At 40.0% G+C, this 65,368-nt stretch overlaps 3 protein-coding genes across 3 annotated transcripts; all 3 read right to left on the bottom strand.

Annotated features, from left to right (window-relative positions):
* Positions 1-11,111: 11,111 nt before the first annotated feature.
* On the bottom strand, positions 11,112-21,713 carry LOC137274444 (uncharacterized). Its single transcript, XM_067807625.1, has 9 exons — positions 21,550-21,713; positions 20,186-20,507; positions 16,170-16,312; positions 15,778-15,925; positions 14,539-14,673; positions 14,009-14,137; positions 13,211-13,347; positions 12,097-12,241; positions 11,112-11,517 (listed from the first exon to the last, which is right to left on the bottom strand). The coding sequence occupies exons 1-9, from the start codon at positions 21,557-21,559 to the stop codon at positions 11,127-11,129; spliced, it is 1,560 nt and encodes a 519-aa protein (XP_067663726.1). The 5' UTR covers positions 21,560-21,713; the 3' UTR covers positions 11,112-11,126.
* A 4,180-nt stretch (positions 21,714-25,893) lies between these two features.
* On the bottom strand, positions 25,894-30,451 carry LOC137272054 (uncharacterized). Its single transcript, XM_067804425.1, has 5 exons — positions 30,400-30,451; positions 28,065-28,248; positions 27,502-27,638; positions 27,070-27,214; positions 25,894-26,284 (listed from the first exon to the last, which is right to left on the bottom strand). The coding sequence occupies exons 1-5, from the start codon at positions 30,449-30,451 to the stop codon at positions 26,047-26,049; spliced, it is 756 nt and encodes a 251-aa protein (XP_067660526.1). The 3' UTR covers positions 25,894-26,046.
* A 12,382-nt stretch (positions 30,452-42,833) lies between these two features.
* LOC137274449 (beta-1,3-galactosyl-O-glycosyl-glycoprotein beta-1,6-N-acetylglucosaminyltransferase 4-like) lies at positions 42,834-58,891 on the bottom strand. The gene is made up of 4 exons (XM_067807631.1): positions 58,851-58,891; positions 50,858-51,583; positions 43,695-43,927; positions 42,834-43,171 (listed from the first exon to the last, which is right to left on the bottom strand). The coding sequence occupies exons 1-4, from the start codon at positions 58,889-58,891 to the stop codon at positions 42,834-42,836; spliced, it is 1,338 nt and encodes a 445-aa protein (XP_067663732.1).
* Positions 58,892-65,368: the final 6,477 nt, after the last annotated feature.

The following is a 65,368-nucleotide window of genomic DNA, read 5'->3' as shown; positions in this document are numbered from 1 at the left end:
TAGCTAAAGGCCAATTCTAACCCGGTCTTCACGTGGCATACAATAAAGAGAGTGAGTGAGTGAGTGTTGCTTTCAGCAATAATATAGCTATATCATGGACATGCGACACTGTCACGGCCATTGTACTAATGTTGGGAATCGAACTAGGGTTTTGGGTGTGACGAACAAACGCTTTATTCAACAGTGTAAACCACCTCCCCTCACTTACGACGTTGCAGCAGCAATGCCTGATGCGTTCGTATGCATTATGCAACAGTGAATTCACGCTGAATGCAAGTGTTATATTCCGAAATCCTCCCTAAGCACTACAGCCTTCTCCTGAACTCTCAAATGATATTACCCATTCAGGAAAAGTGATAATTTGTAACCACAACTTCCTCTTTACGGGCTGTTCATAGACTAACAGCCTGAAGCTATGAAAATCTAGACTTGCCACAATTTCTAGACTTGCGTGGGCTTTCTTGGCCATATATACTTCAGGGTCTGTACGACAGACTAGGGCTGTTCAGTGTTTCATAAAACTTTTCAGACCGACAAGACTTTTTTTAAAGGGGCAGTACACGCAGACACACCACGTTTATGAATAGAACGGCTGATATTAGTCTGAATGCCTGAATCACAGGAACCTTTTCATCAATATCTGACGCCTATAATACCCATAATACACAATAATATAACGTATACATCATCTACGTGGTCAAACAATCAGTCACGTGGTCAAACATTATCCACGTGGTCAAAATATGAACATCGATTTCGATCTATAGGTACCATCGGGCACTTTTATAGCGTTCTTTATGAAATGTTTAGTAAAGGTGAACGTCACAACCATGATGCATCTGATAACTAGAGTACATGAGACAGGAGACACACCTGAAGACTGGACAGTAAAGATGAAGTGATAATAGTGAAACTGAAGGTTTTACTTTTATCAGTTAATTCTGTATTGTTTATACCAAAATGTATTATTAATACATGACATTACGATATTCTCTGTTACTGTGTTGTCATCGGCGATATAACATTAGTTCAGTATTTCCTTCAGCAAGAGAAGAGAACAAACCATTTCAACGTTGCAGAGATGACGTTATGTGAAATGAAATTGTGTTTCAAGTCGTGTTCAAGATCACCTTACATAAACAGTGATACCCATGTACTTGTGTGTGGCCTCATGTATTCGTACAGGCCTTACAAATCAGGCGTCACAGTGCTAGATCCACTACGACACTGGAGTAAGCTGGTTGCTTATCGCCGCACTCAGCAATATTCAAATTATGTGGTGGCTGTCTGGATCAGTATCGTTAGTATCTGTCCATGCAAATGGCACCAATGTGTCAACCAAGTCAGCAATCAGACCACCTGATCCTGTTAGTAGTCTTTTACATCAAACATAGCCAACTGAACCCGGGTTTTCACGGGTAGTGTACTAAGTCCCGACAATCCTGATGCTTGATGGGCATTTAGAAGTTAGAAGGTAAGGAAGGATAACTCCTTATTTTGTTTTTATCCCTTCAATGATAAGCTAGTTCAACGACCTTTGACGAATGTCGCTATGGAACCACTCGCTCGCCACTCCTCACGCTGAAGGTCTCAAAGGGTATCACACACCAAAGATGGTGAAACTCACAGCCACATTGAAGTCACGTCAAGCGCAACAGACGTGTGATGTGAAAGTACTACTCAATAGATCCGCTGAATATTTATGAATAGAATTTTGTATTGACAACCAATAACACTTGTACTTAACACTCACTTCCAATATCTTTTTGTCATATCATGCCATTCAAGGAACTTGTATATAGGGTCCTTATGATTTGGCAATGAATTGATGGACAAGTATGAGGAATCGTCAGTAGCCCTAACGATGTTTTGTCAGTGAGGTCGTTCACTTGTGTGTCGCCTATATTGGGTTTGATTGGCAGCAGCAGAATTGGTTTTATATTTATCTTACATATTGATCTCCTTTTGCAAGTTTCAATCGAAACGATCAGGCCAAAAAATGTCGGCAGGAGTTCGGTCGATTTCAGGATGGTGAGTGGGTAAGTGGGTGGAGGCAACCACTTGCCAAAGCATGCTGAAGTTATATACATTAGGCCATTCAGAAAGTGCCTGATAGTCACAAGGTCAAGTTTACAAGCAAGTGAGAGGCATCCAAACAATACCAACCCTCGCCAAACAGGTACATATTCCGTTTGTCCGACACAAAACGCGAACTCGACAATTCGTTCGATCAGTGAACACTTCCCCTTGACCTCAAATTCAAGGTATGTTGAGCCTGATTCCGCCATGCCAATTAACTGTAAGAAACTGAAATGTACGGGTACACATATTGTACGCTATGATCGCCTTTGATAATAAAATCAATGTAACATAATTATGATATAAATATGAATTGCTATATGGGGATCTAATGGTGACACGTATTACCTCAGATGGTTAACCTCTTGGTCGGGTCTGTCATCAAAACACTAAGTCCAGGATAGTGTCACTGTCACTTCATCTGTCCATTGCTATATATACTGTGAGGCAGTCAGACTGCCTGTGTAGGAACGTCCGTGTAATAACTAAACTGTAATATCTAAACTGTCGGAAACGAGACAAACAGTGCTTCTCGGCTGTTACTCAGTCTGCATCCCTCAAATTTACACAACTGCAGCATACGAAATGTCAAAATAACTCGCTTCGACCTTACTGGGCATTCAGTGGGAGGCGTAAAAGGATATCCAGAAAAGCATGTTTACTCGTACAACCCGGCTGAAAACAATAGATCACACTGTAGATGGCAGTCAGGTCGCTCTGCAAGGACAGAAGGTCCACTCACCTTGCATGAAATGCGCTGCCGACTGGCGCAAGGGGTCTACTCAAAGATATTTTGTGTTTGTGTTGAAGATGTCTCATCTGTTAATATCTTGCGTGTTTTTTCATGAAGTTTATGTTAAGATATGTAAAAGAGTATGATACCTAATGCCCATTGAAAAACATTGTATTAAATGTCTCAAAATATGTAGATGGCATGACCATCTGGAGATTGACATGACTGGATATAATTTGTAAATCGTTCTGATACGCCGTGCATTTGCCCAGTTTATTTCCCCTAGAGGATTATCATATCTTAGCTGATATCTCTGTCTCCCAGACTGACCCCAACCATTGTCTGCGACACCTGTCCTGGCATTGCTTTTGAGACGACCCCCTCTACCTGTTTCTTTTTATAGTGATAGTGAAACTTCATGGTACCCACATCCTTAATAGCTTCAGCATGAAAGTTATCGTTTGTAATTAAGATAAGTCTAATTCTAAAATGGGCATTTAAAAAGTGCCCTCGCACACTAATTTGCATAAAGCCATGGTCAGTTTGGAAAAATATCCGCATTGCTTGTTTCTGCACTAATACCACCTTACTTAACTCCTTTTTATCACGTTTCCTTTCTCCCTACCACTGGGATTTATTTTAACAGATATTTCACACTTTCGCGTATCAACTACATAAATTGTAGAGATAAACGTAGACACAAAAACCGACAGTACGATACCAAGATAATGTCGTTTGTTGGAAACGCTCTGGGGTTGAGTGAGAGGTCCTCTGATTGCTTCAACTCACTGGACCATAAAGATCCGGAACAGAATACGTCTTCAACAACCCATGCTTGTCACAAAAGGCGACCATGCTTGTCGTAAGAGGCGACTAAGGGGATTGGGTGATCAGGGTCGGAGACCTGGTTGACACAGTAGATCGATGCCCATGCTGTTGATCACTGCATTGTCTGGTCCAGACTCGATTATTTACAGACCGCAACAATATATCTGGAATACTGCTGAGTGCGGCATAAAACTAAAGTCACTCACTCACTCACTCTTTCAACTCATTGCTTCTTTAATTGTGTATCGCACTGTCACCAGACTAACCCTTTGTCTCTGAATATGTATAATTTGGATTTTAACAAACAAGCGCATTTAAATTGAAAAGGAGCCCCAGGAGACCAATGATCCCGAACCTGTGGAAATATAGACTTGCTTCATTTAGGGTTTTGGCATTGCATGGAGGACTAGCTGTTGGGACAATATTATGATTCGGGAACTGAGACAGACCACATAATCTTTCGAAGAGCTAATTCCATGTCGACATATGCGTTGACAATTACAGCGTTGATAAATTCAGAACGCATTCTGGTCTTTGAAGAATTCGGACAATGGCTGTCCTGAAACAGTTACTTATTAGAGGTGATTTGGACGGCATTGTGTGGGCAGGACTAGTACGTGATCTGTTTTCGCATACAAAATGTCATTCGCAACGCAAAAGGTCTGTCACCAAGGTGGTGAAACTCCAAATGGATTAGTAATGGTCTCACGCCGCTTTTAGCGATGTTCTAGCAATATCAAGGCGGAGATCACCAGAAATGGGCTTTTCACACTGTGCCCATTTGGAGAATCGAATCCAGGTCCTCGGCGTGCCCAGCTGACATTTAAAGGCCGCCCACGGTCCTGAAACTCCAAGTCAAAATCAGAACACAGACAAATTAACAGTTCGTCAAAAGCAAAAGCAAACGACGTCCGAACTCTTCTGAGATACCACTGTACGAGCTGCAGGTGAACAATTGACATGTTATTCCACAGATTGGCCAGCATAGTCTTTTGGAGTTACCGATATATGGTTGCCTTTCACAACAGATAGAGTTTCGCTGTTCACACTTCCATCTAGCATTATGGCCATGGATTGGACAGCTGACAATGTTTCTTCACTACAGCTCTGGTGTACGTCTCCACTACAGCTCTAGCTCTAGTGTACTTCTTCACTGCAGCTCTAGCTCTAGTGTACTTCTTCACTACAGCTCTAGCTCTAGTGTATTTCTTCACTACAGCTCTGGTGTACTTCTCCACTACAGCTCTAGCTCTAGTGTACTTCTTCACTACAGCTCTAGCTCTAGTGTATTTCTTCACTACAGCTCTAGTGTACTTCTCCACTACAGCTCTAGCTCTAGTGTATTTCTTCACTACAGCTCTAGTGTACTTCTCCACTACAGCTCTGGTGTACTTCAGCTCTAGTGTATTTCTTCACTACAGCTCTGATGTACTTCTTCACTACAGCGCTAGCTCTAGTGTACTTTTCCACTACAGCTCTGTTGTGCTTCTCCACTACAGCTCTAGGTCTAGTGTACTTCTTCACTACACCGCCAGTGTACTTCTTCACTACAGCTCTTGTGTACTTCTTCACTACACCGCCGTAGTTTCGTCCTTGAGGCGTGCAGTAGGTTGTTGCACGTGAATTCCGGGAAACAGAGCAAATGAATCCTACACAATACTGTCACTTTGGAAAGCTCAACAAGTGGCTGCACATTTCCACTGCCACCGGAACACCATACCTGTGCTGGTGAGACGCCACCAGAACACAAATGACGTCATCGATCAGCGACGTTCTGGACGTCCACTTGTAACAACGCCAAGACAGGACCGATGGAAAACGGTGACCCATCTTCGCCACAGGTTTTCAGACTGCAGTGGTGACTGCCCGGACCATCCCAGGACTTCGCCATATTCACCCCAACACAGTTCGACATCGTTCATGACGTCCCGTCATACGACCTATCCTGACATAACGGCGTCGAAAGCTCGCCCAATGTGGTGCCGAAATCATGCCCACAGACCCTTGGTTTGGTGGAGAAACGTTGTGGTTACAGATTAGTCCAGGTTTAACATGTCCCATAGTGACGGACGTCAACGTACCTGTAGACGCGTGGGAGAACGTTAAGCACAGGCCTGTGTCTTGGAGAGGAATCGCTTTGGTGATGATTTGGGGTGGAATAACAGCACGCCAAAGAACTCCTTTGGTGATTGTTCAGGATAACTTAAGTGGTGTGGACCACAGGGATCAGATTCTTCGACCTGTGGCAATCCCTTTTCTGCAACGTCATGGCACTTTGTTAACATTCCAACAGGACAATGTCCGCCCTCATACGATAAGGGTTGCTATGGATTTCTTGCAACACCACAACGTTGACGTACTGCCTTGGCCTGCAAATTCCCCGGATCTCTCCCCGACAGCGCATGTTTGGGACGAGATGGACTGACGTCTACGCCGTCTTCCTCATCCGCCAGATAACGTCCTTCACCTTGCAACAGAACTTGAGAGAATCTGGCCTGACCTCCCACAAGCCTTCCTTACACGTTATGCGTCGTTGATGCGCTGTTGTTCTTTATGCCGATGGCGGACATACAGGTTAATGAGCTTGTGGCATAGTCGTTTGACCCCTGCCCCTCTTGTGGACTCGTGACGTCATTGTGATGGTCTCTTGATATAGTCTCATGATCCCTCCATTAAAGTTTTCATGTACCTTTGACATTGTCATCGTACTTATCAACTGGGATAATATTTTTACAATGCACGGTTTCTTTATGTGACTAGTATAGAAAATGTTGAAGTAACACAGTTGCAGCTGGCAACGATTTGTACCAAACTGAGGAATATCGTGCCCACAAGCTCAGTGTGCCATTTCTTTGTAACTGAATGCACCCTATCTTCAAGACGTGTGCCGATCAAACGTGCGTTCATTGTTATATCTTTAACTTTCCTTCTACATCAGGTTTGTTATATAGTGTTTAGATGTGATATCGTGGCGACGTCCATTGTACCGGCTGCGCGTGAATTTACACGCACAACCACACAGCATACGAACTTACTTGTTATTTGTGACCGGCTTGGGAACAAGAACATCTCGTATCGTATTTTGGTATTTTGCGGCCACTGGGCCGAATTGCCCACCTTCCAACTCCAGGCAGAACATCACAAGGAGTAAGAGACGGGGATGATGAAACCCACAGTAAAACTAAAATAGGATCACGGGGTTTAAAAACTCAATACTTATGTGTTCCTTCGAATGGGAATATAATGGTTATTGACAACCACCAACGCTGCACATTACGCTCTGGCTAGTGTCTGTTTGTTGGCTGTGTCAACCATTGTAGTCAGCATCCTTCCGCCCTACGGTAAGATGTCGGATTGATTTATAGGGAACTGATGCACAGTCTGTACACATGATACAGTATTAATTCATAGTCATTAATAGATTAAAGGATTTCTGAGTCTGTTATGTCGTTTACATGGTTCTCGGCTTTATATAGTTTGATTAGCTAAAACAAACATAATCTTTTATGTCAATTTCCTTTTATGTTCTCCAATCAAAGTGTTCAATGTGAAAAATGTTTGTTGGAATGGGATCGATTTGTGGAGATGTAGAAGGTAGTGGTGGCGGTGGGACTAGGTATCAACTTTCTGAGATATACTAATGTATTGGCACTGAATATAATATGGGAGACGCACCAACAGTAGCCACTGGCCCATTCGTCCCTGTCGTGTAAAATTCAGTTGGGCCAGTAAATATCCCCAGTTACTGGTCCATCTGGCTAGTGAATTTTCATTGGTCATCTCTCTCTCCGACTTGTTACATTGTAATACACTTTTAAATCATGCAAGATTATTGCCTGGAAAAAAGTTCGTCGGTTTATGAGCTGAGTGGTGAAACCCGCGTCTACATTCAAATCTCGGGCTAGGGATTTATTGACTAGCAAATGACTAGCAAAATCTGGAAACCACTTCACGCACTGCTCACCAGTATATTCATTGGGTTGCTCCTTATGACAGACAGTCACCCTTCTGTGCTCTCATATTTCTTACCCCATGTCTAATAATTAATCACGTGAAATATGTTTTATTCAACATTTTAAGCGTCACTCCTGGTATTCAGATCGTTCTTCGCCTCAGTTACCCCTGCCAGCTTCCGGTTGAACGGAGTGATGGAACAAGAATAGGCAGAAATTAAAATGAAATACCACATTGCCTAATTTTATCATGAACCTGTTGGAGTTTATTTGTCTTATCTGTCTTCGCTATTGTTAGAATGTTCGTAACATTTATTCTACACTTAAACACTTCTGGCGTAATGGGCGAATGAAGCAGGGGAGGTAACTGTAAGTATTCCATATAGAATAATACCCTCCTGTTCCTTCACGCCATTGACCCGGAAGCTGGAAGGGGGAATGGCGGCGAAGAACGGTATGGTACACCACGAGTTGCGCTTAAAATGTTGGATAAAAATATTTCACGTGAGTAATTGTTAAACATGAGTTTGGAAATGTGAGAGCACAACCCAGTGAAGAAATGGGTGCATACTTTTGATGGTGGCAAAGTTTTATTTAGACATGAAAAGTATTTTTCGATCAGAAGCGAGGAAAGTACGTTGCCAACCTTCGCTTCGCTCGCATGTAAGAAGACTTGTCATTTTCTCTGTGCTGCGCAACCCATTTGCGCTACAGTTAACCTGTGGTTAAAAACTCAAAAAAGGAGGGCTTATAGTTTGAAATCATGAGCGTGAAAATATGAACTGTCAAGGAAACATCAGTGACGACACGGTGCGGTTTTAGCTTAAAGATATGAATGAGTTGGGGTTTACGCAGCAATCAGCAATATTTCAGCGATATCATGGCGACCAGAAATGGGCTTCACACATTGTACCCATGTTGAGAAACGAACCTTCGGTGAATGCTTTAACCTCTCGGCTACCGCCTCAGTCCACCACCCTTTAATAACAGCCACAGAACTATACCCACGCTCATAAGAAGCACTCAGCTGTACACATTCCCACTATATCATGACGATGTTTATTTTTCCTTCTTCTTTTTTTCTTTCAATTTATTTATTTATTTATTTATTTATTTATTTATTTATTTATTTATTTTCGGTTGTCTATTTTCGTCAGATAATGTCACGTCCAATCGAGACAGTTAGCGGCTGGTCTCCACACTTCATACTGATTAATGTTTAACAAATTGAATATAATAAAGGACAGAAAAGGTTTAAAAATTAAAGTACTTAATAGTTCATATTATTGTCCATATACTGCTTACATACTGAATATTGGATTGGTCCTTAACCTTTCTGTTGAGTATATGTCAGTTATGCAAGCGCTGTGTGTGCACTTGTTTGATCATGACTCCAAATCCAGAATTCAAGGACGATAGTCATTATTCAGTAACAAAGACCCTCTACTGATTGTGTTCAAACGTTTGTGATCCATAAAAGACATAGGTGCATTGAACCCCTGAGAGAGTTTCGCAAAGACATACATTTTTTTCAATAATGCCCTATTGTGAATCCTATTTTTAAAACAGAATTTCTTCGATTCCTCAGTGTAATTATTTCCACAAGGACAGTAGCGCAATCGCTCCTAGGACCCCTGCCCTCCGTGACAGTCAATAACGTGTCTATAGATTCACGGATTTAAACAACGGCGGCTCGAGGTCTTACAGAAATGATCTAGTGATCTTAGACCCCGTGTTTAACATAGGTAATTACCCGTAGTGTTGCCAGGATTCTCTTTTCATGTGAACGACGAAATTGTACTAAATTACGTTATCCTTACAACAATAGCAATAATGTCATTATTGTCACTAAGTAATTTATGTGTGGTGTTTGTAGGCACTGGCAAAGAGGTAAAAGAAACGATATCGAAACATACTTTACTGATAATGCCTTTATGCACTCATATTTCTGGCTTTCACAATTCCCTGTATGTATGTAAAATATATAACATGCTGAAACTAAAGGTGTTTAGAACTTGGTGTAGTAATACGAGACAAATCCTATGGAAAAAACTCTTTATGTTTTTACCACGACGTTTATGGGCGAGTTCTTCATTATACATACATCTGACTCCATTTGTCTTGTAAAGTTGCGTCCAAAAGAAACACCACCAAATATTTTTCCAGTCTAAAACAAAACTTAAGCCAAATATGGTAACATAAAATGCTTTATTATAAAAATCAATCATTCATCAACAGTATTTAATGGATAACAAGACATCACAATAGCATTCCATCACCAAAGCAGAATCGACTGGCAGCTTTTACAACTTTCTGGACAGCACGTATTTTCAGTGCCGGGTGTGGCCACCTCTTGCACTGATGCAGGCCCGAACCCGGAGTAGATGAGCCCTCTGACGTCTTGATTAGCAGAGCAGCTGCCAAAGCGTTCGTTGTCAACGGCCGATGTTGGTGTTTCCGAATACGACCTCCCAGTTATGCCCAAAGATGCTCAGTGGGGACAGATCTTGAAGAGCTGGAACTTGCTTTCGTCACCAAAGTTCACTCTTCGCCAGTTTCGCTGCTGCCAGTGTGGCACAGACCTGGTTCATCTCAATCTGGCACGTCGGTGTTTGCACGTCAACGTCATGCCCTTGAAAGGTCGATCGGCACAGAGACCATAAATGCGGAGTCGTCAGGCCCCGATTTCTCGAAACAAAGAAAGTCTGAGTTTTGACTTATGTTCAAGTTTGTGCTCAAATTTGAGAAAATGCAGGAACATGCATTTTCCAGAATGAAAGGAAATTGGTATCCAGTTCAAACATAGTAGACAATCTGAATTTGGTGGACAGATTTCTTTAGTTGTTTGGACTTTTTTAGCCTAAAAAATGCAGTTGAGATAAAATTTCAGCTATTTCAAATTGTCAAACTCAGTTTGAGATTTGAGTTAAAACTGAAGTTTGTTTCAAGAAATCGGGCCCTGGTCACACTCTGCTGACTGGATGTCCAATACTGTTGGCGTTTGATGACGTCACAGTGACGTATCGTTTCCTCAAGCGCAACACCCGTAAATACCGGTCTTCATGTTGGGTAGAGATGTTCAGTCTATCAATCTGGCATGTCTGCAGCCCTGCCAGTCTGTCGTAGACATGTGACAAGTCTTCCGATGGTGGATTTGCACTATCCCTTGATCCTAGTCGCATACTCTTGTGTCTGTTCCACCTGTAACATGCCGATTGCTCTCTATCTCTGCCCTGGTGTTAAACGAGACATGTTCCTGGCTGTCAGTCGATTAAAATGATGAAGAGAATAAACCCTTTCATACCCTAATTTGATACGAGTAACAGTTTGTGCACAATTTCCGTTTCATTCGTATAAATTCGGGTATTTTTTAACAAAATACGAAATGCAAGTGCAAATGTTCACTGGGAATACACGTTGCGTTCGAGATATGTGTTTTAGCTATTTTCAATCAGACTGACAATTATTTTACAGTCGTTTTTATTTGGTGCCGTTTCCTTTGGTGGCTAGTTTATTATATCATGGGTACTGAGTCAACTACATGTAGTTGTTGCAAAGCAGGATTTTACCCAGTAATGGTAGTACAAGACAACCAATAGTTTGTTTAGTTTGAGAATTGACAACAACACATACGAAACATTGGAAGTTTTATTCACAGTGGTGCCATCTGTGGGGCTAACGGTTCCTAGGAGCTTCTCAGCAGCTACTGCAACCGCATCTGTTATGGTCTTCGAGTCTATAGTTTTGACATCGATTGCTTTAGTGTCGGTAACATTAAGGGAGGCAACTCCACTTCCGGTTATTCCTCTATCCCGGCATTCCGCTGGTAGAGGTCGAAGGACGGTCTGCATCATGATGTCGGCAAGGTTAGGATCACATTTTAGGAACGCCTCCTTGTAACATGCAGCCTTTACGATTGACGCACTGTAACAGAGAAGCACATTACATGTACATTATGCTACGGATAGAAACATGTAAGTCTCGGGAAAAAACTGAAACTTCATCAATTCGTTCTACCAAACTTGCCGAACGTGTTTACGAGCTACTGCGTGTCACGCTGATAAAACGACTCGAGACAAATGCGAACCGAGAAAGTATGGATTTCATTCTCGGTATGTGTCAGTTACAATAACCGCTCTCCCGACCAGCAAATAGGTTTAACCGATAAAACTTACCCCCTTTGTGTGTGATGTATATGGTATAATATGGGTGAGTTTAGTTTTATGCTACTTTTAGCAATGAGCTTGAGCTAAGACTTTGGACAATTGTAAATTTCAAGAATGGCCTAATAGTATTCTCATTTTGAAGTTACACCTCTTTTACACTGAACCGAACCAAATTTACTTTAACGTTACAGACATGCCAACCTTAACCTTAAATGTGGACTGACTATATCCATTCTGTATCCATTCTGGCAACAGATTGTGTATTGCTAGACTCGGGTGTTCATGATTTGCTGGATATTGTTTACTTACTATTTGAGAACTCAAAGCAAGAACTCACTTGCAAGCTCCTTCTCCTATGTCAGTGTCATTAAAGGTTGGGTCGGTCTTCATGTCGTTCGCTGAAGTAGCAAACGTGTTCTCACAGTTGCGTATGAACGGTTCAGACATGTTGAAACAGTCGGGGGTCACCTGTTGTATGATGTCTGTATGAACAAAGTGTTTGAATAAACAGTGAGACTCGGAAACACTTGATAAAACACATATACAGTGTCCGAGCAGGACCTAAATGCGGAGATGTTCCCTATAATGTACTGTTCCGATGCTGGATAAATTGACCGATCAGCACGCTCCGCGCCTTCACTGCTGCGCAGCTGGTCGCTAATACACTGCCGTACAAAAGAAAGTATATACTTCAATGTATGACTGTTACAGAAATACAACAATACATGGTCGATGATGGGTGTCATGGTTGTGTATTGCACCTTATGGCTACTGTGTCAAATCAAAATCTTCAGCCAAAATTGGTTGGTTTGTTGTTTAAGGGAGCTCTCAGCAATATTCCACCTATATGTCTGCGGTCTGTAAATAATCGAGTCTGGACCAGACAATCCACTGATCAACAACATGAGCATTGAGTTACTCAAATGGTATTCAATGACATGCGTCAGCGAAGTCAGCGATCCTTACTACTCCACCCCGTTAGTCGCCTACTACGATAAGCATGCGTTACTGAAGATGATTTCTAGCCCGGATCTTGATCGTGTCCTTCAGCCAAGAAGGGTTGTAATGAAGTTTGTAAGTTTGAGGTCAAGTCCATTTTTCAAGTGTATACTTTCTCTTCACCGACAGTTTATATTGCTCAGAGATTGCCGTTAATCATCGGCAGTAACCGGAGGTGTCATTCGGAATCAATCGGGTAATTGCGTTCATCACACTGCACACTTGGTAGCATTGATGAAGCGGCCATTATAGTTATATAGAGCATTAGATATAACCAAACACATTGCTAGTAAAATTAACATATTCTGAATGGGTGATGAAGAGGTAATGCATTGAAAGTAAAATTAACATATTCTGAATGGGTCATGAAGAGGAAATACCGTTTATGTCTTTTATATGTACAATAAGATATAATAACAACTGTTTTAATAGATTTACAACATCATACACACCTTCAATTCTTGGGCACATCTCACGATGACCTTCAAGGGCATTCTGAAGGTCAAATGTGTTCCTCAACCATGTATCCCAGAAGTCGTTGGGATGCTTCAGCTCTCGTTCGTAACATTTGAATCGGGCTTCGTAGGTTCTGTAGAGTGAGTGAGTGAGGTGAGGTGAACCAGGTGGGGAATCAAGCACGGGTAAATGATGAAACCAGAGATCCATCTGAGTGAGTGAGTGAGTTTAATTTTACGCCGCAATCAGCATCACTCCAGCTGCATGGCGTAAATATATTTGTAATCAAATCTGGACCAGACAATCCAGTGATCAGCAACATGAGCATCGTTCTAAGCAACTGGGATACGATGACATGTGACAGCCAAGTCAGCGACTCTGACCACCTGATCCCTTTAATCACCTCTTACGACAAGCATGGCTAACCGAAGACTAATTCTAACCCACATTTTTACGGGGTAATTAATCTGAAATCCAAAGAGGCCGAAGCAGATTTACTAAAGAGTTGATTGCAAATTAATAACCAATTAATCGGAATCGATCACTGTAAATACAATGACACAGGGTGTTCGTTGAAGGTGAAGCTTCTCTATGAAGAAGCAAAGACGATGTTGACAAGTGTCACATTTGGCAAATACCTCTGGGTGTCGGCCATGATACGTCTGGATATACAGGTATTAAAACATCCAATACCCAATAAGTCTTTTTTTCTTTTTCAGGGTTTGTACTTCTGCCATCTTAGTGAGCATCAACATATGAATTATTTGTGAAAGAATGGCAAGGCAATTCCTTACTGACAGTCAACTCGCATCCCTCTTATCACACTCTCGCGGAGAGTCTTGGGCGCGGCGCCGTCCAGTTTGGCTAGCTTGGCGGATTCATGTGCACACCTTACAGTGATTGGATCAGTGTTTACTGGGACTCTAGAAAATCAATAGACAAAGACACATAAGTCGATTCAATAAACATTCACAGTCAGCCGTCAGTTGATCATAAAAATGATGGATTGACAAAACTGTCACTTAAGTCATATTACACAATAAGATCAATGTTTGCATACCGCAATGCTTCTTACGCGGTGGACCCCCACATCCCTCCCCCCACAACACACCCAGACACACGCAGACACAGACAGACACAAACACACAGACACAGACAGACGCGCAGACACAGACAGACACAAACACACACAAACACACACACACACAAACACACACACACACACACATACATGCATTCAGTGACTGAGCCAAAATGGTTCAGCCTGTTGTCATTATGCATCCATGTAAAGGAACTACATTTTGCGAACATGAATAATTCTTACGGAGGCTTGGCAACTGTTTTCACGATGCACTTCCGAGCAGTGAAGAGCGCGTAGTAACTCAGCAGCACCTGCTTCACATCCGGTTCACAAGAATGCAAAGTCTTCTCCAAACATCGTGTTGTCTCGCGAGTCAAGCTGAAAATGTTGAGTAAACGCTAAGGATGCATTACGTTCAGGACTTAACATGTAACAAACGTTAACAAGGCAATGCTAACAAGCTCTTAGGGTTTCTCCATAAAACAAAATGTAGTAAGTGACGTTGCATATTATACTACCATTCAGTACAAACCGCAGATTTGTCTGTTGTTTTGTTTAATCAATAAATATTTGTGTTTCCTATCTGAACGTCTTATCGAATATAATGGTTTTATTATGAGCAATTGAATTCATGTGGCATTGATTTGAAATATTTCTATGATAAGCACGATGGTGTTTGGAACTAATATAACACATATAAAAGAAGTGGGTTATACATGTAACGTCAACGCTCTATATATAATGACCAATACTCTCTGACGCCGCCATTTAGTACAGAGTTACGTATCTTGGGTATACAACAAACCATTAATCATGGTTGCTCGGTTTGTCAGCGCCATATTCGTACTCGTTTGTTTCACCACAGTGATCATCGTCCAGGACCGTTTTTACTTGTGGAATTTCTCCCACATTAAGTTGTCACTACGCGATATGACTATAATACTGCTCAAAGCGGTCTGGTGCGGTGTGGTCAGAGTGTTCGCTCGTCACGCCGAACACCCGGATTCGATTCTCCACATAGGTGCAATATGAGACGTTCATGCCTGGTGTCCCTCGCCGTGATATTGCTGGAATATACAGCGTCGTAAAACTCACTCACTCAGCGACCGAAATTAAAGTCGGCCCTACAGTTGACTGAAAACCACTCGTACCATCAGCGTTGGTTTTCCACAGGTTCTAATGGCCGACAGCTTTTTCATCTCCAATAAAAAAAATTTTCAGAAAATATCATTTAGTAATTTTTAGTTTAAATTTCCAAAATAAGCTCTGTAAACTCAGTTTGTTAGTTTTATATTGTTGGGAATCACTTCTACTGTTGCTAAAATACAGGGAATACAAATTCTGAACAGGACCCACAACTTCTTGTGTTACTGGGTACAGGTTACAGGCAGACACTACAGTCACTCACTCACCCAAGTCACTCACTCACTCACTCAAAGCTGTCTTAGTCTAAAGTACTCACTCATATATAATGCAACTTACTCGCAACCAAGGGGTTTCAGCGCACCTCGAGATACGCCATTCCCGTACGCTGAGTACATGTGACCCAGCGAAACACCGAATCGTCGCGTGCAGCGTCCGGCGTCAGTCTGGCTGCTGTTGACGGCACAGAGGATGCGACCGGCTAATACTGATCATTGGTAAAGATATTAATAATAACCTAAGACATGGGATAATCATATTACCTGTGTAAAAACGTTTGAATGGAAATAAAAATGTGATGCAAACACATCTCAAATAACAATTATGTATCTTTGACCAAGGTTGTTCACATCTCCTCAATATTACAGGAACATTGATCTTTTTAATATTAAAAAATGACTCCAGTATCATGTTCTGCTTGAGAGTATATTATTTGGTTTCGACCAAATTACCTGGAATTTCCTTGCATATGTCCTTGCTCCTTTTCATCAGGGTCGAAGGATTGAAGGCCAATGACAGGAAGAAGTCTAACGGGTTGGTTCGAGCCTGTTTGGGGATCCTCTTTGCCAGACACGGTATAATCTTCTTGTAGCCCCTAATAAACCACACATTAAATGTTTCCTCAAATGCATCACCAGTAGGTTTTACTTATTCAGGTTGATAAGTTAAGCTTCTTGCAAAGACCCAAGAAGATACGTGTTAGAATTGATCTTCAGTAACACGTGCGTGTCATAAGAGGCGACTAACGGGATCGGGTCGTCAGACTCGCTGACATGGTTTACACAGCTGTGTAGATCGAGACTCATGTTGTTGATCACTGGATCGTGTGGCCCAGAGTCTAATATTTATAAACCGCTGCTATATAGCTAAAATACTGCTGTGGGAGGTGTTAAACAACAAACGAAGGAAATTATTTCTTTCTTGTATTGACTAAGTTGATGTAACTGCAACTGTCTGACTCACTTTTCTCTATATTGTGAGATAATGTCACAAAGGCGGCTTAATAATTTCTGTCTAAAATGTAATTTGACAATGGGGCCATTATTCGGGGCCAACACGTGTGTGTGTATTTGTCGAAGGATTTTTAAAGAGGATGAAGTTATTCCGATTGCTATATCGTCATGTACAGGGGAGTGTAAATGAGAAATAAACCTCATGGAATACTAACAGATCACACAATACTGACACGCATACACTGTATAAACACGAATTAACCATGACATATGTACTGTCTCTATTGACATATGAGATTCTTAGCTCGGCGCAAGTTTAGTCATTATGATCATACTGTAAAGATCAATATTCTGCCCATTTTACGATTATTCAGGGACGTTTTAGATAACTCTGTATGACCATTAATATAATTACGATACACCTGAAAGGAAGGTGACCAAGTGCACTGGATGTTATATTTACAAAGACCTTACGTGTCCGCCTCACGGTAACTTGACATGGAGGTCATTGAGAAGGAGGCTGACACTGGAAGCTCTGGCCATTAAAGTGGCATATAGTTTACAGTCGAGTACGTCCCTGCATGTTTGTGTTGAGAGATAATGTGTATGTTCCCAGTTTTAAGTTGTAAACACCGACAATATGTCCAGGTAGCTAGCAGGCATGAAACAATACACGATTAAATGAACCCACCCCTGCGTCATCGTCATCTGTCTGACATAAATATGACATTGTCTTCTGAAAATGCTTTCTTTTTTAACAAAAAATAAAATCGCATTTGGCAAGAAAAAAACAAAATCACTTACGACAATTATGTGTTAGATCGACTACACTTGTCAGGCATCGCAAAGAAGCTACTGTACTTGATATATCATGTTATATTTGTTATCCGTCCTATTTCCTTGTGGTATGTTATGTGTCATATACTTATAGTCTCATCTCACTGACTATTGCAATGAAGCATATGATATGTCAATATTGTTCTGATTGTTTATATCTGTCAAATATTTGTGACTGCCATATGTTATAAATGATATAAGGTGAACATATTTGTCTTGCCTGTGCCGCTTTGATCAGATGAAATATTCACAGGGTGGGATGTGAGGGATTTCTTAAAAGTAGCATATGCGTTTGAGGATTCTTTTCTACCGCTTAGAACTGTTGTCCATAAAGCTACATGCCTCATTATTGACTCAAGACACTCCTAGAATGTCAATCAAACAGTTAGAATGCCGATCAAACACAGGGATGTCTAACATCTTACTGAAAAGAACCCCGGTGATCAACTTTCTCATTAGCCATGACCAATTTAAAAACTGAGGCATTGTCTATGTTTAACCATTCAAACATCCACAATAGAGGCAGACTTGAAATAGACTGAAGTGTGTGAAGAACTGATAACTGACCCAAGCTTTGTCTGAACAAAGGACCAGTATGATGCTAAATTATCGATGAATAGGAACATAGCTTAATATCATTTACAATCATCATCAGACAATGACCATTTGTACATTTTCCTAAAACAACACTTTGATCTTTCCGATACATCACAAGTTCATATGAGTATCGATTACCTCCACACACAGCATGTGATCAAATAGTTAAATAGTACACAGAATGCCAATTAGATTGACCTTCATTGATATACTGTATAGAGAACGTCAATACACTAACAAGGGTGTAGCCTGTATCAATATCACCACATGACAAAGGAATCGATATTGATTCTTCCTCTATTGAAGATCATGCAACATATGCGAAAACGGCCATCGTCATTGAGTAACAGTTGGGTATCAGTCGTTACCAAATGCGTTGATAAAGTAGACACAGTTTATAAATAACACTTTCTTTTGTAAACTGGTCTTTATAGATCCTTAAACCATCAGCCCTGTTTTCGCTCCCGTACATGAATATATACCAAATAATAATGTGCAATAAAAGTATATAATCCATAGCATGTCCATACCTTTTCATCCGCCAACTGAAAAACGCACACCTAACAACACATATATTAATCGTGTGTAGACAAATATCGTTGCTATATCATACCATTTCTGAAAGATCGGTAGGTTCAAAATAGAATGTAGGATTAGCACCTGTGAAAATACTGATGTGACAGAAATAGAAGAACTGAGAACTGTACAAAAATGTGAAGGAGACAACTCTTATGCAAATACTGTCTGTCAAGGACACAACTCTTATGCAAATACTGTCTGTCAAGGACACAACTCTTATGCAAATACTGTCTGTCAAGGAGACAACTCTTATGCAAATACTGTCTATCAGACAAGCCTTATGCAAATACTGTCTGTCAAGGAGACAGGCCTTATGCAAATACTGTCTGTCAAGGAGACAACTCTTATGCAAATACTGTCTATCAGACAAGCCTTATGCAAATACTGTCTGTCAAGGAGACAGGCCTTATGCAAATACTGTCTGTCAAGGAGACAGGCCTTATGCAAATACTGTCTGTGGAAGAGAAACTCATTATGAAATGGGACAGCCCTTGTGAAATTACTGCCGTAAAGGAGACAACCATATGAATATACTGTCTGTGAAGGGGGGCAGCCCTTGTACAAAGACTGTCTGCGTACGAGAATCACTGCAATCATGCAATCACTGTCTGTGAAGGAGACAACTTTTAAGCAAATAGTGTCTGTCATGGAGACAACCCTTATGTAAATACTGACTGTGAAGGAGACAACCCTTATGTAAATATTGTCTGTGAAGAACACAAACTCTTATGGAAATACTGTCGTAAAGGGGCAACCCTTATACAAAGACTGTCTGTGAAGGAGACAACTCTTATGTGAATACTGTCTGTGAAGGAGACATCCTTGTGCAATTAATGTTGTGAAGGAGACAACCCTTATGTAAATACTGTTGTAAAGATTCCAACCCTTATGGAAATACTTTTGTAAAGAAGACAACCCTTTTGGAAATACCGTTGTGAAGATTCCAACCCTTTTGGAAATGCTGTTGTAAAGAAGACAACCCTTATGAAAATACTGTTGTAACGATTCCAACCCTTTTGGAAATACTATTGTAAAGAAGACAACCCTTATGGAAATAGTGCCTGAATTGTCCCTTTCCATGCGTAGAAGAAGATTATACTGTATGTTTTAATCAGTATCAGATAGTGATGATACCATGCGCAAACAAAAGGCTGAGCGTATCCTTCCCTATTACTGACACTGTTATAAACACATGCAAAGGCTAGTCAGCTCTTCACTCTTTTCGTCATTATCAAATTTGGAAATGGCCGTTGCATGCTTGTAATATTTTTAATGCTTCACAGAGGCATTCAATATTATAAGCCTGATCGAATGGAACATATTTCGAATAAGATTCATATGACGCTCTGTGAAGTCTTGTTAGTCAAATTTTGAAACAATTTTCATACACACAATGACGGGGAATCCCGCTCATGCATTCATGAGTGGAAATATTCAAAGTTATATATTATACCATATATTACATATATTAACCTTCTTATCGGCCATTTTTTTTAACTCACGTGCACCATGACAGAAGAACGGCTACTATAGTCGACTCATCAGCTGTTTTGTTCCCTTGTCCTTCCATTAAACATCTGGTCCAGGCTGGCATCCTTTGCTTCACCGGAGGGGCGTCGGTGACGGTGTTGTTGACAGTGTCTGTGACGTTGTCGACGTCAGTTATGGTATCAAGAATGAGGTCGGTGGTGTCAGGGTTGACAATGGTGCTGATGACGCTGACGTTGGTGATACTCGCGACAGTAGTGGCATCAGTCGTCACAGATAGAACGACGACAGAACAAAGTGATAGCACTGTGTAGACGACGACACCAACGACGGAAACTGAAGGATATATTATGCATTCATTATAACACTACTGTGTCCGTTGTCGACTAGTGTACAGTTGTTAAGGGTATAAATTATTGCGCGACATTGCTGGACAAAAGAAAGTATGCGCTTACACACTGGATTTGATTAAATATTATATATGTTACCGAAACACTGGTAAAATACCACATCTATTGTTGTTAACGAGTTGTATTCAGCTCGTTAATTAGAGTGACCTCCCTTAGCTTTGTACAGTTCGAATTCCTTCGGCGTGACATCTTCATTACCCTCCCAGTATGAGAGAGCCACACCGTAATGGCCTGGTGTACATGGATGTCTGCAGTTACCGACTTCCGTAAAAGACCAGCTGACTATTACTGAACGATATCTGAACATCGATCACCTGAACGGGTAGATGTCTTTCCACCGGGGACAGTATGTCGTACTTTTATCGCCACACTGAAAAACCTTGGTATGGTCCCTTTGATAGCATTACTTTTGACTTAAAACAGTACGTCAACACTGGCCCGATAGCCCGTGGCTAGTAAAAATCCCGTCAGGCCAATAAAATCTCCTCAGCCACTGGCCCGACTGGCTATTGTCATGGGGTCATTATGTAAATATACCAGTGTCGCCAACTACAAGATTATGGCCTGATAAAAAAGGTTCATCATGTTGGCAGATTAATTAATTAGGGCTTAGACGTTTTCTACGTCGGCAAACCTAACGGCCACACTGTTAAAACAATAAACATGTTCGTTGTTATATAGGAACAAACCCAACATCACAGCAAGAGGTTTGGAGGGAAGTTTAGTGAGCGAGTTTCGTTTTACACCGCTTTAGCAATATTCCATCAAAATCACGGGACACCATTTGGGCTTCACGCATAAGCAGAGAATCGAACCCGGGTCTGCAGCGTGACGAGCAAACGCTGCAACTACTTGACCACTAGTCTTCTTGAAAGGGTCACCACTCCACTTCTAGCACTTAACACTTTACCAGAATAGTATTAAAAATGTGAAAAGTAGCATGTATCAGTACACAAAACATTACCTACCTCTCCCCATGTCCGCGTTTTAATGAAGCCGGCCAAAGGTGATGAATTTGATGAGCTAGAGATCCGCGGACGAAGTAGATCTATACCAAATTAGTCAGATATTACGTGTTATGTTCCATTCCCTTTGAAACCATGACAGACATTGTGTGGCTTAACTTGATAATGACACGCAGCAGTCATGGTGGCCTGAGGCTTGGGGCTAGTAGGTGGCAGTTTGACATGAGGAAAGAATAATTACATGCATGTTTAATTAATTAATATATTATTATGATGTTTCTGTGTTGTCCTCTCCCACACAGAGACAGGTACGTCACGGACGTCGCATCCACTACGTGAGTATAAACAGATACTTCACATACTTTTTATTTACCTCTAGGATGTGGCATGGACGTTTATGGTTAAAAAAATGTTATCTGTTGGTTTGATATTTATAGTTACAGACACATTAATGTTACATTCTACATTTTACGGTGTCGAATGCAATGTGCTTGCATGCATGCGTGCGTGTGTGTGTGTGTGAGAGAGAGAGAGAGGGGGGGGAGAGAGAGAGAGAAACGAGCTAGCAACGTTGTTGTTGCAAGTGTAGTTTGCCCGATCACCGATCACCCCTTCACGATTCGAGTGAGTTTAGTTTCACGCCACTTTGAGCAAAGTTCAGCAATATCACGGTAGAAAAGACCAGAAACCTGGTTTAAGCATTGTACAAGTTGGAGAGGAATCGAACCCGTGAGGAGGGAACGCTTTAACCACTTTGCTACGGCCCTGAAGACACAATTTTAAAATCTTTCTGAATGTATGAATGTTTAGTTTGCTTCGCAAATGTGGGATGCGCATTTGTTAACCCAGTCAAACTCGTGTGCATCAAACATCGATTATTTCCCCTTCATTTACTGTTATCAGATGCTCTCTATTCGATCATTCAGTCTCCTAGGTTGTGAAGATAGGAAGAAACACTTCACGGTATGTAGCGATTCGCGAACCTTAGAATCTCGAGTGAAAATACTCCCGGATATCCTGTAAAGCTAATAAATGAGAGAAGCTCTTATAAAATATCGTGGACACGGTGGTCTCCTCTGTTTCCAAAGGGTTATCATGAAACACTGGGTGAGTATGGTAATACGGGAAATATTTAACTGCTAGTCTGAAATAGTAATATTTAGGAGATAAACATACTGTGTTGGGAAATCAGAGGTATATAAAGAAATTATAATAGCTTTAAATACAAAATTTAGAGCTATTCTAATTTTGTTATATACCGCTGATTTTCCAACACAATGCGTTTATCTCCATTCTACCATTACCATGTTATTCTGATTTTAAACAAATACTTAACATGTTAGAAAATCAGAGGTATATAACGTGATTATATACCTCTGGATGACTTTGATTAACCAATCACAATCCAATATTTACTGAAGTCATGGTAGAATATATGGTATATAGTATCATTTCAGGTTGCAATTTCATAGTGTTATAACAACAACTGTATCACTACAGGTAAAATCAGATCCTGTCAGGCAGCTAAAATGGGACGTTTTGAAGTAAGTGTTTTTAGTTCCACTCAGATAATGACACGTCATCGTCATTGCCTTCGTCATCATCATCTCACAATTACACCTAATCCTTGGCCATGAACAAATGACAACCCTCTGAACGTAGTACCGTCTTAGAGACATACAACGATTTTTACACATAAATTAACCAAACACGGGAAATGAACAATTATCACTTCATATTTTTATTTTTGCAAACACATATATTTTACCATTTTATTCAATGTATGCAGTGATGTCCGAGTAACAGTCAGATTTGTGATAGATAACCGGCTTCATAGCGTAAACTTAATAACGCTGACCTGCTATGAGAGGGCAATATGAGAGGCAGCCAAGTAGATCTTGACATCCATGGCAACATCAGGCGCAGGCATGACCGCTGACGGGGATCCTGGCTAATACTTCAGCAGTATTTCTCTGAACTGGCGTTGTAAGTATTGCGTGGAACGGTGACGTGGGACGATACAGACGGAAACGTTCATTAAAAACGTAACTATTTGGCTTCTGCAAGTTGTGTTTCCTTGCAGTGTGACATAAGTATCTGGATTAAACGCAATCCTTACGAAAGAACATACTGAGTATGTCATCCTTTGAAGTTACATATGATTAAACGAATTACACCCAGTGGCATTGATAATACATGCGGCAGTTATAATAATAATAATTACATGTACATTACACCTTCTGTTTTCAATCGTTAGTTGGCAATGGGTGGTGTACCCTAATAAAATAAATGATTTTTTATATATATATTTTAGCATTAGGGGGCGGTGGGGTAGCCAGTTGGTTAAAGCGTCCGTTCGTCACGCGGAAGATCCGGTCTCGATTCCCCACGTGGTTATAATGTGTGAAGTCCGTTTCTGGTGTTCCCCGCCGTGATATTGATGGAATATTGCTAAACGCGGCGGCGTTTACAGGAATACTCTGTTATTTTTACTAGTGGATCTTGACAAAGGTCCAATGATAAGTGATTGGATTGTCCATAAAAGGATATCTTTAATATAATGGGTATTTTTCGTTTGGTTGTATTGCTTGGTTTTTTTTTGTTATTATTATTTTTATTTTTTTTTTTATTTATTTATTTATTTATTTTTTTTTTTTTTTATTTTTTTTTATTTATTTATTTATTTATTTATTTATTTATTTATTTATTTATTTATTTATTTGGGGAGGGTTCTTTGTTTTTGTTTTCTTTTGTTTTTTGTTTGCTGTTTGTTTTTTGTTTTGTTTTGTTTTTTGGATGATCAGTGTGAGTCGAAGAGCAACTGTGTTCAACCTACCAGTGCTACCAGTACATTGTAAAATATCATTATCACGGCGGTGTATTTCACATGGTGTAGGTTAAAATTGGCTTCTTGACACCTTGATGTCAGTAGATGTACATACTGTCATAACAGTGACTATCTGGGTTAGATTTGATCTTCAGTAACCCATGCTTGTCATAATAAGCAACTAACGGGATCCGTGGTCAGGGATCGGATGGTCAGACTCGCTGACCAGGTTGACATATGTCATTGTATCCCAACTGCGTAGATCGATGTTCATGATATTGATCACTGGATTGTGTGGTGTAGTCTGACTGGACTACTGCTGAGTGCCTCGTTAAACATAAATTCAACCACTCGGGTTCCTGCTCTGTGTATTGCACTCAGGGAGTAAAGAAATACTTGTACCTATCCGTCTCAGTCAAAGTATAATTAAATCTACCTGTTTACCACCTCGTCCCCTTCCACGGGCCACGGTGTTTGTTTCACGGACGTAAAAGCGAAAACCAATTTCCTTGATGTTTGTTTATTCCATAGGATAATGTAAATCTGAGAGAAAAATGTAAACTGAGTAAATAAATAATCCTGATGACAAGTAATTGACGATTTTAAAAGCTTCCATGTACAACAGCTGATGTTTTCAATACAGGATGAAGCATGATATCTTACACCGTTACATATCATATTTCTGGGCGTCACACGTTCTGTCTCGCTATAATGAGGCTGGGTGCGTCACACAGACATAGTCAACACTCGGACGAGGGCTTGTGTCTATGGTAAGGTTATCTTTAATATGTTTAATACGGGACCTGGGTCCACAAAACGTCGTAGCGCTCATTCGTAAGCCAGTGATAAACTATCGAGTTACGACATCTCGTAACGTTACGAACGCTTTGCGCATCGGGCACCTGTTTTTCAAATGTTAATCCTATAATCGAGAAAACAACGGATATTCGTTCTTAAGCGCCCCAAACCCACAACCCGAGGATATATACGATATAATTAATACTATTAAATAAATAGGTTTTGACTGTTGTGATGAATCTGTCTTCTGTCAGTAATTCTGATATGATAATCACCGTGAAGTCTCATGTTGCGTAGCTAGCAAATATTATTGCTCTAATTTTTTTTGTCACTTCAGTTAAAGCATTTCAACTGACCGATCTGATCTGTATGATGTGGCCTTGACTTTGACAGACAGCAGATCGCAAAGATAAAATCTGAATTTAAAATCAGGTATTAGGGTCGGGCACCGACAATACATTCTTTGTAGCGGTTGATATATTGAATTGCAAATGCATTGTGATGTATTCCTTTAACATCCTGTCTGAAAGAGGTAATAAGGCACATACAGGCTCGAGTATTTTACACTATATACAAAATATCATCATCATCCTATGTTTTCTTTCGTTCTGATTTTTTCAAAATATTTTCTCATTTAAATAAATATCATAAAATAACGTTGAAACATAAACAACGAATATTTACAACGAAACATTATTTTGGCATAATTGTTTCCAAATTCCACTGTCGTCTCAGTTCGTGTCACGTGGTCAGTTGAGATCGTGTGACGTGTCCAGGTGAGAGACTGACGAGTGTTTGGTGACGTACATGCCAAGAGTAACAACAGAATCCCTTATACGTATGTATGACTAACATACACACACATACACCTTCTGTTACAGATACATCTTAAGTAGAGCACCGATCGGTAACAGCATCAATATTGCGGATATGTGGGATATTTCAGCGCCATTCGATCTTCCAAACATGGCGGAATATCGGGAGGTAACTCCGGCGTTTCTTCGGCACTGCTCCGGAAGTCCAGCGAAGAAGAAACTGCGCATGATTTCCCCAGCCTGATCGTTACAAAAAGAGTAGACTTGGGTCTCACACTGGTAACGGGCAACAGATACACTGGAGAGAAAAAATGAAAAGGTAACAACAAAATGTTAAGATATTCCGTCACACCACGAACCGAAGGCCATAAATATGGGTAAACATGAAAATACCACGAGAACCAACGATAAGTATAGACGAGGGGGCATTTTCTATGAGACCTGCGAATAACTAGGGACAACGGAAGGGAGTTCGTGCGATAGTCCAAGGAGACATCACCTTGATACTTCTATCTGGACAAGTGACACTTAGCAGACAGTCCCCCCAATACAAACACATCAAGGTTGAAAGAAAAACAAATATGTTATTTGTGGTGAGTATAGTTTTATGCCACGGGGGACACCAGAAATGGGCTTCACACATTGTACCCAAAGTCATTTGTAAATGACAGAGGTTAGATAAAACAGCTCCGGAACTATTGTGGACTGTTCGAGAAAATAGTCCACGCTTCGATATTTGAATATACCTTCTAAATAAAATGCACAAATGCGCTCCCATAAAGAAATTGAGAAGGAAACCTTCAAATTCTGTTTATAATCTTCTGAATTTTCGGAATTTCGTCAATATTCTCAAAAAAAGTCAGTTTTCCAGTGCTATTACCCAAATTGCCCGCTTACGTCATCATACAAAGAGTGGCGTAAATACGTTAATTATCTATGTGACAGTTACAGGGTAAGAAGTGTTTCAGGCACCCTCTTACTTCGAGGTAAACGTAGTTCGTCTCACTTATATTTCCTCGACCCCCAAACAGTTCGTAAGAGTGTTCATTATATACGTTGTTGACAGAAGTAGCAGTCACTTACTTGCAGGCCACGTTCTCGAGTTCGCCCTGGTTCAAACGTCTTTGACGGCCAATGTTGACGACCTGGACGACGGACTGACGAAAGTTGTCATAACAACGCTGTACCTGGGGTGTTGTCAGTAGACATCTGATGTTATCCTCCAGTCCTGGAAGATATGGATAAACCATTGTGTTATCGTTGTGTGGGATAAATCAATGTTGTTAACACAGAGGGTAAGGGATTTATCTTGGTACACAGTATGCTGTGGATAGGGTTATATCATTATTATATACATATAGATCAGCATATTTTCATGGTAGTCAGTATACACAAGTGGAGAATGAGTTGTGAGGGTCAGTCTACTGAAAGCTAAGGGTGACTCGCAACGGTCAGTGCACAAATCCAGGGATGAATCGTGTTGGTCAGTGTACAGAAGGGATGTGTTGTGCATACTCGGCAAATCTCCGCAAAGGCCCCTGTAAGCAGCTCGCATGTCGTCGTGGTTGAAGATCAAGTTGAGGAAGTTGTCATTGGCAACAGTTGAACCTCGGAGGCGAGTCTCAAAACATCGGATGTAACTCTCAAAGTTTCTGAAAGATAGATAACACGCACCGACTGAGACTGAGCACGAGATGTTGGTTAGTCTGGGACACGTATTCCTTCTTTCCCACCCAATATCATATTCAGAAGTATATGATAAATGTTTTATATTGTGTTAAAATGTTAATCCTTCAACGTGTCGGCACAGTCTTCGTGCTGACGAAGCAAACCTTTAGATGAGATAAGGCGTAACAAAAGAAATACCTGTGAACTGACTGAAAATATATTGCCGTCATGCTCAATGGAACGGGGCGACCGCCATTTTGAATTTTGAACATTTAATTGATACAGTATGAATATTTTGATCTGCATTCAAGAGGAACTGAATCGGCACACTATGGTTCAAGAAGGAGTTATATTAATTTTTGAAGTCCTGTCGTATAAAATATCAGAAAAAAAAGATTATGTAGACTCACTGGCAGATGGCTCTGAATGCATTCAAGGTGGCTGTCTGTGCGTTGTTCCTGGTTCGGGCCCGTCGTCTACCGTTGGCCTGCGTAGTTCCGAAGTTATTTTGATTTGCTCGCACCTGCTCGGTGAGACACTGCTGAGCCACCGATTGTTGCTGGGCCGACGCCAGGTACCACTGGACGCCCACAACTGGGAAAATAAACATAGGTAATGATTTATGTAATGGAAAAACACATGGTAATGCTCGATGTCAACTGATGCAGAGAAAACTTACAGTCGACACTTACTAACTGGTTGACAAACACGGGTTCATGTCATGCTCGATGCCTACTGCACAGAGACAAACAAGAGTTTGTTTAATTATACGCCGCACTTAGTAATGTCACTGCAGACAATCCAGTGATGAACAGCATGAGCATCGGTCTACGAAATTGTGATACGATAACAAGTGTTAACAAGTCAGAGAGCCTGACCTCTCGATTCTGTTTGTCGCCTCTTACGACAAGTATGGGTTACTGAAGTTCCCGGGGTAAGACTACCGCCCGTACCTCACTCGATTTTAACGATAAACTTAATTTCGAGTAGCATTTTTTAAAGTTGGATGTCTTTCAGAATGTTCAGATACAATTAAGGAAGCAATGAAACTCATCCTTATCAGATGAGAAATATATATTCAGATGATATGATTTGACTAGATTTAGCGGGGTGGGGGATGCGGGTGGAAGTCTTTCAGAACCGGATTTTACGGGTGAAACACAAAAGAAAGGAAGGTCATTTTTAGCTTCTACTACTCGAGAGACAAACGCAGGCAAAACACTCGGAACACGCTGCTGAGGAGACACAGATAGTTGGAGATAAAACTTGACGACAACACCCACGAAGACAACTCCAACAACTACCGAAAGAAACACTATCGCCTGTCTTTGTTAACGTATGGGAGTTACGATGGTCTTTGCGCTCAGGCTGCGAAATGGTCTGCTTGACACCTGTTGCTGGGAAGACAAACAACAGGTGTAATGCTGCAGATGTGAAGGTGTATATAACAGTAGCATCAGCATGACAATACAGCGTCTATCTATACTACTGAGATAAAGTAACTGTGCATTATATGATGTTACGCCATTTTCATGCAAACAGAAATTGACAAGACTTGTGACATGCTCCTAATCCACTGGACTGTTGACAGAATAATGTCGAACATAGGCATTGTGTCTGTTCACAAATTCAGCCTGGTCAATTCTGGGCTTGAAGTAGACGTCACTCCATTTCACCCCAGGTGTGCTCGAGTAAGGCATGGCCGGAGCTGACCAGGGAACTACCAGATTGTTGCACTATCGCAGGAAATCTGTGGCAATACGAGAAACACGAGGAAGGGCATTATCTTGCTGCAGAGTGAAGTTATGTCTCAGGCCTGAAATGAATAGTTGACCATGAGCAGCAATGATCTCATACCTGTATCGCAGACCTGTTAGATTGCCACTGGCAATGACAAGCTGTGACCGACCATGGGATGTGATCTAGCCACATCATTTCGGGTCTTTCCTTCCCTTTCGGTCTTTGACTGTGATTTTCTGTAAGCTGTGACATGACGTAAGCGCGGTTTGGATTGAAATCAATGTCGTTTCCAGAATATCCAGAGGATAGAGAACAATCAGTCGTTCTTTGATTTCCAAAATATGGTGTGTGAACAGATGTCAACAAGCATGCAAAAAGAGCGTAGGTTTATTGGGCACGCGACCTGTGGCATCACATTTCATGAAATGTGCTTTGCTACATGTTTATTTAGGGTTATTTTATACTTCATTTCCAAATAGCTTTTATTTCATGCAGCTTTATGTTATGCACAGTTACCCTTTTCCGATAGTATATATAACCATTGGTGTAAAACTGCAAATGTGAAGGTGTACATACATACGATATATATGGTGGTGATAGCAGCATCTGCGGAGTGTATATAGCTGTAGTGGTACACACTGATGGACATGTGCATATACATAGCCTTGCTCCAAGGCTGTACTGAATGCCAAGCCCTTGAATGTATAATTGTTATTCTAGTCTCCGTAGAGACGAGCGGACATTGCGTCTGAAGACTCCAGTGTGTTATTTAACATTTTCAGAGCTATCTTTTAACCTATCACTTTTCACCTTAGAAACTTGTGCAAGTCTAGAATATACATTGCAGCACAGACTACCTTGTACTTTCTAGCAGTTGTATAGAAATTATCACAGCTGAATGGGTTCATCACAATCAGAGTAACGGGAGTTGTGAAACTAGACGAGAACATGCATTGACTTGTATTTGTAGTAGAGGTTTCATATCGATGATGTCAGCGAGATTACAGCAGTATGACGATGATGTAGAGAAAGCAGCTGTCGCTGATGAGGGCGACATGATGGCTCACTTGACAGCGCAACGTCATAGTGAACCAGGTACAAGTGATCCTACACCGTCAACCTACTGACCCTTCTGTACTTAGTGGAGTAGCCTAGTGGTTAAAGTGTTGGTCACGCTGAAAGGCCTGGTTCGATTTTCCAACGTGGGAACAATGTGTCCATATTCCCCCCACCCCATGCAGTATTCTCTATATACTCCTCAATATATGGTTTATGAAAAGTCAGTTAATAGAGTCACTTCTTTTGAGTAGTATACAGTATTATTCCCTGTACACGATGGTGCACTTTTCCTAAGCACTGCTTTCCATTAATTTAACAATAAGGCGAAAAGAAGCTTCGGGTGACCAAAATACAATTGTTTCTTGTTGACATTTGTTTGTTGTGGGTGGAATTCCATCATTCACACACGTAATGTAATTATCAACCGATACAACCTAAAGTTTTTATTTCCGAGAAGTATGAGTTGAGATCTTATAGGATATGAAGACGTTTAGATACACGCATGCTACTGATCTTCTAAGCCATTATTAGAGACTTGAACAAACCATACGTCCTAATATTGCAAATTCGTGACCTTCAACATTTCAGATGAAAGCTCGTATCGCTTCACGGTGTTTGCGCTGAGCTTAGGCAGATACCGTTGTACGGTCCACGTAGAAAAAGACGACTGTTTCGGGGCTTAAAAACGGGATCCATACCAAAAATATTGACACATCGCGCTTTATTCGTTGTTTCACAAATAGCGTGTCAACAGTGGAGCAAAATAGGGACTCTGGACATTTCTAACGTGACTTTTCGGGAAGAAGAGAACTCATTACAATTCTCCTTCTGACTCAAGTCAGGTGTCCCATAAACAAGTACTTTGTTGCACTAAAAGAGAAACAGCGAGGCCCAGGGGTAACATGTCTCTATGTGTATGTTAAAACCGTTGCTCATTAGACTTGTGAACCGTGTGATCTAAACAGTCAATGTTGATCATATATCAACGTATTTCAGTGCCCTTGGACTCATAGATCGTTTGTATAAGGTCACTTTAGACCAAAAAGTAAATTAAACAAAGTGAAATCATGACTGCGAATACTCATAATTGTACCTTGCCAATTGTACATTTAAATCTCAGAATTTTAGTCAACTTATGATAAATGTTGTTTAACAAACGATGATAGTTTGAAATCGCTATTACTGGTTTGTACTGCTATCCTAAAGACTTTTGATAATATTTACGTACTATGCTAAAGACTTTTGATAATATTTCCGTACTATGTTGTTACCAAAACTATTATGAGTATTCGCAATCTTGATTTCACCTTATATGATTTACTTTTTGGTTTAAAGTGAAACTCATCGGTACGTTTTCAAGGCAAACAGACTACAGGCCTAAATGTATTGTAGCCACTTGCATGCAAACCACGAAGATGCTCAAACAGCACAAGGCCTATATTTACACATGAACGTATTACTTTTGTCTTCAGCTTCCTCTCTGTAATATATTACCTATGTGGCTTAGATTCACAGTATACAGGTTAAAGGAAATCACACCATTACCCCACACATCGATCAAACCCGACAGGGGACTTTCTCTGCCCGCCGATCACGAAGCAATAGTGTTAATCAAAATACCCTTTCTAGATGTTATTCGATTGGGTTCAAATTCTCAAAAATGTTAGAACGTAAATATCATCAAACGTCTTAAGCATGGTACGTAAATATCATCAAACGTCTTTAGCATAGTACATAAGTATTATCAAAAGTCTTTAGCATATTACGTAAGTATATATACATCAGCTGTATGACAGTCCTCTCAAGTGATTCTTGTCACCATGTATAGTCCCTAACACCAGTTATAACAGGCAATGGAGCCTAATAGAGTTGGAATCATTGGGCATTCAAAATCAACTTTCTTACTGCAGGAAATGTTTGCAGCAGAATTTTCGCATGATTATGGCAGTTGTGTTTGTCGCTTTCATTGAATGTTGTTATTTGTATCAATATAATTCTTTATTGCAAAATTTATTCAGCATATATTATATAGATCTTCAGTGGAAATAATTACATGGACCCCGTTTCACAAAGCGATCGATATATTACGACTGTCGTAACTCCTATAGTTTCCAATAGAATTACGATAGGTACAGCGCTAATATCGGTTTGTGAAACGGGATTTTGGTCTTTTTCGTTTTCTGTTGGGGCATTTAGTGACATAGGTTTCCTTTCATTTCAAATGATAAATGTAATGTTGCTAACATTTGATGTGTTTTTGAATCACACAAGGCAGCGGGAATGCAACGAATTTATACATCTAATCTACCTGTTTTTAATATTTTAAAATATATAATTCATTGATCTTGCAACAAAAACGAAAGGTCCTGAAGAAGTTCTGAAGTAACGTCATCAAATGAGGCGATGAAAACTGTCCTAGAAAGGAGTAGGCAGCATTTATCAAAGCTGTAAAGACTTCGAGCGGTTTTACATGGTTTTAGGGGGTGTTCGACAAAGCAAACTGACTCGCAAAATATGGTGTTTGATATTGGCTCAAACCAAATCAATCATAAAACTCTCTCGTTGTTTGATGTAAAAGGCATGGGTGGTCCCGTTAGTGGCCAAGGTTTGTATGTTGCGGTTACTAGTAACGTGTTGCGAACGCCTGTAATTTAGTGTAATATATACATTATGGGATCTTTACAAGGCATTCTGACGCTCACCTTGTCGTGAACAACTGGTTACTGTCTTATGAACACAATAATATAGTGAGTGAGTATATCTTGACGCCGCTTTCAGCAATATTCCAGCAACATCACGGCGGGCAACCCTAGAAATGGGCTTCACAAACTGTACCCAAGTCATGAATCGAACCCAGCACGGGTCAGTGACGAGTAAATTCTTTAACCATTAGGCTACCCCACCGCCCCAGTGGTATACACAACGTGGTTATTCAGAGCCCTTCAGCTGCAGTAGAAGGAAGAGAAATTCTTATCCGCATCTTATAATGACAATCACCCAGGTTCATCCCACAAAAACCCATGAAGGTCCCGGGGTAGAATAGGCCTTCAGCAACCCATGCTTGCCATAAAAGGTGACTATGCTTGTCGTAAGAGGCGACTAACGGGATCGGGTGGTCAGACTAGCTGACTTGGTTGACACATGTCATCGGTTCCCAATTGCGCAGATCGATGCTCATGTTGTTGATCACTGGATTGTCTGGTCCAGACTCGATTATTTACAGACCGTCGCCATATAGCTGGAATATTGCTAAGTGCGACGTAAAACTAAACTCACTCACTCACTCATCCCACAAAATGATACATCACAACGCAGTATCATTAGATCAAATACCATACTTTCAGTGTAAAATGCATACAAAACAGGAATAAATAGAAAGTATACTACTCACCAAGAAGACATAGAAGTACTCTCATTATACCAACGTTATGAATCCAGCCACGAATCACACAATATTCCACTATGGTTTCCAATCAATTATAAATCTTTGCGAACAATGGAAGTCAACCTACACCTTCTTTCTTCTCCTTGATCTGCGGTCTGCTATTTCAATTTGACCAAAGGCAAGGACAAGAAATCAACTAAATTCAGCTCGTATTTCCGTGGTCCTGTTGTGTCGCTGTCAAAGTCCTATGGCATTGTTTGAGATGCTGGCGAGCCGACGTTCAGGAGGTCGGCGCTCACTGGTTGTGCCTAGTGTGCCGTCGCTTGATCCCGTCGTTCGGAGCCCCCACAGGTACGAAACGTGATGTCCCGGAGTTCGAGTGGACCCCTCCCCACGACGCTCGGTCCGCTGTTGTGAAAGCTTCGTGTTATTACAAAGTTTGATATACTCTGTGGTAGTGGGGCGTATTTTTTTTCGAAATACACACATGACGTTATCCGTGACGTGGATTTTAGAATTAATATTTTGACGATATTTTTATTTTGTTAAATATGTAATATGTGACTGTGTTCCTTTTATGAATTGATTGATATTTCCTTTGGAATGTGAATATTTGTAGCTTTTACATCCTGGAAAAAAGGCGCGACTGTAGGTATATTTTAAACACTTTAAACTAATTTTTAAATTTGTGATCTTTTGCTAATAGCGATGCAATAGCACAGTGGTTAGTTGACTGAATTACTCATGGGGTAATCACACAGATGCCAAGTCAGCAGAATGGTCGACGAGCAAGTGAGTGAGTGAGTGAGTGAGTGAGTTTAGTTTTACGCCCCACTCAGCAATATTCCAGCTATATGGCGGCGGTCTGTAAATAATCGAGTCTGGACCAGACAATCCAGTGATCAACATCATGAGCATCGATCTGCGCAATTGGGAACCGATGACATGTGTCAACCAAGTCAGCGAGCCTGACCACTCGATCCCGTTGGTCGCCTCTTACGACAAGCATAATCGCCTTTTATGGCAAGCATGGGTTGCTGAAGGCCTATTCTACCCCGGGACCTTCACGGGTCCGACGAGCAAGTAGTAACCGGAACGTCACTGGGTAGTCAGGGGGTAATTAAGGAATAATCACTGGATAGTACCTAATTGTTATTGAAAAGTCAATGGATGGATTTAACTTGCCTGCAGCAATAATTCAGCAATATACCGACGGGGGACACCGGAAATGGACTTCACACATTGCACCATAATCGGATAGTCACTGAATAGTAACAGATAGTAATTTTATAGTCAACGAATAGTTACTGGGTCGTCATCGAAGTGGTTCTGTAATTGTAACGGATAATAATAGACCTGGATAGTAAACAGTTAGTAATTGAATAGTCACCAGAGTGAGTGAGTGAGTGAATTTTGTTTTACGCCGCACTCAGCAATATTCCAGCTATAAGGCGGCGGTCTGTAAATAATCGAGTCTGGACCAGACAATCCAGTGACCAACAACATGAGCATCGACCTGCGCAATTGGGAACCGATGACATGTGTCAACCAAGTCGGCAAGTCTGACCACCCGATCCCGTTACTCGCCTCTTACGACAAGCATAGTCGCCTTTTATGGCGAGCATGGATTGCTGAAGGCCTATTCTACCCCAGGACCTTCACGGGTCGAATAGTCACCAGAGAGTTCAGGGACAGTTTTCCTTAAAAAAGAAGTCCAATATAATTTCTTTCTTTTTTTCGATATGTGCTTGCAGTGTGAACCGTAATATTATTTTAGCTTAACTTTGATTGACAAAATACACTAAATTATCCTATGTCTCCAGTCGGTGGGCAGCAATCAGGTTGAAACAGGTTTTTTCGTTGTTTTCTGCATAAATATTTAGTCTGTTTGCGGCTTCCTTTGCATCGACTAGTCATACAAACTTTGTTGAAAGAGGGAAGCAGGCACATGCCAATTCAGCGAAAAAACGAAAACGTCCCTCAAAATAAACTGCTCAAATCGACACACGATTCTTTCGTGTACCCATGCGATTTTACAAGACACAGTGAAATGATAAAAATTAGGTGTTTGCAAGTGAGTAAGTGAGAATGTTGAGTTTGACGCCACTTTGAGTAGTGTCAACTTGGTGTCAGGGAAAAGCCTGAAATGATTCAGGTCTTAGCCGTTCAGCACTTTAGCGAAACCCACGAAGAGGGAATGAGTTCTGTTTTACGACGCTTTTAGAAAGATTCCAGCAATATCACGGCGGGGACACCAGAAATGTAGCATTATAGTATACCCATGTGGGGAATCGAACATATGCCTTCTGCGTGACAAGCGAACGCTTTAACCACTAGGCTACAGGGAAGGGTATGGGCAGACAAACCTAAAATATATTCGGACCTAACCGGGATTCGAATCCGCGATTGCTTGGGTATGGTATACCCAAGGGAGACAACTCTTCAAAGCGGATTATCGAAACCTGTTAGGTTGGTTCACTCCTTCTCCCCTTGGTATAATCACACATCAATGTAAATACAACTACGTAGTGTGGAGATTTTGTAGCACATGTGTGCCTATTCCCCGCTGATCCCGTGTGTTTGATTATCACACTGACCTCGAACTACTCCATCCATGACAAAGTCACGCTCCCAGCAGTTAATGTACATGCTCTCTATCCTACACCTTTGTGGATTTCCGTCTCGTGAAGTAGTGTACCTTTTTACTGTCTTTGTCAATTAACTTCTAACCTTTCGCTTCTTTAAGTGGGTTCCTGTTGGATTTTTTGACAAATTCTAAAAGTACCTTTAAAGAAATATTTAAAAAATTTAAGACAATATATTGACGTCTCAACACACTCCATGATGTAATAATCCAGGGATTAAATATATTTGTCGTGAGTTTTATATTTTAAGAGCTGAAGAAACCTGCTTGTGTGAGCTTAGCTGATTCGTATGGTATCCTGCTTAAGGCGAGGCGGAACAGGGAAAAGGGAACATTGGTTGGTGCGTTTGCCAGTCACACGTGTGCAGTCAGTTCGACTACCCTTATTGCTACACAAAGGCGATGATAGAAAACACATGCACAGGCAACTCAAGTGAAACTGGTATCCTGGGAGTGTTCATTTTACCTCCCATTTATTAGGTCAATAATTCTATTACAACAGTTAACTACATAGAGGTATACAATTTTAGGTATAAATATTAACGAGAGCGTTAACGAATAGCCAATCTTGATGGATACTACTCCATTGGTCGTTCAAATGGAAATATCAGTGAGAATTATATGACTCATAAATAACCATCAGTGATGTACGTTAAAATTCTGTTGTTCTCTAACGGTATGTGACATAGGGGCAGCCTAGTAGTTAAAGCATCACAGTGGGAAGCTGGTTGTGGGGGTGGGTACGTGTGCAACCTTTTTCTGGTGTCCCCTGGAATTGCTGGGATATTGCTAAAGGTGGTGTAAACCTAAACTCAACCACTCACTCATTCTAAGGGTAGCATCTGCTTCCTTACGTAATCACGGCCATACACCTATGCTCAAAAGATGTGTATCGCCTATGCTTCCTGGGACAACTGCAATTGCAGACTGCAGTATTCAAGCGCCTACTGCTCCTACAGCTGAATATTAAATGTTGTTTATTTATGAAACGTGCTGACCAGCAATGAATATGAATAAAGACCAGCAATGACCAGCAATGACCAGCAATATAGAAGAGTTTACATCTACAAAAGTAAACCCGCCCATAATATATACACCGTCATGTTGTACAACATGTCCAGGAGAGAATCAGCGGTAGGTTTGGTTAATCTTGTAAGGGCGTTCTGTATTACATGACTTATGAGATTAGTCGTGCTTTAGCAGCAGGTACTGACTGAGGTGAGATTTGAAATGATGATTCCAACAACGGTGTTTATCTTCCACGTGTAAATATGTTTAGGTGAGTGTTTCTTCTGAAGCTCCGAACCTGGATTTGTTTTTTGTTTTTTAAAAACATTCTGTTATATAAACAAATAGAAAACAAGACGAGAATGCATCCCTTTTCGCTGAGAAAACGTTTACCTAGGGACCTTTACAAACGTTATATATTTATACAGCGTGCCCCTGATGAGATCTGTGTTTCAACAGTGTCAATTGGTCAAATCAACTGGAAGCTTTATTAAACTTTGAAAAGAGGTGCATACGCACTGGCCATCTTTAACAAACGATGATGTCTTGTCTGACAACATAGGCCAAAGGATATGAGTGTGAAACGATGCAGCTACACGGTGGCGCTTTAAAGCAAAATATTTGATTTTTCAATCAGTTGAAGTACTGACATACATAATGAGTGAGTTTTAGGCCATACTCAGTGTTATTCATGCTATATGGCGACGGTCATGAAAATTCGGGACCAGGCAATCGAGTGATGAACAGCATGAGCATCGATCTACACATTTGGAATACAATGACGTGCCAACCAAGTCAGCTAACCTGATCTCCCGATCATGTTATTCGCCTCTTACGACAATCATGAGTTGCCGAACATCAGTTCTAAGGCCAGCATGTGGAAGAAGAAATGTGCCCAAACCATAGATTACTACTGCTAACTCTGGCTTAATGCTAAGCCCTGAAAACAAATTAGAACACCGTTTCGTACTGGATTTAAAAGTTCCATACAGATTCTTTCAAAGAAAGCTAAATTGCTGGGTTCATCACACTCTGTCGCAAAGATTAACCGTTATACTTAATACATCGAAAAAGCTTTTACTTTGCATTCACAACCAACATTTGGGATGAGATAAATAAGTACCATGTGGGTTCTCAAACGCAAAAGATTTACTTATGTTTGACATTCCTCACGAATAACCAAGTTCGATAATGTTGAAATAATTTGTTTCAACTTTGTAAGCCACTCTCCAACAAGTGTATAAAACGTATAACTTTAAAGACCATACATATAGTTTATCTACAACTTTGTTGGCTTGCCTTTGCACGTGTTTGTGACAGGAGCCATAGTTAGAGCTAGCTACGGTTACCTTTTTACTACACTGTTCAGTGGGATTTTTGGGGATTACATGAAGGGGTTTTCTTTACAGATTTGACTAATATGAGTATGTGTTTTGTTTTGTTTTTTAGACTGGGGTTTAGTTATGGTGCATATTCATTACCACATGAATGATTCGCTCTTAAACCGAGTACCCTGCAAAGCGAAAAGCAAAGCTCGAAATCGATTATAACGACATTTAAGTTACTACATTCAAACTCATGGATACTAGTGTTGCTGTTGATATTAAACAATAATAAAATATTTACAGACATGGAAGAAAAAATCGGAACGCTATCAATATTGTACTGCATAAAATAAAGGCAACAGTGAAACGAGTGAGGCACGTACCTTCCCGGTCCCGTCACTGCAGCTGTTGCAGTTAGAATGCATTATTTACGAGGAAATTATTTCACATGTTCGAACATGTAGAGGTCTACGTGAGCTGTTAAAAGACGAGCCTAACAAGGTGAGCAAACCACATTAAAAGGATTTGAATTAATGAAGTAGGGACGTTGAAGACACAGCTTTCATGTTAAACCTTATAAATATAATGTCTGCACGTACATTTAATGTATATTTTTGCCGCATGACTTAATTCATAAAAAAATCATCTTATGTGTATTCATTCTTGTATACATCTATTTTTTAGGCATTCCTCGATTTTGTGGTGTTATTTGAACATCTTGATTTAACTGACTTCAAAAAGCCTTGTTTCATCAAAAATTTCACTCGGGCTCTGTACTTTTACATCCATCTGCAAGAAAAACATTACATCAGTATGCGAAATGTACTTTAATGTTGTACTAGTTGTATATTTATCCTGCACACTGCGTAGCTGAAGATCCTATTACAGTCGCTGAAGTTTGTGTGGATCTGCTTGGTCAAAGCTGTGAATGGTTACCTCGTAAGGATGGGAAAACCACATTCACTCTGTGCGCCTAGTGGGTAATAGTTGTAAGATCCCCGGGGTCGTTGTGGTGGACATCCCATGATCGAGGGAAAACAAAGCGCCCTAACAGTGTCGTTCCTTTGTAATCAGGTATCAATAAAATGATTAGCGGTAGCCGTGGACGAGATGACACCAGTTTTGACTTTCATAATGTCACAGAATCATGTCTTTTGCCCTATTTTAGTGGTCCGCTAACACGATCTTCAAAGCTCTGATGCATCGATCAAGCAAGCAAACAAGCCTGACCAACCTATTTCAAAGTGGATTCTTACGTGAAGCATATGTATGAGGCTGACGTACATTTTTCTTCAGGAAAGGGGATACCGGTTCCTTCTACGAGAGTTTCTCATGCCCTTTCCTCTGATCCATATGTTCGCAGGTTTTGAGCAACAGTAGTTTTGACAACTGGATTGGACAATGTGGCTTAAACCGGGTTTCCATGTGCGCGCTGTGGCTAATACGTAAATAACACTTTATACAAAAATAGTACAAGCTGTTTCCGAGTGATGCGTATCGTGTGATGTTGCTTAAGCTCAAAACGTATCCGAAAATGCATTATTCAACTTTACTGGCTAACGACCAGTTATCGCTACATTTTATCTGTTTTTAACAAGTTGCTCCATTGTTTCTTGACATAATCGAACAAAATTTATCTTGTTGATAGATTAGCTATTCACCGCTGTTTCCTGCATGTTTACATGTTTCTTGCCAACAGGAAGCGCGGTAATGTGTAATAAGACCATTTATCGCCATTTCTGAAATTTTCATGTTACCAAATGTAACATAAACTTGGTAATAAAACGGTTGTATTTCAAACCTAGACATACTGAAGAAATTTCATAACTGAAATTAGTTTGAAGAACAGTAATTTTAAAGAACAAAACTCTCACTGTCAATGTTGACGTGACATCCCCCTTCCATACCCCCATCTACAGTCTCTGAAGTCGACTGCTGCCTGCATTAACAAGAGACACTGATAAAAACAAACAATGAATGAGCATTTATTTATATAGAAGTAGAAAAATGAACATAGAGAAATAGTTTAACATAATAGTCAACAAAATGTTTCACATCAAGCAGCTTGTGCAAAACCATAAATATTATTATCTCATTCTTCTAATAAATTCTGTATGTTCAAAAGACAGGGTTACTTATGATTATAGAATAAACATATTATACCTCCCACAGGAGACATCCAGCATATATCCTTACATCATGGCTGTAGATATAAATACGGCATGAAGTTCATTGGCAAGATGTTTGTATCAATATACCATTGAAGACAAATTATTTAACATGTAACCAAAATATAACAACTTCCAGTGTACACAGTAGACAGGATTGCTCATGGTCGATGTAGGAAAATATGGATACTATGAATGAATGCCATTTTTGCGTATTCTGTACAAAATGTTGATCAATGTTTAAAATACCTTTTCAAGGAACAAAATTATTCCAAGATAATATAGTGAAACTATATGTATCTTAAAGTATTATGGTTATGTAACACACTTGGTAAAATAGTATTTGTGAATATATGAAATATGTTCATATATCTTTGGAAAAAGTATAAAAGACACGAAGTGGAATTAAGATTGACACATATATTGGTTGAAAACACACACACAAAAACACAAAAACACAAACACACAAACACACAAACTCACGCCCTAATCAAGAACATACCCGAAGAGTACCTCGCTTCGGCACCTCTATCATTCCAACGTTACTGTAGATCCAGAGGTGGGGTACAGTTAGGGTGAGGTAACTTGGATTTAACTGACGTGAATACCGAAATTATTCTAATAAACATCGGAGTTAATGCAGCTCACTACCAGTTAAGGTAATTACACCAGTAAGCGCAAAAGCGCCAGGTCTCTATTGTGCGCTTATTTGAGGAAATACGGTACATTGTTTGGACGTCATCATCACTTGTGACGTCACGTCAACAGATGTGGCATTATCCACTGGTCATATCTGAACCAACATCAGCATGGGAGATATTACAGAAAAAGGAACAAACTAGTAGACTAGCATCACATCAAGGCTGTTGAATATATGACATGGATGTATAGCATCACCTTGCAGGGGTGCATGTGGTAGTTATTACCCTCGGTAATGAAAATAATCAAAATATTTTGATTATTTTGATTAAAACAAAAATAATGATCGTTAGAAGTTAAAGCATGATCTTTCGTTGTTTTTTAATCTCGTCATTGCTGAACACAGTTTAGACAAATTATACTCGTATACTTGGATAGATGGCAAAATATAGACTATTCATAATAAGATTCATATATCGTGAAAAAAATAACTGTAGTTTCTCTGAGTTTATTATTGTTGTTAAGTAGGAGGCACATATCCTACAGGTAGCAGGTGTGCTAGCCACACTGCAATGAGATCATTCATTTCCCTACGCAAATGGAAGCAGTCTGAGTGAGCCTACTTCATCTGGATACGGGTTCTACATTTATCATTAGCTCTACAATCCGGTACGTTGACTAAACCGGCTTGTTTCTTCAGTCCTAGTGAGTGCCGGTTTAGACATGTTCCACTGTATACCAAGCAATGAATATATCGTTAACGTACAACGCGTTGATATCCTTTCACTGAAAGAGAACTTTCAACATATACATATTGCTCTCCATTCTCTTCCCACAGAGGCTACTTCTCATATCTTCCTACGTAGGAAGATGTGACAACTAACCACTGTGGGAAGAGAATGATTACTCTCGAAACACATCAAAAATAAAAATATTTTTTACACACAACGCACACTCATAATTTCACTCATTACTGAAACGTAGATCAACACAAATGTCCTATTTCCTCTCACATATATTTTTTTCAACGGATTTCCAGTCCCGGCGTTTAAAAGAGGTCCAGTTTTTATTTCTTAAAAGCTTAATAATCCGGAGTTAAAGAGAGGACATACGGTACCCGCAAAATGGTCCCGTTTGGGTCGAACAAGCAATAGGTTACAGCGTTGAGATCGACAATAATTAGTATATTTAAGTCTATAATTTGGCAAATATCACAAAGCATTCAACTGGGGCTTCACCTGGCTGATGACAAAACCCACATATCTATAGTATGTGTCGTCAAAGTTGGAGATTCCTCTTTGTTCTTCCCTGACAGTGTTGAAGTATTTCTGTTCCATGCAGTCGTAAACGAGGGGCTCAAAGTCAATGTGAAACTTGTTGGCGAAGAGCTCTTTGCGTTTCTGGAAGCGGGACAAATCGCCAACTCCGAAGATGCAGATGTCGTGGACGTACTTGCCTTGACAGTCGTCCAGGAGGATGTGGAACCCGTTGTCCCAGATCTTGTAACGGGACAGAAAGGGTTTTGTCTTGGGGTTCGTTTCTGGGACTCCTGAAATGGGTGAGTGAGTTTAGATTTACGCCGCTTTTAGCGATATTCCAACAAAAGAAAGGCGGGGCACACCGGAAATGAGCTTCAAACATCATACCCATGTGTTGAATGGAACCGGGGTTTCGGCGTGACAAGCGAAAATGGACACCTGTCTGTGCATAAAGAAAGTAGTCGGGCTCACAGCATTTAATGCGATGATTTCCAGTGGACAGTTTTTGTTTTATGACAACATCTAAAATATTACACTTATTTCGAGGAAATAGAAACAGCAAAATTTTGTTATTTATTGCTGAATAAGTAAATGACTTGAATTATGTTTTACTCCGGTTTAGCAATACACAGAATTATTAAATAACGGGCCGCAAATGACCATAACCGGCATAAACTTGGTCAAATGCTTTCTCTCCTCGCCTACTCCTCCGACCCTTATCACAAGGCAGCTGCCTTACTTCCGTCTAAATCTCATTAAAATAATGTCTTCAGGTATGGATGATTCAAGGAACAAAACCATGAATTAACTCACCTATATAGGTCCCGGGGATCATAAGCTGGGGGTTGTGGTTGAGAGTGGAGAAAAAGGTTTCATCAGGAATATCAGTCCATCTGACCCATTTGAGCAAATCTTTGGCCACCTGATTGTTTATTGCATAGTCGACGAAGTCTCTGTTGGCGACAATGTGGACGGACCCCAAGACGGGCCGGATGCCGTGGGGCGGATTTCCAGCAAGCCACCACCTCCTCAAACTCTCGAAGTACCTGCAAACCAATACAACAAACAGGTGAATTGATGGGGATATTGGTGTTAGTGGTGAGAAACAGTTCAGTTTATTGTATTCGCGGCCTCAGGCCTATACAGAAAAAAACATAATGGTATACATATATACACTGGTAATGGAAATTTAACCTATCTTTTTTACATTTTGTCTTTCATCTTTTCGTATCTGCTAGAAATGGTATGTTTACAAATCTTACATTAATTCCACACGGTTTCGTTATTGCTTTTTCGCTATAGTTCTTAATAAAGTGTCGTTTCAAAGATGAAAGTGTTTCATTGTCGTATCTAGTACACTCAGATGTAATTGAATGCCACTCTTGTAAAGAAACATATTTAAGTCTCATTTTTATCTCGTTCAGAAATAATTGACAATGTCCAACCTCTTGATATACTAGTATCCATGCGTATCCAAAACCAATTTTAAATAATGATTCTCCGATGAATGATACCCAACTAAATCCTTCTTGTATATCTAAACGAAATATCACATTATAAGCTCTTCCGGGAAGTCTATTATCTGCCACGTGTAGTCATGATAACCAATAGGTAATGCATCTAATAAATGTTTCTACATAAATCTGCCGCATTCGCTAGTTGCCATTACAATTGGTGTATTACTCATTATACTTAGGAATCTTTTACACGCTGTTTGTATTCGTCTAAGACTTCAAAGTTTTGGTATTCTCCAAATACATACAAATAGGTTTTATCTTCGTATCGCATATTAATAGTAGAACTCATAAAGACAGATTGCCTAGCGGTTTCATTAGTAACTCATACAGTGCAGTTTTACCCTTAATATAAACACTTTGGACAGAATTAATCATGCTTAGATTATGTGTAAACAAAACCCAAAGATATTTATATTCAGGAACTATTATAACTAAATCATTTCCAAAGTGTCATTTTCATAGTTTTTAGACCACCATGTTTCTAAACACAACAATATCAGTTTTTTGTACGTTAACTTGCAATTTCCAATTATTACAATAAGCATTCAACATATCGAGGTGTCTTTGTAGACCAATCACTGTATCTGAAAAGAGTATTATATCATCCTCAGAGAGTAAAATGAGGAGTTCTAAATATTCCAGGAAAAGTTATATCCCTCTGTGATCACAAATTTCAAGGGTATATATCTATTCGTTTTCGTATAGGGAAAACAGCAAAGGGCTCAAGACACACTCTTGGCGTAGCCTTTGGACGATTCCAATACCTCTGAGAAAGAATCATTAGACTTTACTTTATTTTTCACTCTTTCACAAATAAGCCATAATGTTTCCAGATAACACTATCTAAGTTAGTAATATAAACAGGGGTAATCTACCACAATCTGTATATAGTCTCCCTATATATAAAGTAAACGTTTTCTATATAAGGCCAAATGATTTGCGCAAATCTATAAGTGTTACATAGAATCTGCCTTTCCGTTTAGATAAATGCTTCTGAATAAGAGCATTTAAGACAAAACATATCGTCTACTGTTGAGTAACCTTCCCCAAAAATACCTGTTCCTCTGATACTTTTACAGATTGCTTTTCCCATGACGTCAGTCTTTGGTTAAGAATGGATGTACATATCCTACCAAGTACACACATTAAGGTTATTCTCTTTTAGTTGCCAGGGTTCATTCTATCACCAGATTTATATATAGGTAGTATTATACCCATTGACCGATCCAAGGCTTCTTAAGACTACTCCCATAGTGAAATAAATCCTTCTTTAGAATATCATTGAAAGCCAGGCAGATTTTACGCCTGTATTCATTCTATTTCTTTCTTCTCAAAGATTTATATCTATGGGTGAGTGAGAGAGTATGGTTTACGACGCTGTTCGCAATATTCCTTCAATCTCATGGCGGGGGACATCGGAAATGAGCCTCACACATGCTCTCCATGTGGGGAATCGAACCCGCCAGGTGTTCAGCTGTAATCATCTAGCTAACCCCACCGAGACAATTACTGCTCTACGCGCAGTATATGATACTACACTAGCAGCGGCGTATATATGTGTATTGACGGTGTCGTAGTTGATGGTGATACGTTTACACCGCTTTTAGCGATATCAGTACGGAATAGACCAGGCATGAGCTTCACACATTGTACCTATGCGGGGAGTCGAACCTCCTCTGTTTGACATAGAAAACACACTATGACGCATATACCGTCTCCCCTTAATGTCAACTGTAAGGGCGAATGCAGGCACTCAAGAGTTTTGTGTTCAACAAAACTTGGGATCCAACCATCTGTCTACGTCTACAGACTGACCTCTATTATCAGTCCCTTAGGGTTTTCTAAGTACACAGGGATGAATGTTGGGCTCAGACCCTTTCAGCCGGGCTACTTTGCTGGTAGCTGGTGGCCACAGTTATCCATTTTCATCAACGATGAGTGAGTGATTGAGTGACTTAACATCTATTGTCACGTTGGCAATATTTCAGTCATATTGTAGAACCGGTTATACTCTTACTATACCTTAAAATTGACAGTATAATAACCACCAATATATCACAAAATGTTTAAAACTAGTCAAAGACATGTCCGAATACTGGAGTACGATACAAAGTAAAACTGGGGCTTCAGATCACCTGTGAGAAAAGTAAAGTTACCATACTAGGGGATATAAGACATCAGCAAGAAATGTAAAGTCATCATGCTAGGGGCTATAGGACATCAGCAAGAAATGTAAAGTCATCATGCTAGGGGATACAGATTACGAGTTAGTAAAGTAAGGTCACCATGCTTGGGGCTGTAGAAGGTCAGGAAGAAACGTAAGGTGGCCATGCTTGGGGCTATAGAACATCAGCAAGAAATGTAAAGTCATCATGCTAGGGGCTATAGATCACGAGTTAGTAAAGTAAGGTCACCATACTTGCGGCTACAGATCACCAGCAAGAAAGCTAAGGTCACTAGGCTAGGGGCCATTGGGATTTACCGTACCTCTGCATCCCTCATAGTTTCCTAGTCGGATTTATTCCTTTCCCTCATTTACTGGTGACTGTTGCAAGTTCAGTCAGAGATTAAAAGTAAACAAAGTATACCTGTTCACTGTGGTGAATTCACATGTGATAAATGCTCAAGTATACTTAATAGTTAGCTCAGACGTATCCTATAGCCACGGAGAGTATAATTAATACATATACTGTAAAGTGGAGACTATGCATCATTCATAAGTTCAGAACTTCACGAGGAAAAGTTGTCAATTTAACATACGAACGGAGAATTCACCCAGCAGTGCGGTGACATCTCCGACCTAAAATAGGTTTCAGACCTTTGTGATTTTGAAACGCCTCACGAGCAATCTTCACATTCAGAAATACTGTCATTCCGAGGGTGATTTCTTTTCTTCGGATGAAAATTTGCCCTTGTTTGGCGAAAGAAGCAGTCATAAAATGTTCGACCTGGCACTGAGGCATGGGACGTCTAGACGGCAAACTGATTTCACTTGCATGGTTCACATTCAATAGTTTCTGTTACAGTCTCTATAAGTCAATAGATTTGTTTTCCATGATATCATCTGTTGTCTGAGGCTGAATGTGGATTGGTGTCAACGTAAGCCAGTATGTCACCGTCGAATCCGAATGACACCCGTGTCATCTGCAGCCAGCGATCAATGAAAACTGTTTCCTCAGGCTGGGAACACATGCGAGAAAATCGACAGGTTGCAGTTTTACTGCGGTGGAGTCGAACTAAGTACAAACGTACGTTATAAACGCTTTGTTCCGAATTACAGTCGGTTTGATTTCATTTCAGACCGATGAATTTTTCACAAATTCCAACAAAACCAAATTATTCACAGTCAGATGAATTCAAATTGTCTCACAAACCTGGATAATCCCGTACCGAGGTTGAGGGTTGGAGGTTGGGGGTGGGTTTGCCATAGACGGATTGATATTTTACAATTTTACATACATGTAGTTCTCCATAAATTATGGACGGTCCCTAACATCAGTTATCTTAATTTTCTGTTCGGTGTGTGAAATGACATCTGAAGCAACCTCAGGAGGGAAAAATGAAACTTACCGACTGTGCTGATTTACAAATATTTCATATGATTAATTGGGGATAGCAATACTTCATGAGTGTGTCAGTGAGTGTGTGTATGTGGGTGGGTGGGGGGAGGGGGGAGGGGTGAGACACGTCTTTGTGAACCCTCGACACGACTACGACATGCAGTAGTTTCTAAGAGTCAATACTTTCAGTGTTAACGACAGCAAACTGAATGTGAAGGTCCGGACACCTTTACCTTAATGCTGATATACGAGCCGGATTTTGGTGGTCGTGTTACTGAAAAGGCGAATCGAACCGGTTTTTTTTCTATTGAATCTTTGTTTCAGTTATTCATCTGATGACCTTCGCTTTGAACACGTATCCTACGTCAAAGTAGGGGAGGTAAAATAGCACAGTGGAGACACAGGTTCGATTCCCAACATGTGTACTACAAGTGACGTCCATTTCTGGTGTCCCCTGTCGTGATATTGCTTGAATATTGCTGAAAGCCGTGAAAATCCTCATTCACTCATTTAACTACTCATTAAGTCTTATGAGAAGCAAGCACCGTGACCAAAGCATCAACGCCTAGAGCGGAACCTGCATACCGCAACTAATGACTGACTAATTTAGTTACTACGCTTGCTCCGACACATATCTGAGGTACATGTGATCTAGTACATTAGTTGTCTAAATTTAGGTAATCTTGAAGAGCGAACTGTACTCACGAACCATAAGCTTTAGACGGTGTAGGCCTAAAGCCTGGAGTGCAGCTATGCAACGGGCCTTGACAAACTTTTATCCTCGAGGAGATGGAAACTAGAGTTTTACTGCAATGTTCTATATTTGTAGGTAATATAAACACAAGGTTAGACAGTGTGTGATTTTTCATCTCTAAAGGAGCTAAATTAATGTCCCGTTTAAAACGACAGCCTTACAATCATAGAATCCACCACAATGGAAAAGAGCCCAAGTTTAGCTTCCGTTCTGTTACCTGTGTTATATTTATCATCAAAACGTACTCTCAAGATTTCTGTATGTCAAAAAATCGCTCTGATCGAAATCTCTCAACACATATACATTGGCAACTGAAGAACAGATCAAACTGAACTGGCTTTTGCAAATACCTTCCCAGCAGAAGGTTTGTTTGTAGTTTCTCTCCTGCACAGACTAGTCTCACTTGCACTCTGAACGCTTATTACTCCAAATAATAAACACCAATGAGTGAGTGAGTGAGTGAGCTGGAATTTACGCCGCATTCTGCAATATTCGTTTTACTAGTATATGGCGGCGGGCTGTAAGATGACACGTGTCAACCACGTCAGTGAGCCAAACCCAAACATCATTTCATACCTTTCTATTTGATCCAGCTTCTACCAAATGAAATACAGGCCCCATTCAGAACTTACAATCTCAGCAGAACATATAGTCGCACAAATGATCATTGAGAGTTTTCAGGTACAATGCCGCCTATAAGATATACTCAATAGTGTGCGAGTGCCTTTATGCTACAGCATTTGGAAATGTTCGATCGTATTATTTAGTTTTCGAGACACAGAAGTCGGTGTAGCATTCTGTGTTCGGCCATTTCGTTGTGAGAGAAACGTATGACTTACCGTTACAGCAGCTGCCGTAAGACTAGTCATACAACGTCACACTTCCTGCACATGCACTGTTAACTGTTACGCGTGTGTTGTGAATAAACATAAAAGATTTTATATCCGTATGCAGTACACCACCAACAGCACTGTAGTTAATGTAATAGCAAAGGTTTGTGCAATAACGATACCGTTTAACAAAATAACGGCAGCTTTCTGTGAGTCTTTCTGTATACCGTTTAAATGTATTCTGGCATTTGTAACGTATATTACAAAGGTGAAACCAAACAGAACTGTTGCTGACATTATGTTTTGTTGTGTTGGTTTGGTCGTTATTTAACGCTCAATTGTTGTATAACTATTGGTGGATGTCTGCAAATAATCGAGTATGGACCACACAATCCAGTGATTGGTCGTTATTTAACGCTCAGTTGTTTTATAACTATTGGTGGATGTCTGCAAATAATCGAGCATGGACCACACAATCCAGTGATTGGTCGTTATTTAACGCTCAGTTGTTTTATAACTATTGGTGGATGTTTTAGTCTCGTAATGAAAAGGAGAAGCAGCTCTGCTCACAATGCGAAATACAATATTCCTACCACTAAGTAAAACCGAGTTTTACGTGTTAAATTTCTATCTTCACGGGTCGAAGATGAATGAGACGCTAAGACACCTATGGTAAACATCGACTAGTGTGTTTGATTAGAAACTACGTCCAGTCTACACATCATTTACTCTGATAACACATGCCTCTGTAATGAACCGAACACACATTCATACGAGGTGAGGCTAGTAGGGCTGTGCAATATGTAAAACGGCTTGCCACTTGTATGACATTATGTGCATCCAGTGATATCAAAGTGTCAAGGAACCAATGTTAACATACGCCCTTGTCAAATACCCCGCCGTGCTAAAGATGCATACACTCAGGCAAAACTAGATTTGACTAAAAACATGACAAATGTTACCAAAACAGTTGCCAATGTACCACAAGCTCGGGTTTAAATCTGAGCCATCTGTTTTATTATAATGATAACAGCTAGGGTTTAGCTCTGTAGAAACGAGGGACTATGGGGGTAGCCTAGTGGTTAAAGCGTCCACTCGACAGGCCACAGACCCGGGTTCGATTCCCATCATGGGTACTACATGTAAAGCCCATTTCTCATGTCCCCGTGATATTGCTGGAATGTTGCTAAAAACAGCGTTAAACCCACTCACTCATTCATTGTCTTGACACGTAGGATGCTAACGCAGTTATGCTAATTTTCCCTGTGTGCTATGTCTCAGTTACGAACTCTCCACACATTCACTCCGGTATTACCTTGAGACCGTTCCATCAATATCATTGGCGCCGTTATATGCCTTCAGTATCTTCACCAACTGCAGATTCGTCTTTAATGGGTATTCCTGACCAGTTAAATTGATAAAATACTTCCATTTCTTGAAGTGTAACAGGTCACTAATGCACACAAGCTCCGTTTCAAGCACCGAAAACTTCCCCCAGGTAACGGACAGCGTCTTTGACGCCATATTGACGTTGTCGAAACACCCCGTTAGCTTCTTCATGGCTTCGTGCACCGACGGCGACGCCTTAGCGTCCACATGTATACAGTAATGGTTGTTTGGCCTATACACCGCTCGTAATAACCTCTCAGCTTGCTGAGCGTCTTTGTATAAAACAATGCTGAAAGCAATGGGAAACTCCTCCTCTTCCTTGGAAACGTTCATAATGTATCCACGATCCTGTTTAAACTTCGAACAGTCATTCGCTCCTGTTGTGATATAAGAGTCGTCCAAGTTAGCCAAATAGTTGTAATCTTTGGCCATTTTGTATTTGGCTCTCTCTATTTCGGTTTTCCTGCCTTCGAAGAGGTACTGGCAGTTGATCGGGGCGGTGAGCTTCTCGTCAAGGTATCGGGGGACGCTGTATGAGATTCGGCCAACACCAACAGCGTTTCTGAACACGTCATCAAAAACCGAAAGCACGATGAAGAATGAAAGCAAGACGGTGAATAATACCCACCCAAGCTTCCTCTTCAACATTCCTCTGAAAGAAACAAATACAAAATATTTAAAATAATGCAAAATTAGAGGCATTCAGACGAACCATCTCTATTCGCGCAACACCATCCTCCTTCTCATTTCATCTTATAGAAATCTAATTTAAGTAACTACCTACACATATCTAATCTGTATACATGGACATACCGCATTCCCTCTTCTCGCTGCGTTAATCCAGTCAGTGACACCCAAACACATATGCTACAGTGATGAAACAAGTTTTGCTCATTAAATGACACTATAAATAACGTACAATAGTATTTTTTACTATGCAAAGTTGCAAATATTCCTTTTCATCTCAGCAAAAGTAATCAAATGACGCGCACCTGCCATGGCTCTGTATACGAATTCCGAGAATGTATTACTTCACTTTTGGAAGATCATCATTCATTACTTGTTACGCGACCTAACTATTAGTGCCATGAATTAGGCTAGATCTCCCTTCCTTCATCACGGACGTGCTACATCATTTCAGCTCCTTACTGTCACTAGTGTATTTCACATATTTCCTACGTTTGGTCATCAAATGATATTATTTGCTAAACATACAGAAGAACGTCCATAGTATATCAGAACATGTCAGAACGCCATAGGTAGACGGTTATTGCATAACAGTTGTACGTTCTGTATGGTAAGGCTTGCAATGAGAGTGTTCCCAGCTAGTTGAAAATTGAAATTCAAGGAGATTAAGGGGTTTCGGGCTGGGTGATTATAGTCTGTATCGTTTTACAATGAAATAATTCAAGGTTGTAGGGATTAGTGAATAACGTCGGGTCTGCTGTCTCTATGTCCGTTGGTTAGGCTATCGATTAGTTCGACATATCCATGTAATGTCGATTCATCCCCTGGTTCTTCATAAGGTGCATTTAATTTCGTCGCCGGATTATTTATAACTCTATTCAAACCTCATTCCGTATGTAGACCGTAGGTCCAAGTAAACAACACAACAAAACAATAATGATAGTGACAAACTGGTTAGGTACACCTTTTAAACACTTAAAGTTTTTATAGATTTTGCTAAGTTATTTACTAATAATTAGCATATCCACTTTATCATAATTTGATAAAACCTTAAATTATATTAATAAATAGAAGGGTGGTACCAAAACATTTAGGAATATACTTATATCTCAAAATGGAATAAACTTTACAAATAAACAGAAATTGGTATTTATCTGCCATAAATCTATTCATAAAGTTCATAAGTTCGATATGTCCATTTATGAACAAGTGTTAGTTCGCTATACCTATGTTCTAAACACCTGTTTGATAATTTATATAACAAAAGTTATCTGACACACGTTTAAATAGCGTTGCGTTCGACACAGCCATGGCTTTTGACATTCTAACACCAATACTTCCGTCCTTACATTGATCTTAGATATATCAGAAAGAACATGGCTTTGGATAAAAAAACGCGTCAATGTTTCAACTTTATGAAGGGTTGAAACTGGACTGGGAGACGAGTTCGTTTCATATTACTTCGTTATAAGTGTATATTACAATATTACTCTATGCATGCCTAATTTAAGCGGGTTTCCGCTGTGAATCTGTGGTATTGGCCCATAACATTCTAACGCCAATATTTCCGTCCTCCATACGTTGAATCTGTGGTATTTCACAGTACTATCCGTGAATCGATACAATCTACAACGTGTTCAATATAACCTAAAACTCATGTTAACAGTATGTGCAGAGCTAGTAACAGGTTACATTATAACTATTTACTATAGTAATATGAATATTTTAGTGTACTCTTCAGGGATGGGGTCTCCCAGGTAATTTCAGTGTAACGTATTCCAAGGCCAAATGAATTCACTTGCCAAGGTATAACATGTAACACATAGAATATTTACTGCAGTATATATTGCGAAGCTAACAAGCGTCCATCTTCGACACTCAGCAACGAGTCAGCATAGACGAGAAATCAGTTGCGAAATGTTGCATTTTCAAACATGTGTAACTCGTCCACATGTAGAATTTAGGGCATGAAGTGTTACACTAGTTTAGGAGAAGGTAATGTCTATACAACCAAGTGGATAACGGAGACTCTGAGCGCGATGGTGACGATGTAGCACGACCCAGACGTTTGCTTTCTTGGCTCTCAGACCAATCACTTTCAACCTGTTCCGTACAGTTTGACCGGATATCCTCTGAGGTCCAGAAGATTGGTAATCTCCAGCGTGCATTCTTTCAATGACGATGTTTCGTGTCGCAGAGTTAAGACGTGCAGTGATTGCACCTTGAAACTTGACCTTGATACAAACCGCATATGCGTTTCTGTTTTGGGACAGTATACATGGCTTTTCGAAATGAAATCTGGTGAGTGATATCATGTGCAGCGATCTACGCAACTGGATCCGATGACATCTGTCAAACAAGTCTGCGACACTGACAACCCGAGCCACTTGTCGTATCTCTGGACAAGCATGGGTTGCTGAAAACCTGTTCTAACCCGGATCAGCTGTCTAGTCGGATCAGTTTAATGTTTCTCTAAATTGTATAAGGAATAACCCGGTATTTGCTTTCAAATGTCAGGAATAAGCATCAGAATTCTTATTTAGTAAATTTACCAAATATTTTTAAACCACCTCATTAACGTACCTATTGTATCCATAGTGACATTTATCCATGATGACGTATTTTCTCATTTGAATACGTTTTCACAATTAGCGTCCACCAGATAAAAACTATTATTTGTCATGATTCTTTTCCACTTTTGTTCCACTTTCACTCATGTGTCTGTTTTATAACGCCGTGCTCTAAATTAGAAGAAGTATTCCAGATAACGTAATTACTGTGCAGCATTATAATTCCCTAAGGCTGTACCGTCACAAAAACTTTAAAATGTGTAGACAAAAGCTGGCTACGTATTTGTATTTTAATCGGTTTGTCAGTATTTTACTTTTAAGAAACGCCAGTTCTTTAAATGTAACACTTTAGTCGTCATACATGTAACACTTAAATCATAACACATGTATCACTTCAGTCGTCATACACGTAAGACTTAAACCGTAACACAAGTAACACTTCAGTCGTAACACAAGTAACTCTTCAGTCGTCATACATGTAACACTTAAATCATAACACATGTAACACATCAGTCGTCATACATGTAAGACTTAAATCGTAACACATGTAACACTTCAGTCGTAACACAAGTAACACTTCAGTCTTCATATATGTAAGACTTAAATCGTAACACAAGTAACACTTCAGTCGTCATACATGTAACACTTAAATGGTAACACAAGTAATACTTCAGTCGTAACACAAGTAACACTTCAGTCCTCATATATGTAAGACTTAAATCGTAACACAAGTAACACTTCAGTCGAAACACAAGTAACACTTCAGTCGTCATACATGTAAGACCTAAATCGTAACACAAGTAACACTTCAGTCGTCATACATGTAACACTTAAATTGTAACACAAGTAACACTACAGTCGTAACACAAGTAACACTCCAGTCCTCATATATGTAAGACATAAATCGTAATACAAGTAACACTCCAGCTGTCACTTTACATAGCATTTCAATCGTGACACAAGAAACACTTCAGTTGTCACACATATTGCCCATTAAAATAACACAATTGTATTGTGTATTCATGTATCATACGTCATACATGTAACACTTAAATCATAACACATGTAACACTTAAATCGTAACACAAGTAACACTTCAGTCGTCATACATGTAACACTTAAATCATAACACATGTAACACTTAAATCGTAACACAAGTAACACTTCAGTCGTCATACATGTAAGACTTGAATCATAACACATGTAAGACTTAAATCGTAACACATGTAACACTTCAGTCGTCATACATGTAATACTTAAATCGTAACACAAGTAACACTTCAGTCGAAACACAAGTAACACTTCAGTCGTCATACATGTAAGACCTAAATCGTAACACAAGTAACACTTCAGTCGTCATACATGTAACACTTAAATTGTAACACAAGTAACACTACAGTCGTAACACAAGTAACACTCCAGTCCTCATATATGTAAGACTTAAATCGTAATACAAGTAACACTCCAGCTGTCACTTTACATAGCATTTCAATCGTGACACAAGAAACACTTCAGTCGTCACACATATTGCCCATTAAAATAACACAATTGTATTGTGTATTCATGTATCTGTTATACATTTAGTGACATATATAGTCATATAGCAGGCTATAGTTATACAGATATACTGAACAACGCATGAATATCTGTAACAGTAATAGTCCGAATTATCTATATATATACTGATATATATACTGATGGCAATACTAGTTTTGCACAAATCATGGACTTATATTGGACACGACATAACACATACATTACTTTTTATTAACAAGCCTCCTGTTGTTCTCTCCCTTAAAATGTGTGCGTCTTTTGTAATTGATTTTTTATTATTAAAGTTTACAGTGAATTACTCCCATCAGTCACGTGATCAAGCACTGTCACAAGAGGCCCACGAAGGTTGATGACAAGTGCTTTAGCAAGGACAACCCTTTGTCAGTTCCCATTACTGATGTCCTCCGCCGTGATACTGCTGGAATATTGCTAAAAGCGGCGTAAAACCTAACTCACTCACCCACCATGTCTTTGCTACATACACAACTAGGCAAGAAATATCTGTCGACCGAAGTACGGTGCTGATAATGCAAAAATTACACTGATCCGTCGATCAGCGCCACACATGAACCTGTGGGTCAGGGCTTAATCAGCGACCGATGTCACTGAGTGCAGCTCTGCATTGGCAATTACGGCGAGAGACATCTGGGTCACCCATGTTTTAAATATATTGAGGTACGAATGATTGAATGAATATAGTTTTACCCCGCTTTCAGCGATATTCCGGCAATATCACGGCAGGTGACACGTGAAATGGACTTCACATATTGTACCATGTGGAGACCTCCGATGTGACGAGCCAACGCTTTAACCACTACACTACACTCACGCCCCTATTGAGGTACGAGGATAACAATCGCCATTCTCGATATCTCCAGGGTATACGTTCTGGTGAACCTCCACTATACCCTGGATGCAGCTACGGGTATTTATGACCTCCCTTTGCTGGCTCCGCATTCTCACAGTAGCCAATCAGCTAAGCCGCCGATACAACCGAGCTTGCCAGTGTCAGCAAATGTAACCCTGACCCTGATCCTGACCCTGACCCTGACCCTTGTTCGCAGAGCAACTCAGATTTGGGGGAATACAGACAGACTGACAAGCCCGGAATTTAAAGATATATATGCAAGAACTCCTGCTACCTCTTTCAGAGGACGTTTGCATCGTTCGTGTTGCCAAGGTCTGATAATTTAAAAAAGTGAAAGTGAGTTGTGATTGGTACGATCAACTTCCGAAAGCAGACACCTGATTGGTACACTGGAGATATCGAGGATGCAATCGCCCCTCTTTCAAAGGTATTGAGGTACGGGGATAATAATCACGCATTGTCAGCTTTTAGAACGGACATTGACCTTAGAAAGGCCTCTGGACTGTTGGCCATCCCCAAACCACCAATACCATCGACGACAACGACAACGACGACGACGCCGACGACGATGACGCACGACAACCCAGCGTGCTGATATCATTGTCATGCCCAGCTCAGACATTAGAGTCACAACACGTCTGTCTCATGAGATATGCCTACTTCATTGGTTCAGTGGCGCGTTGCGAGTTGTCGATCATCAATAATCATATCGTGTATATTTTCAACATTGCTATGGCACTTATAGCCTTTAACTTCTGATCATCGTTAAAGCTCACTCACCGCATGTCGTGTTGAACGGATGACAGCACAGTGGGTCATTTTGTACACTTTCACCAAAAATCACTTCGGTCTACAGATATTTCTTTTGTTTAGTTGTGTATGTAGTAAAGACATTGTGGGTGAGTGAGTATAGGCTTACTCTGCTTTAGCAATATTCCAGCAATATAAAGGCAGGGACACCAGAAATGGGCATCACACACTGTACCCATCTGAGGAATCGAACCCGGGTCTCCGGCGTGACGAACCAACACCTTAACCATTGGGTGATATGCTACTTATTACAGTAACCAACGTTATGAAGAATATGCTTTGAACGAACCTACGGACATTGTCAATTGGTTTTTTGTTCGACACTTGCTGTAAATTTTAGTCGAAATGTATGATATGACGAACTAAGGTTATGTTACTCCCTTTGAGATCATTATACCTGTCTCTTACTGAAACATAGAGAGTTTTTTAGGGGGTTGCACCTTCTTTTTTTATTCTAGAGTAAATCGTTTACTCAGCACATTGTGCAGAATCACAAGCTTTACACTGAGAGTTATAACATAGGTATGTACGCTGGGCGATCGCTCTCGGGCGCTGTTGTGGCTGATAGGCGAGTTTTGTTTCCATTTCAGACGATTAGTTTTCCATTACAAATCGTTTGTTTCGGTTTCAGAGGATACTGTTGCAGTTTTGGAGGTTTATTTCCTATTTTGGTGATTTTTGTTCCGTTTTGGTATGTATGAGTTCAGTCAGTTCTGATGGTTTGTTCACCGTTTATATGGTAGGTCTGTACTGTGGATTGGACGATGAATCTTTAATCAATAGCTGATAACAACTCGTGTATATATTACTAATATTCACAACAGCAGATTGCACTGTAGTATTTCACTGCAGTCTATCTGTCAGCACAGTCTTATCAACAATGATGGGTAGCCATCTTGAATATATTCGGCATAAAGACACAAATATAGATTTTGTAAACACACCAGGTCACCGTTTGTTTTTTAAATGTGCCACAGGAAGTAAACACATCATGAGACGATTTTAACCAAATATTATCAAATGTTAATTATAAGTTGTCGACAAATTAAGGCATGAATATAAACACGTAACAGGAGACACGACCACCAAGCGTTATGTGGACACAATATTTATATTAATTATTATTTCTTTTAAACATATATGTTTAATTTACTTTTAAGTGCACCAAGTTTGTAGCAGGGTGTCGGGGGATTAAGAAATAACGTTGCCCCTGCCTGACGCTTTCGATGAGCTTAAATTTGAATCTACAATGATTATCCTGCAACCATTAGCTTCACGCGTTTTGTTTGAAATGCAGAATTAGATAAATAGATTAATGCCCATAGAAAATCGTTGCGGGTTTGTCTTTGTTGACGAAACATAGTAGTGCTTAATGTAAAAAACATATCACCGCGAAAGTTCAAATTTAAACAATTAATCACACGACTTACGGCCTTAGACGGAGTGCACGAAGTACCCATAGCCTCGTCATGATGAGTGGTTTTGCCATCATGTGTTAACCCAAGTTCACTGAAGATGATCTGCCGAAATCCTGTAAATCCAAACACTCCGAAATATGGCCGGTGTTTCTGTAACTCCACGTTCAACTACATACTGTTAACGAACGAAGGCCGAATTTCAATAATAATCGATGTATGTGCAATATAAGCGTCAACTAGCACTAAGACCAATTCGATTATTTCCTGTACGAGTCCCAGCTGTTGTTCCATAGCGGATAGCGGTGGGCCGTTTTGAGCGGTGGGCATGACCAGGTGTGTTCATATTTCTGTCACGAGTTACTCAACAGTAAAACAATGTAAGTGGAGGAATCTGATAGCTTGTACATTATCTGTGTACGGTTACTACGTTGGTAGAATGGCTGAAATTACTGATGGCGTCCGTGGACGGAATACGGTTATGTGTCTGCCTGAGTCTTCATGTGCCACAAAGTTTCTGTGTGTGACTGTATACCTCTGACCCGATCACCCGATCATGTTAGTAACCCCCTACGACAAGCATGGGTTGCTGAAGCAGTGTGAGAAATAGTCACTGGCCCGTAGCCAGTGGCTAGGAAAAATCCAGTCGGGCTGGCCAGTCTCCCCAGTTACTGGCAGGCTAGCTTGTGAATTTTCTTTTTAATTTTTATAAAATATATATCGTGTTAAGTTATTAAAAACTTTCAACTCATGCAAGATTATGGCCTGATACAAATTTCGTCATATAAGCAGCTTAATGATGAAACCCGTGTCATGTCGACAATATCTTATTCTCACCTATTTTTGTAACCAAATTTTGAGCCAGCAAATTATCATGTGGGCTTATAATGTTCAGGCATAGTCAATACGACTGGCTAGAAAAAATTGGAAACTATTTCACACACTGTGCCAAAGAGTCTAACCAGGATCCTTACGGAGGATGAAAGAGCTACAAACCAAAGGTTTAAAAGGAAGTAATTTTAAAGTTAGGCCTTAAAATGCTCCATCTCCTTCCCGGAACCAATAGATACATGTGCAGTAGCTTTAGTGATATATTTCGAAGTTATATTTCTTATACTCGATGAAATAAACAAGAAAATAAATCAATAAACGTTGCTGACATATTCTGCTATACATTAATAGAAGTACTCTAAAATTTTGATCACTTATTAAAAGTCAGGGCGGGGGACACCAGACAACTGCTTCACACATTGTATCCATGTGGGGAATCGAGCGCTTCGATGTGACGAGCGAGCGCATAACCACTAGGCTACCACACTGCACCATGGTTTATCAGTGGGCTTGCACTGCAGAACCAGCTTGATATACGTATACACACGCACACGCACGCCACGGACACACACATATATCGTACAGTGAAAAATAGGCGTTAGTCGTTAGTCGTACCTACATGCAATGATTATAAGTTCGATATCAAACCCATTTCAGCTCGCGTCGAGTCACGTGACTCGAAAGTGAATTGATATAATGGTGTTCAACGACCAAACGTAGACTGTATCTACTTAAATCGGAAACATCTGGTGTGTCCGAACACTGCCTTCAGCCCGTCACCTCAGCTGAACATCCTTTGGACTTTAAATATCGAATTCACAATTTTGGGGGTTTATGTTTCGGTCATGACACACCTGACTTCTTCTTTTTCTCAACAATGCAAGCGCTTATAAAATCCAATAGCTTTTCAGCAAATAAAGGTAAGGGTTTCAAAAATCAAATACAGATGCTTCAAGGTCATGATGCGTATGACTAAGCACATGTCAATAGGAAATCTATTTCAGAACAATGGAAACAGAATGTATTAGGAGCATATGGTATGAGTTATTGTCCAACGTTAAAAGGTAATAGAATTAAGGTACAGCTCAGTTCGATTATATGAAGAAAGTGATGAGAATACCGAGCGTACAGTTGTAGATATATATGAAGTAGTTTCCAAAATAATAACACAACACGGATCTTCTCCTTTTTTTCTCTCCTTTTTTTTCACTCTGGTAGTACCTAGACAACTGTGACAAAACATTGCTAATCAAAGTGGATTGCGTAGTCCTACAATAGTTCCGTTCCACATCTCAACCACAGTGTTAGAACCAATTACACCATATACATATGGTGTCACTGAATGGTGCCAGTGTCCCCAGGGAGAGCTGCAGACGATGCAAACACCTATCTCAACTTCTTTGATAGCAACAAACTTTGGTGTCAAAACCAGGGAAACGGTATTTCGAGAGAAGACTTTTTGCTTGGTAGTGCTCTTTTTGTTTACCAGCTGGATGAAGTAGATACTGATTATCTCAATCTTGTGAAATCGGGAAAAGTAAGACTTGAAATTGAATTCAAATCTGCTCTGACTAAGACATTGAGCTGTGTTATCATGAGTGAAAGAAATTCCATCATAGAAAGCGCGGAATGTGTACATCAAGTAAACATGAAAGCTTCTGAATTGAACTGTGCCATACAATGTGATCCTGTCCTACAAAAACAAGTCGTAGGAGCTTCTGCTAAGAATACTTTGCCTGTACTCACATCTTCCATGATAAGAAGAGGAGTTGGACTTATTGTAAATACAGACTGTAGTCAAAAGAGAGGTCGTCACTGGGTCGCTATGTATTTCAAAGGAAATAGAGCAGAACTGTTTGATAGTTTAGCAGAACCGATTGATGACATATTTGATAGTTATCTAAAGTCTTATGTTCAATCGTACTTGCACAATGGTGAACGGATACAATCTGTAGATTCATATGTATGTGGACTGTATTGCTTGTATTATGTGTTGTGTAAATTGAAAGCCAAGTGGAGTTTTCACCATTTTGTCCACCAGTTTGATGTTAAAGACTTTATCTAGAATGACAATTTTGTGTGACAATATGTTGTCAGTACTTCAAATATTGTACTCCTTCCTGTTTTACTTGTGAATAATCACTTTCATGCATGATATTTAACATGTGAAAATAATTTCAAAATAAAAAAAATTAGTTTAGACTAAAGTATTGTTTGTTGTTTATAAATACTTACGCTATTAGTGATTTAACTCAGTTTCATGCTGAGCAGGTGACCAAGATACATCATGGATGAAAGTATGTGTCTGTTGTCTTTTAAAATGCCTACAACCATATCCGTGATAGGTGGATCGTCTAGTGGTAAAACCTTTTGGGTTGCACGTCTGTAAAGACAAGCCAATATTATGTTTGATCCCACACCCAAATTACTGCTATGTTGTGTGGCAGGATGTCTATAGTGAGCTCAAGAGAATGATTCCCAATATTCGTTTTCAAGATGTCCTTCCCACAGAACAGGAGTTAAATTCATATTCTTTAGATTCAGATAAACGATGTCTGCTGGTAGAAGATGACTGCATACAACAAGTGTGTAAAAATCAGTTGTTTTTGCACCCACATACCACATTATCACACAATCTGGGAATTTCTGTTATTAATATCCGACAATCAGCCTATCCAAAGGAGAATGCAACAGAACTATGTCGCTGAACACACACTATTTTGTGTTATTGTCTAACCCTTGTTCAACACATGAGTATAAAACTTTAGCATCAGAAATATTTCAATGACAGACTAAATATTTTACCGAATCTTTTCAAGATGCTGTAAGTAGAAAGAAATATGGTTATCTGCTCATGGATACCTCGCCCTGTGCTGATGAACAGTACGGATGTTTGCGTACAGGGATATTGTCTGATGAGGTGTGTACAGTGTACCTGCCGCAGATATAGGGTGACGAGTGTTTGATATAAATATGGTAATATACAACCATGTCTCATCATTTTTACTTTCAAACAAAGAGCCATGGATGTGTGTGGACGGTTTGATAACATAGTGCCACACTGTATTGAAATACCGCGCAATAATACTACATATGGGCAAAAGTTTAGTGACAGACTGAAGTCTTTCAACAGCTGGCCTGAACAAATGAAGCAGTCACCAAAAGCCATGGCAGAAGCGGGATTTATCTACACAGGACAATCTGACAAGGTGTACTGTTTGAAATGTAGACTACAAGCACATTCGTGGATGACCGAAGATGATCCACTAGCAGAGCATTTTAGACTGTCGCCACACTGTACTTATATTCACATGGTGTCTGAACCCAAAACCAGCAAGCAAGGTTAGAACACATACAACTCTCAATAGATATTAAGCACCATAGTTTTTCAAAATGCCAACCTTCTATATAACAGCCAATTCACTTCACTTCAGTCATTTTACAGTTAACTCTCCCTCAGAATGTATGCAATGAGAGAAAGGAATTGTTTGATCAACATTATCGAAAAACACAGAAAGAATGATGCAACATTGAAAGAAACAGCTTCTCGAATATTGTTTACAGTGTCAGTGTGGGGAAATGATTACGTTGCTTTACAAATACAACATCACTATCACTCATGGACTGAAGTCACTAAAGACTTGTGGAATAACAGACTGTCCCAACATATTGGATGAAGACATATGGATAGTAGTGAAAACGAGTGGTGACTAATAATATTTTTCGAAAGGCTATGTTTTTACAAGATTACGAAGACACAAAACACAGTACCTCCGTGTCTGTTAAGGGTGACGATTTGTTAGAAAGTTGGTAAAGGGACCCTCCTCATGATTGTAGCAAGTGCAAAGAAGATGACAATGAAGAAGATGCGAAGTTTTGTCTCTAGATAAATAACAATAACCAAAGATGTGTGTCTTCATTTGAAAGTGGAACAGCTACTCTACAGCATCAACATGAGTGACCTGCTCCAAACATTTTTCTTATCATGTTAGAACAAGCTAATCCTGCACAGAGAAAAGCTATGCTGACTCATGCTTCATCTGAACAGTTTAAGTCAGTGATTACGCTAGTGTATAATATTCTTGTTGGAAAGATACAGCTAACAGAAGGGGATAAAAAGCGTCTGTCACCACATAAGACCCTCATTCGAATCTTGGCCAGTGAGAGTGTCAGCAGACGCAGTAAACGTGAGCTCACCTACCATTCAATTTTACCCATTTGCATAAGGAACTACCAAGCCTACTTGTCCTCAGTACAAGATGAGCAAGTCTATGATTCTTCTCATGAGAGAGAATTATCAGAGATTGATGTCCAAACAAGACGAACAGACAGCTCAACAGACAGCTCATCAGACAGGTCAGACTCAGAAAGCGAATAAGATAGATGATGACGATTCACAACGGATGGCTAACTCGGGACAAGCGGCTGATAATGCTGCATGCGACAAAAAGACTGAACTCCTGTTTCAAGTTCCTGACCGGTTAATCAAGAACATTACTTCTACCAAAACTATTGGAAAATTGATGTCACTGTGGCTATTTGTGAAAAACAACATTGAAAAAGGACAATTATGTGTAGATGAGAATTTACAACTTGTGGTAAACAATAATAATGTGCTGCAAAACTCAAACATAGTCAACTTGATTTGTTTTTTTTATCCTGTCACCGCGAAGTAGGCATTCACCCGTGGGCTATAAACAGTTTCTTAAACTATTAAAACGTTTACAGAAAAAAAGAAAAAAGACACAACAAAGACACATAGGAATACTTTATTTGTGAAACGTAAAGCTGCCGAAGGTGTTCCCGGGAGGATGAAATCGGGAAGACTTGAATCATTTTATTGAAACCTCAAACTCTATGTACATGGTGTCAATAAACAATGTGTCCACAAATATGTTCATGTTTGTTCTCTTTGTAGTCTTAAAGTAGTCACACATAGGTTTTTCAGCAAGTTTGTTCTTGCAGTGAAACATAAAGATACAGTCAACCAGCTGCTAGAAAAAAATGTCTTGTCATGCACAAGTTTGACTTCAGTTAGTCATGATGATAAATCTTGCGACAAGCACAGGGGTGGGTTGCCTTCAGTTTTTTCTTCCTGACCGCACAGTTGCAAGTATGTGTCAGGTACCTGTGATACGTATATTTTAGTAGACACATGTGAAGAGTCCTGAACTGTCTTCACCATTCGCATCAACTGGCAGAAACCCATGACAGCTTGTACAAATGTAGGCTGGTTCGCTCATCCTGTAAAAAATAAATTGTACACACATTATAACACAGAAAACAAACATAATGACATGAACACATACATTCTAAATTTCAAAACACAAAACCAGAACCCAAATACATTTAAACCAAATTATCATAATAATTATATAGATTACCTGTTAGGGCTTGTAAAATTTCACTGAAGATTTTCTTGCAGAGACAGTGAATGACTATTCAAATGATGAATGCCCATAAGGTACACTATGAATACCATCACCTAGTACATAACGCTTGTTGTCTATAGAGGTCAAGGCCACATTGTTTTGTTTCTGTGTGTACAAGATGTTATAGAAAGACCGAATCATATGAAAAGAACATGACACAGCTCTTTTGCCAAAAAGAAACTCCGTAAACATCTTATGTCTGAGAAATTTCTTGATGACCGTTTTTTTAATACCTTTGGCCGTCTTTTTCTCAATAATTTCCTTGTCTGT

This window comes from Haliotis asinina, chromosome 2 (assembly GCF_037392515.1).
Source record: "Haliotis asinina isolate JCU_RB_2024 chromosome 2, JCU_Hal_asi_v2, whole genome shotgun sequence".
NCBI classification, from domain to species: Eukaryota; Metazoa; Mollusca; class Gastropoda; order Lepetellida; family Haliotidae; genus Haliotis; species Haliotis asinina.
The sequence above is the reverse complement of the archived record's forward strand: the minus strand, read 5'-3'. Positions and strand labels throughout refer to the sequence as shown.

What these genes read in the sequence shown, in the direction of transcription:
- LOC137274449 (XM_067807631.1), bottom strand. Translation starts at nt 58,891, where the DNA reads ATGACGAGGCTATGGGTACTTCGTGCACTCCGTCTAAGGCC. An exon ending in CGTGCACTCCGTCTAAGGCC is followed by an intron (nt 51,584 to 58,850) that starts GTAAGTCGTGTG and finishes TGTTTCTTTCAG; the next exon opens with AGGAATGTTGAAGAGGAAGC. An exon ending in GATCCCCGGGACCTATATAG is followed by an intron (nt 43,172 to 43,694) that starts GTGAGTTAATTC and finishes CACCCATTTCAG; the next exon opens with GAGTCCCAGAAACGAACCCC.
- LOC137272054 (XM_067804425.1), bottom strand. Translation starts at nt 30,451, where the DNA reads ATGTCGCCCTCATCAGCGACAGCTGCTTTCTCTACATCATCGTCATAC. An exon ending in TACATCATCGTCATACTGCT is followed by an intron (nt 28,249 to 30,399) that starts GTAATCTCGCTG and finishes TTATTTTCCCAG; the next exon opens with TTGTGGGCGTCCAGTGGTAC. An exon ending in CCTTTGCGGAGATTTGCCGA is followed by an intron (nt 27,215 to 27,501) that starts GTATGCACAACA and finishes CATATCTTCCAG; the next exon opens with GACTGGAGGATAACATCAGA.
- LOC137274444 (XM_067807625.1), bottom strand. An exon ending in GTTCTTCTGTCATGGTGCAC is followed by an intron (nt 16,313 to 20,185) that starts GTGAGTTAAAAA and finishes GTGGTTTATTAG; the next exon opens with GGGCTACAAGAAGATTATAC. An exon ending in GATGTGCCCAAGAATTGAAG is followed by an intron (nt 12,242 to 13,210) that starts GTGTGTATGATG and finishes TTGTTCATACAG; the next exon opens with ACATCATACAACAGGTGACC.